Source organism: Apium graveolens, chromosome 7 (genome assembly GCF_009905375.1).
Source record: "Apium graveolens cultivar Ventura chromosome 7, ASM990537v1, whole genome shotgun sequence".
Taxonomy (NCBI): domain Eukaryota; kingdom Viridiplantae; phylum Streptophyta; class Magnoliopsida; order Apiales; family Apiaceae; genus Apium; species Apium graveolens.
The window spans coordinates 9,405,702-9,458,093 of NC_133653.1; the positions used below are offsets into that span (position 1 = coordinate 9,405,702).

At 33.9% G+C, this 52,392-nt stretch overlaps 5 protein-coding genes across 9 annotated transcripts; all 5 read right to left on the reverse strand.

Annotated features, from left to right (window-relative positions):
• Nucleotides 1–23,824: 23,824 nt before the first annotated feature.
• On the reverse strand, nt 23,825–26,278 carry LOC141670764 (protein NRT1/ PTR FAMILY 1.2-like). Its single transcript, XM_074476753.1, has 4 exons — nt 26,073–26,278; nt 25,764–25,981; nt 25,027–25,577; nt 23,825–24,784 (listed from the first exon to the last, which is right to left on the reverse strand). Exons 1-4 carry the CDS (start codon nt 26,149–26,151, stop codon nt 23,908–23,910), a joined length of 1,725 nt encoding a protein of 574 aa, XP_074332854.1. The 5' UTR covers nt 26,152–26,278; the 3' UTR covers nt 23,825–23,907.
• A 6,032-nt stretch (nt 26,279–32,310) lies between these two features.
• Nucleotides 32,311–35,378, reverse strand: LOC141672399 (protein NRT1/ PTR FAMILY 1.2-like). Its single transcript, XM_074478985.1, has 4 exons — nt 35,182–35,378; nt 34,881–35,098; nt 33,500–34,050; nt 32,311–33,359 (listed from the first exon to the last, which is right to left on the reverse strand). The coding sequence occupies exons 1-4, from the start codon at nt 35,267–35,269 to the stop codon at nt 32,483–32,485; spliced, it is 1,734 nt and encodes a 577-aa protein (XP_074335086.1). The 5' UTR covers nt 35,270–35,378; the 3' UTR covers nt 32,311–32,482.
• A 1,544-nt stretch (nt 35,379–36,922) lies between these two features.
• LOC141673219 (protein NRT1/ PTR FAMILY 1.2-like) lies at nt 36,923–37,772 on the reverse strand. Its single transcript, XM_074479950.1, has 2 exons — nt 37,144–37,772; nt 36,923–36,995 (listed from the first exon to the last, which is right to left on the reverse strand). Exons 1-2 carry the CDS (start codon nt 37,770–37,772, stop codon nt 36,923–36,925), a joined length of 702 nt encoding a protein of 233 aa, XP_074336051.1.
• A 2,173-nt stretch (nt 37,773–39,945) lies between these two features.
• LOC141671572 (protein NRT1/ PTR FAMILY 1.2-like) lies at nt 39,946–43,059 on the reverse strand. The gene is made up of 4 exons (XM_074477850.1): nt 42,903–43,059; nt 42,614–42,831; nt 41,944–42,503; nt 39,946–40,984 (listed from the first exon to the last, which is right to left on the reverse strand). Exons 1-4 carry the CDS (start codon nt 42,979–42,981, stop codon nt 40,099–40,101), a joined length of 1,743 nt encoding a protein of 580 aa, XP_074333951.1. The 5' UTR covers nt 42,982–43,059; the 3' UTR covers nt 39,946–40,098.
• A 3,786-nt stretch (nt 43,060–46,845) lies between these two features.
• LOC141671573 (protein NRT1/ PTR FAMILY 1.2-like) lies at nt 46,846–51,698 on the reverse strand. 5 transcript variants are annotated; one of them, XR_012555179.1, is made up of 5 exons: nt 51,305–51,698; nt 50,611–51,161; nt 49,095–49,236; nt 48,046–48,163; nt 46,846–47,850 (listed from the first exon to the last, which is right to left on the reverse strand). XR_012555179.1 is itself a non-coding variant. In XM_074477853.1 (4 exons), exons 1-4 carry the CDS (start codon nt 51,515–51,517, stop codon nt 48,965–48,967), a joined length of 915 nt encoding a protein of 304 aa, XP_074333954.1. In that variant the 5' UTR covers nt 51,518–51,698; the 3' UTR covers nt 48,837–48,964. The 5 variants fall into 5 exon arrangements, 2 of the variants coding, with proteins under 2 accessions (XP_074333953.1, XP_074333954.1); XR_012555177.1 differs by having other exon boundaries at nt 46,852–47,850; nt 48,333–49,236; XR_012555178.1 differs by having other exon boundaries at nt 47,478–47,850; nt 48,046–49,218.
• Nucleotides 51,699–52,392: the final 694 nt, after the last annotated feature.

Consider the following 52,392-nt stretch of genomic DNA (forward strand, 5'->3'; position numbering starts at 1 on the left):
ACCAAGGTCACCAAAACTAAACTTTCAAAATCAAAGACAAAGAAAACTACCTCTGTTGTTTCTCAAAAGACAACAGTTGTAACATCTACCATTAACCCTGAGGGGAGTGAACAGGGTGTGAGTGGTGAGGGGAGGGGTGAACATCAAAGAAACCCCCAGGATAAGGAAGGAGAGATAAGTGCTTCCCAAGCTAGCCAAGCCACAGTTTCTCAAAAAGCTGTGGTGGTTGAAAGGGTTACTAGCATATCCCTAGCTGCATCCTCCCAAAAGGATGTAACTATTGAAAATAGTTCCCAACCAGGAACACAGAACAAATGAGGGAGGGACAATAAAGCCAAACACTCACCAACAAAAGCCTTTATTAGAAGAAAGAGAGCCAGAACCCAATCTTCTACACAGGGTGCATGCACTGCACAGATACATCCATCTGTATCTATGCCTTCTCAAACTCAGTTTGATGTGGCTCCAACAAATGTGGAGTCACAGCCCCATTCTCTCACAATTAACACACATCAATCACCACACACTTCTTCACCATCTCTAGATGTGGATATGTTATTCCCATCAATTCCTGATTCTCCCTCTTTACAACTCAGGGAGGAGCCCCACTCAAATACAGGTGATCATCATCTTTTAGATGATTTATTGGATCACCCGCAAATTCTTTCAGATGTAATTGAAGGATCTGTGTCACCAAAACTCATATCAATCTACACAGATTCAACAGTTATATCACTTTCAATTTCTACTTCTTTTCCTTCTTCAACGGATATCACTCATCCGTTGACAAGTGGTTGTTCTTAACGGATAAGCTTAACAGCAGTTATCCGTTGATACCATCAGTTTCACCTTCAACGGCTATTCTGCATCCGTTGATAGTCTCTACACACACAACTGAAACAATTCCAAGTGTAGAAGACTTGATTACTGTACAATCACTTCTAGGACTGAGGGAAGGGAGTGACAATTTGAGTGAGAGGTTGGGTTGCTCCCAGGCAAAAGGAGAGATTGAGAGCTCAAATATGCATGCTATTTCTTCCAGCATGGCAAAAGTAAGTGAGAGGAGTACCACCTTAGTAGGTGAAGGTGAGGGAGTGAGTTGTGTGAGCCAGGGGGAGCCCCTGATGCAAGAACATAGAAAAAATGAGAGAAAGGCAGGTACAGCAGATATAAGGATGGATCCAGCCATTGCTAGTGAGTCAATGATTGTGAATGATGCTGAAAAGGAAAGACAATTTCAGCAACATTACAAAGCTGTAATTGATAACATTTCCTTGGATGCTGACACTTTTACTCATCCTGTTTCAGCCTATCAATTATTGGCTGCACAGGGCAATGTGGAGGCAGAAAAGACACTACATCTAGTACATACAACAGCATCTCTTCAAAGGGACAAAGCTGCTATTAACAAGATGCCTTCAACAGCTGGTGAGTCATCTGAAGAATTTGGAGTAAATTCTGATGATGATGACTTTGTTTCTTCTGATGGAAGCATGAACTTAGGGGGAGATGAAGGCCCTAGTTCTATTCCAAATCTACCTGAATGGGCCTTAACAAAGGAGTCTACAACAGGGCAATTCAATGTCTCCTTAGTCAAACAAATCAGTACTATCAAACAGGCCATTCAGAAAACTTCTCATGCTGGTACAAAGGCTATCCTTACAGCTCACTTGGACTCACTACATCTCATGAAGTTGCAGCAAGTAAGACAGAATCTGAGTGTGGATGAACTCAGAAAGGATATTGCTGACTTGAAATCCTACAATTCTGAAAAATTGGATTCAGTCATGTCCTATGGTACAATGCAGGACATTTTGTTGAGATTGAAAAAGGAATCACATACTGAAAAAAGGCTGGCCAAATTAGAAGACAGAGTTCAAGTTATTAAAGATTCTGTGGCCACCATTCTTCACAACCAACAATCTCAAACAAATCTACTTATGCAGCTGGCAAAAGCACAGGGCTTGACCCCTCTCCTTGATGATAACAAAAAGGGGGAGAGTAAAAGGGAAGGGGAAGGAGAGCCATCTACAAAAATCCAAATATCTAAAGTGCTAGTTCCTGCCATCACTACTTCTCCAATCATTCAAATCAAAGGAAAGCCTGATGGAATTGATTTAATCCAGCTAGCAGCAGCTGAAATTCAAGTGAAAGAGCAAAGGAGGAGAATTGATGAAAGGGTGCAACAGTTGTTTGGCTCTACACAAGATAAATCAATATCTGTGAAATATAGCACAAAGGTTGAACCAATCAATATGGAGCACAAGCCAGAAAGGAGAAATAAGGTTGGAGAGACTTCTTTCAAGAATCTAAAACCTATGGTTCTCAAGCCCAACACTAGATCCAGCAAGGACTCCACAAAGAACCCTCTAGACTTTGCTCAAATGGAAGAAGTGGACTTTCCTCTTCCAAAGCCTGATGAAGACAAAGTTTTGGGTGCTAGCATCATAAAACACAAGGAGACCATGGATGAGGCAGTAAGGAGAAACATGGCTATTATCTTTAGAGAGGGAAAGAGCATATGTGTGATGCAAGGACATCCCAAATTCTCAATAGCTAAGAGGGAAGAAACCAAAAGGTTAAAGAAAGAAGCTGAAAAACTCAAGGCTGACAAAAGAGCACAAGCAAAGCTTGAACAAAAGCTAAAGTCAAGTCTAGTTGAAAATGAGAAAGGAATTGAAGTCAGGGGTGAAGACAAGATTGCAAACTTAGATGAGGTTTTTGGGAGTATATTTGGTGAAAGTATGGAGGAAAAAGAGGAATGGCAGAAGGGAAATAGAAGAAAGGCCAAGGCACATAGAAGGAGTGAAGACAACACTGAAGAAACTAAATCTCTACCTTCCATACCTGAACCCTTTGTTGCTGATCCCACTATAAACATCCATGGTGAACCAATCATCCCAAAAGAGGAACCTATTGATTGGGACACCATCAATTTGCCCACCTTTTTAACCACTCTTCCACTATCAAAGAAACAGAAAAGAAAATCCAAATCTACACCTCCCCTAAACTCTAAGAAATTCACTCAAAAACATAAACCTAACCCTAAGCCACCCATTTCTAAAGATGATTGTTATTCCTAGAAGACTAACAATGAGATTTACAGAAGGGGGGTTGAATGTAAATCTCAAAACTTTTTCAAGTTTTGAGCAGTTTATAAAGTTGTGTGTTCAAGAAGAACAAGTGTGTGAATTGCTTTAAGCTAATACAGACAGATATATATTCAAGCACAAATGTAAAGAACACAACAGACCTTAAAAACTTTTCTGGTGGATTTGTTGTTCCACCAGAGATGGTATATTAGAAAATCTGTGTTCAACAATGTTGATCACAGCTGCATCCTAGTACAAACTAGATGAATTTTCTCTCAAGATATTTCTTAACAGCTCTGGAAAAATCTCTCTAATTACTAGCTTCTTCTTGGTTCATATATATTACCAAGTGTACAAGTGAAAAACAATATAAAATTACAATAGTAAAATAAGTTCTTCACTTGCTTCTTTTCCTGTTCACTCAAGTACTTTGTTGACTATTGCAACTTTGTACAAAAGAAGAACGGCTGCTTTTTCTGTTGATCCTGAAATTCGGCTACCACATCTCAGTTTTCTCTGTCAACCCACGTGCCTCTGCTTGTAGGTACAACTACCACTTATCAACGGCTGATTAGCAGAACATCCGTTGAAGCTTTCATCCGTTGATGACTTCATCCGTTGAAGGATGTTATCCGTTGAAGCTTTCATCCGTTGATGCTCTCATCCGTTGAAGGATGTTATCCGTTGAAGCTTTCATCCGTTGATGCTCTCATCCGTTGAAGGATGTTATCCGTTGAAGCTTTAGAGACATCCGTTGAAGCTTAGCTTCTCATCCGTTGAAGGTCTTTTAAGTCATCCGTTGATACCACTTCATTTATACAAAATTACAAGGCATGAAATATTTACAATTGGCCTTCCTATCTGCATATCATCTAGTAGTCAACATGACTCATAGTTTCTCTCAACTTCTAAGAATTACAATTTTAAATACAGAGACTGAAATATGCTACAATACTAGACTTATTTCTAAGTAAAGCTACACCATCAACGGATAGCCAAAGTGGTCTTATCCGTTGAGGCTACAGACACTAAATTTCTACTTAAGTGTTTTGTTAAACATATCATCAAACTAATGCACATATATTCCTAACAATCTCCCCCTATTTATGTCTATAAGAACTGTAGGCATAAATTCAGAGTTAACTTGATGATAACAAAACACTTAACAAATATTTGAATTGAAACTAAGTAGAAATATAAAAAGTGCTGCAAAAGTGTATGTACTAGGAGGTAATTGAAGATTTACAGTATTTCCAAGGGTGCTCCTCTAGCCTGAGCAAAACATCATTTTCTTCTTTGTTCCCTGGTTTTCTTTCCTAGCCCTTTGTCATTTCCCTCAATTTGGAGTTGGAGTTTTCTGAAGAATTCAGCTTCATCTTCATCACTGATATCCAACTTAGATTGCATTTCCTTGAGAGTTTCATTGCTGGCAATCTTGAGTTGGTCTTCAAGTCTGAAAAATCTTCTGACTCCTCTGTCATCTCTAAATTCCATCAACCAATGAGGTGATTTGTGAATTTTAGTTCCCCTTTCTTGTATGAGTAAGGTTCTGGGCAAAGCATTTGGTTCCCTCCAAGTCTTCCTTATGTTGGCAATCTTGTTGAGAATTTCAGTCTTGGCTGTTCTGGTAAAGCCAGAATCCTTTTTGATGGCTGAAAAGACTCTGATCAAGGTAGAGTAGCCTTCATTTAGAATCCTGTGGAGAGGCCATGTTCTTTCCCCAGCTCCTTTATATCTGAACACTAATCTTTCTGGTAACTGTCTGTAGGCAGCTATTCCCCTTACATCCTCCAGCTCATCCAGATAGAGTTCAATGTCTGAAATTTCTTTTATGTCACAGATGTGAACATAATCATCTTTAGAAATGGGTGACTTAGGTTTAGGTTTTTGTTTTTGAGTGAATTTCTTAGAGGTTGTGGGAGGTGTAGATTTTGGTTTTCTTTTCTGTTTCTTTGGTGGTGGAAGAGTGGTTAGAAAGGTAGGCAATGTGATGTTGTCCCAATCAATAGGTTCCTCTTTTGGAATGATTGGTTCACCATGGATATTTATAGAGGGATCAGTAACAAAAGGTTCAGGTATGGAAGGTAGTGGTTTAGATGTAGATTTGGTATCTTCAGGGTTATCTTCACTCCTTCTGTGTGCCTTGGCCTTTCTTCTGTTTCCCTTCTGCCATTCCTCTCTTTCCTCCATATTTTCACCAAATATGCTCCCAAGAACCTCATCTAAGTTAGCAATCTTTTCTTCACCCCTGACTTCAATTCCTTTCATTTCTTCAACTTGGCTTGACTTTAGCTGTTTTTCAAGCTTTGCTTGTGCTCTTTTGTCAGCCTTTAATTGCTTGGCTTCTTCTTTCTTAGCTATTGAGAATTTGGGATGTCCTTGCATCACACATATGCTCTTTCCCTCTCTAATGATAATAGCTCTATTTCTCCTTACAGCCTCATCCATGGACTTTTTGAGATAGGCAATACTCCTGCCTAAGATCTTGTTCTCATCATCTTTTGAAGGAGGAAAGTCCACTTCTTTTAAAGGATTCTTTGTTGAGTCCTTATTGGATCTTTCATTGGGCTTGAGGATTATAGCTTGTAGCTCTTTGGAAGAAGCTTCTCCATCCTTAAGACTCCCTACTGGCATGAGCTCCATGTTGATTGGTTCAATCTTTGTGCTAAATTTCACAGATGTTGATTTGTTTTGTGTAGAACCAAACACCAATTGCAACCTTTCATCAATTCTCCTCCATTGTTCTTTCATTTGTATTTCAGCTGCTGCTAGCTGAATCAAATCAATTCCATCAGATTTTCCCTTGATTTGAATGATTGGAGAGGTAGTGATGGCAGGAACTAGCACTTTAGATATCTGAATCTTTGTAGAGGGCTCTCCTTCCCCTTCCCTGTTATTCTCCCCCTTTTTGTTATCATCAAGGAGAGGGGTCAAGCCTTGTGCTTTTGCCAGCTGCATTAGGAGATTGGTTTGAGATTGTTGGTTGAGAAGAAGGGTGGCCACAGAATCTTCAATTCCTTGAACTCTGTCTTCCAACTTGGCCAGCCTTTGTTCAGTAACTGATTCCTTTTTCAATCTCGAAACCAAGTCCTGCAAAGTACCATAGGGCATGACTGAATCCAATTTTTCTGAAGTGAAGGATTTCAAGTCAGCAATATCTTTCCTGAGATCATTTAGACTCATATCTTGCTTTACTTTCTGCAACTTCATGAGATGCAGTGAGTCCAGGTGAGCTTGGAGGATAGCCTTGATATTTGCATTTGAAGTGTTCTGAATGGCCTGTTGAATAGTGATGATTTGTTTGACCAGGTGGACATTGAATTCACCTGTTCTATGCTCCTTAGTCAGGGCCCATTCAGGTAGATTAGAAATGGAACTAGGGTCTTCATCTCCCCCTATGTTCATGCTTCCATCAGAAGAAATAGAGTCATCATCATCAGAATTTACTCCAAATTCCTCAGATGGCTCACCAGCTGTAGAAGGCATCCTGTTAATAGCAGCTTTATCCCTTTGAAGAGATTCTGTTGAGTGCACTAGATGTAGTGTCCTCTCTGCCTCCTCATTGCCCTGAGCAGCCAACAGTTGATAGGCTGTCACAGGATGAGTAAAAGTGTCAGCATCCAAGGAAATGTTATCAATTACAGCTTTGTAATGTTGCTGAAATTGTCTTTCCTTTTCAGCATCATCCACAATCATTGACTCATGAGCAATGGCTGGTTCCACCCTTGTATCAACTGTACCTGCTTTTCTCTCTTTTTCTCTATGTTCTTGCATCAGGGGCTCCCCCTGGCTCACACATCTCACTCCCTCACCTTCACCTTCTAAGGTGGTACTCCACTCACTGACTTTTGCCATGCTGGAAGAAATAGCATGCATTTTTGTGCTCTCAATCTCTCCTTTTGCCTGGGAGCAACCCAGCCTCTCACTCAAATTTTCACTCCCTGCCCTCAATCCTAAAAGTGATTGCACAGTATTCATGTCTTCTACACTTGGAATCATTTCAGTTGTTTGTGTAGAGACTATCAACGGATGTGGAATATCCGTTGAAGTTGAAACTGTTGTTATCAACGGATAACTGCTGTTAAGCTTATCCGTTGAAGAGCAACCACTTGTCAACGGATGAGTGATATCCATTGAAGAAGGAAAAGAAGATGAAATTGAAAGTGATATAACTGTTGAATCTGTATAGATTGATTTGATATGTGTTGATACAGATCCTTCAATTATATCTGAAAGAATTTGCGGGTGATCCAACAAATCATCTAAAAGATGATGATCACCTGTATTTGAGTGGGGCTCCTCCCTGAGTTGTAAAGAGGGAGAATCAGGAATTGATGGGAATAGCATATCCACATCCAGAGATGGTGAAGAAGCATTTGGTGATTGATGTGTAGTTATTGTGAGAGAATGGGGCTGTGACTCCACATTTATTGGAGTCACATCAAACTGAGTTTGAGAAGGCACAGAGACAGATGGATGTTTCTGTGCAGTGTGTGCACCCTGTGTAGAAGATTGGGTTCTAGCCTTCTTTCTTCTAATAAAGGCTTTTGTAGGTGAGTGTTTGGCTTTAGTGTCCCTCCCTCTTTTGTTCTGTGTTCCTGGATGGGAACTCTTTTCAATAGTAACATCCTTTTGGGAGGATGCTACTAGGGATGTGCTAGAGACCTTTTCAACCACCACAGCTTTTTGAGAAACTGGGGCTTGGCTAGCTTGGGAAGCACTCAACTCTCCTTCCTTATCCTGGGGGTTTCTTTGATGTTCACCCCTCCCCTCACCACTCACACCCTGATCACTTCCCTCAGGGTTAATGGTTGTTGTTACAACTGTTGTCTTTTGAGAAACAACAGAGGTGGTTTTCTTTGTCTTGGATTTTGAAAGTTTGGATTTGGTGACTTTGGTAGAAATCTGTTGGGGCATTGACACAGATTTCATGGCCACACTAGAAGATAAAGAAATAGAGGGGTTGGAAGAAGTAGGAGTTGTAGAAGCAATTACCTCACCTACCTGGGGTGCATTCATGATTGGTAAATATACCAATTGCACACTGCTGTTAAGATCCATTCTCTTCAAGTCTGCAAGAACTCTTTTCTCTTGTGCCCAGCACTTGAGTTTATTATTCTCATTGATTATGACTAAACCTTCAGCAACATGGTTAGCCAATAACATAAAGAATCTAGCATAATAGATGTTATTAGGTCTATTAGCTTTGTTACCTAATCTAGTACCTAATTCTAGCATCACATAGTTGCTAAAGTTAAAGTACCTATCAGAAACAAGCATATAGAACATGTTAACAAGAGATGAAGTTATGGCATCAAAATTACTAATTTTCCCAGAGAAAACCTTTATGAAGGCATCCCCAAGAAAACTCCATTCTTTCCTAAGGCCTTTTCGTCTAATACCCCCTAAATTAGCAGAGTTAAGAGAGTAACCTATGGAATCTAACATGCTGGATACATCACTATCAGTGTGTGGTGTCATGGCATTGTTCTCAGGTAATTTAAAACATGCTTGTAAGTCATCACAGTTTATACAGTGATTTTTACCTTTGAGAGTGAAGGAGATAGTCATATCCATGGAGTTGAACTCAGCAGTTGTCCAAATCTCCTCAACTACTTCACAGAAAATCGTTGGGGCTTCCAGCATTGCATAGCTAAGTTTACAGTTTTTGATGAAGTCCATCATTTTGTGATAATCTGAGTGGGCTTCATTCTTCTCTACCAGAGCTATGAAATTATTCTTCTCGTAGATGAACCCAGATTGAGACATAATCTTCACGACTGGTGCCATTGTTGTGAGTAGAAATTGCAGAGAATAACTTGAGGGTTTTGCAGAGAGAAAATGGTAAATGCTTGAAATTCTAAGAAAGCGTAAAGTAATAATGAACAATCAGAAGGGCTTATATGCTTTCAAAAAAAAATAAATAAAGGATTAATCAATAAATAGGTGTTAGTGAATTTCAGCCGTTTAAGAATAAACTGTAAGTATTCTAATAACTACCTTTAAAACCAATACATACAGATGTATGTATGGTATCAACGGTTAAGAAAATAGAATCAACGGCTGTGAAACACCTCAAACGTCTGATGTGACATTTCAACGGATAATGTAAATTGTCATCCGTTGAAAGGTACTTCAGCTTTATCCGTTGACGGATAAAAGTTCCAGAGATATACTTGTCTTTCAACGGATAATGAATATCCGTTGATAGAGCAATTTTGACTTTCAACGGATAGGGAACATCCGTTGATGGAATAAACTTTGTTAAAAGTCAAATTTGTTCTAGCAACTAATATATTTCAGGCTCCACATCAAATTGCAAAGAAGACATGAATTTTAAGAGTAATTAAGCATACCTAGCTCACTTACCAATCTTGTGAATGTTGATTCATCAAGTGGCTTGGTAAATATGTCAGCAATTTGTTGTTCACTTGGAACAAAATGTAGTTCTACTGTACCATTCATGACATGCTCCCTGATGAAGTGGTACTTAATATCAATGTGCTTGGTCCTTGAGTGCTGCACAGGATTCTCTGTTATGGCTATGGCACTTGTGTTGTCACAAAAGATAGGTATTCTATCAACATGAAGTCCATAATCAAGGAGTTGATTCCTCATCCATAACATTTGAGAACAGCAACTTCCAGCAGCAATGTATTCAGCCTCAGCTGTAGAAGTAGAGACTGAATTTTGCTTTTTGCTAAACCATGATACAAGCTTGTTTCCCAGGAATTGACAGGAGCCTGTTGTACTTTTCCTGTCTATTTTGCAACCTGCATAGTCTGCATCTGAATAACCAATTAGATCAAAGCCAGATTCTCTAGGATACCAAATTCCTAAATTTGGTGTACCCTTGAGATATCTGAAAATTCTCTTGATAGCAATTAAGTGAGACTCCCTAGGATCAGCTTGAAATCTCGCACACAGACATGTAGCAAACATTATATCTGGTCTGCTAGCAGTTAAATATAAAAGTGAACCAACCATGCCTCTATAACTTGTAATGTCCACAGACCTTTCAGTCTTATTTAATTCAAGTTTGGTGGCAGTGGCCATGGGAGTTTTTGCAGATGAACATTCCATTAAGTCAAACTTCTTTAAAAGATCATGAATATATTTAGTTTGACTAATGAAAATTCCATTACTAACTTGTTTAATTTGTAAACCAAGAAAATAGGTTAGTTCTCCCATTAGGCTCATTTCATAATTGCTTTGCATTAGCTTAGCAAACTTCTTACAAAGATTATTATCTTTAGAACCAAATATTATGTCATCTACATAAATTTGAACAAGTATACTAGAGCCATTAACATTTCTAAAGAAGAGAGTTTTATCAACAGTACCTCTAGTGAAGTGATTCTCCAAAAGAAATTTTGATAATGTTTCATACCAGGCTCTAGGTGCTTGCTTCAGTCCATAGAGTGCTTTCAACAGATAATACACATAGTCTGGAAAATTTGGATCTTCAAATCCTGGAGGTTGACTTACATAGACTTCTTCCTCTAATTTCCCATTTAGAAATGCACTCTTGACATCCATTTGATAGACTTTGAAATTGGCATGGGCTGCATAGGCTAGAAAGATTCTGATAGCTTCAAGTCTTGCAACAGGAGCATATGTCTCATCAAAATCTATTCCCTCTTGCTGAGAATAGCCTTTAGCAACCAATCTGGCTTTATTCCTTATGATAATGCCATTTTCATCCATCTTATTTCTGAATACCCATTTTGTATCAATAGGACTCTTGTTCTTTGGTTTGGGTACCAGCTTCCAAACTTGGTTTCTCTCAAATTGGTTTAGCTCTTCCTGCATAGCTAATATCCAATCTGGATCCAATAAGGCTTCTTCCACTTTCTTAGGTTCCTCCTGAGATAGAAAACTACTATACAGACATTCATCTTGAGTAGCTCTTCTTGTTTGCACTTTAGATGATGCATCACCAATGATCAGTTCAAAGGGATGATTCTTGGTCCATTTCCTTTGAGGTGGAAGATGAGCTCTAGATGAGGTGATCTCAGTATTGTCATGATGTGAGATAGAGTTTTGATTAGTTGAAACTCCCCCTGAGTTGTTGGTCCTTTGCAGGGAACTTGGAGTTCCATCAATTAATGATGTAAATTGATTATCAGTTGATGAGCTATGATCAACGGATGTTTCATTAAGTACTTCAACGGATGATGCACAATGTCTTTCAACGGATGCTGAATTTTGTGCATTATCCAGGAGCAAATTTTGTATTCCTTTTGAAGTGTCGTCTCCATCAATCTCTTCTTCACTATCATCACAATATATTTCAATATTGTCAAATTTGAGTCTCTCATAATGTTCCTCATCTGTTAGTCCATCAATCTTTTTATCATCAAACACAACATGCACAGATTCCATAACAATGTTGGTTCTTAGATTGTAGACCCTATAAGATTTTCCAGCTGAATAACCAACAAATATTCCTTCATCAGCCTTTGCATCAAACTTCCCTTTATGGTCAGATTGATTCCTTAGTATAAAACATTTACATCCAAAGACATGAAGAAAGTTTAGAGTTGGTTTTCTTTTCTTGAACAACTGATAAGGAGTCATGCCTTTAGCTTGATTGATCAGAGAAATATTTTGAGTGAAACAGGCACAATTAACAGCTTCAGCCCAAAAATATGTTGGTAACTTTGATTCTTCAAGCATTGTTCTGGCAGCCTCAATTAAAGATCTGTTCTTTCTTTCAACTACCCCATTTTGCTGAGGTGTTCTTGGAGCTGAGAACTCATGCATGATTCCATTTTCTTCACAGAACAGCCTTAATGTCAAATTCTTGAATTCAGTTCCATTGTCACTCCTGATGTTTCTTACTTTTAAGTCAGGATGATTATTGACTTGCCTGATGTGATTGATAATGATTTCACTTGCTTCATCCTTTGATCCAAGAAAATAGACCCATGTGAACTTTGAGAAATCATCTACAATCACTAAACAATATCTTTTTCTTGCTATTGACAATACATTGACTGGTCCAAACAAATCCATATGTAACAGCTGTAATGGTTCATCAATTGTTGTTTCAAGCTTCTTCTGAAATGATGCTTTCCTTTGTTTGCCTTTCTGACAAGCATCACACAGACCATCCCTTGAGAATTCAACAAGAGGAATTCCTCTTACTAAGTCCTTTTTGACTAGATCATTCATTGTCTTGAAATTCAAATGGGATAGCTTCTTGTGCCATAGCCAACTCTCAACTGAACTTGCTTTGCTGAAAAGACAAGTAATAGATTCTGCATCTGTAGAGTTGAAGTCAGCTAAGTACACATTTCCTTTTCTAACTCCAGTTAGAACCACTTTGTTGTCTTTCTTACTAGTGACAACACAGGCTTCAGAATTGAAGGAAACTGTATTCCCTCTATCACATAGTTGACTGATACTCAGTAAGTTGTGCTTGAGACCATCAACTAATGCAACTTCTTCAATGATGACATTCCTTGTTGAAATCAAGCCATATCCCATAGTAAACCCTTTGCTGTCATCTCCAAAGGTTATGCTGGGGCCAGCTCTCTCTTTAAACTCTGTGAGCAGGGAGAAATCTCCAGTCATGTGTCTTGAACAGCCACTGTCCAAGTACCATAGATTTCTTCTATTTTCCTGCACACCACAAAATCAATCAATTTGATTTTGGTACCCAAGTTTCCTTGGGTCCATTCTTGTTAGCCTTTCTCCTAGACTTCATTCCTCCTGCATCTTTAGACTTAGGTGAGTTTGAGTCAACCTTGGTCTTAGATGTGGTTGGTTGAGGTGTAGGGTTAGTCACAACATTATCCAGCACATTTATAGTATTATTAGGCATGGATTGTGCATACATGTTATTCCACATTGGCATATTGTATGGAAATTGAGGCATACTGAATGCAGCAAGATAAGAATTGTTAAAATATGGCATGTTTGCAAAATGTGCATAAGGATTTTGTTGAGACATAACAGGCAGAGCATGTAGAGGTGATACAGACATGTTAGGCATGGAAGAGGGTACAGTTATGGGAGATTTCTTAATAGATTTACAGTTAGCAGATAGATGATTAACACTACTACAATGCACACAGCTTTTTCTAGGAGCATACTTGTCAGGTGTGTAATTGTTATGTTTGTTAACTCCTACCTTCCCATTTCTGTTGGATTTCCTTTTGGATTCCTTTTTATCCTCAACCATCTTGAGCCTATTGTTTAACTGTTCTAAGGTCATGTGCCCTACATTCACCTTTCTGACATCTTTGGATGTGCTTGCTCCTTCTTTGACAAAGTTCTTTGAAGTTGAACCAAACTTTTTGTTGAGTTTCTTTAGATTTTCTCTTTTAGAAACATCTGCCTGTTTTAATTGAGGAACCTTCAACGGATGTTCCTTTTCTTCCTTCAACGGATAACTTTCATCATCCGTTGATTCCACATCCGTTGACAGTCCATCAATTAATTCCAGTTTCTTTTTATTTTTATCCCAGGCAGTTTCACAGAATGATTCAATTCCTTGGACTTTGGCAATTTGAGCACTTACATCCCTAGATGTTTTCCAGGCTTTAATCACCTCTTGCTCTTTCTCTAATTGATTGGAAAGTATTTCTACTTTCTTAATAGATTCAGCTAGTTCATTTTCAACAGATACACAATGCAGCTTAGTCTTTTCTAGGTCAATTAACTTATCTTCTAACACAGCATTTCTATTACTTAAAAACAGATTGTTCTCTTTAATCCTACTATTTTCTTTAGCAAGAGATTTAAGAGATACACGCAAATGATACAGTTCAGTAGACATGTCATTAAAAGCATCATTGCACTCTTCTTTAGTAAGCTGTGTTATATCAGTAGTAATTACCTGGTTGCTTGATGAACTAACTTCATTCTCCTCAGAATCAGCCATGAGAGCCAAGTTAACATATTCCATGTCTTCATCCTCTTCTTCTCCATCAGCTGCCCAGTCTCTTTCTTGAGTAATGAAAGCCCTTTCCTTCTGTTTGAGCAGATCAAAATATTTCTTTTTGTAATCTACTTGTTCAAATTTCTTCTTTTCAGAGGTTGGCTTTCTGCACTCACTTGCAAAGTGTCCACTCATACCACAATTAAAACACTTGAACTTGGATTTGTCCACCATGTTCTTATGGGGTTTAGTGGCTCTAGTGTTTTTCCTGAACTTCATCTTTGCAAATCTCCTGGACAGAAATGCAAGATGCTCATCAATACCATCAGAGTCATCTTGACTGGAGTTGTCTTCATTTTCAGCAACTTGCCCTTTACCCTTGTCTGATTCTGGATTTCTTACACCATCTTTGGAGCTTGATGTAGATCTCACAGTTTCTTTTCTGCATTCTTTCTCATTTTCAGCTACCAATGCAACTGAACCTCCTTTCTTTCTCCCCCTCTCCAATACCTCATCCTGTTCCAACTCTAGTTCATAAGTCTTCAAGATTCCATATAATCTTTCAAGAGTAAAGTCCTTATAATCTTGAGAGTTTCTTAAGGAAACAGTCATGGGTTTCCATTCCTTTGGTAAGGATCTCAAAAATTTAAGATTTGAATCCTTCACCTGGTACACTCTACCATACAGCTTCAGTCCATTCAACAGTTTTTGGAATCTATTGAATGTGTCATTTAAAGATTCATTTTCTTCAAAATGAAAGTGCTCATACTGTTGAATGAGAAGCTGCATTTTGTTCTCTCTTACTTGTTCTGTACCTTCACACAGCAGCTGAACTGTGTCCCAAACCTCTTTGGCAGTTGAACAATTTATCACATTATCAAACATATCCTTGTCAAGACCATTAAACAAAATGTTCATAGCCTTCTTATCCTTGTGGACTTCTTCTGTGTCTTCCATTGTCCATTCTGCTCTGGGTTTTGGAATGGATTGACCAACAGCAATTGTGGCCGTAGCAACTGTGGCTACTTTGTGGGGAATGTGAGGACCATTCTCAATGCAGTTTACATAACCTTCATCTTGGGAGAGTAGATGAAGGTGCATTTTCACCTTCCAGTGGTGATAACTGTCTTTGTCAAGAACTGGGATCTTTACTCCAATATCCTTCTTACTCATCTTTGTTAGATTCCAAGATCTTTAAACTCTTTGTGTGTCAAGAGCCTGCTCTGATACCAATTGTTATTCCTAGAAGACTAACAATGAGATTTACAGAAGGGGGGTTGAATGTAAATCTCAAAACTTTTTCAAGTTTTGAGCAGTTTATAAAGTTGTGTGTTCAAGAAGAACAAGTGTGTGAATTGCTTTAAGCTAATACAGACAGATATATATTCAAGCACAAATGTAAAGAACACAACAGACCTTAAAAACTTTTCTGGTGGATTTGTTGTTCCACCAGAGATGGTATATTAGAAAATCTGTGTTCAACAATGTTGATCACAGCTGCATCCTAGTACAAACTAGATGAATTTTCTCTCAAGATATTTCTTAACAGCTCTGGAAAAATCTCTCTAATTACTAGCTTCTTCTTGGTTCATATATATTACCAAGTGTACAAGTGAAAAACAATATAAAATTACAATAGTAAAATAAGTTCTTCACTTGCTTCTTTTCCTGTTCACTCAAGTACTTTGTTGACTATTGCAACTTTGTACAAAAGAAGAACGGCTGCTTTTTCTGTTGATCCTGAAATTCGGCTACCACATCTCAGTTTTCTCTGTCAACCCACGTGCCTCTGCTTGTAGGTACAACTACCACTTATCAACGGCTGATTAGCAGAACATCCGTTGAAGCTTTCATCCGTTGATGACTTCATCCGTTGAAGGATGTTATCCGTTGAAGCTTTCATCCGTTGATGCTCTCATCCGTTGAAGGATGTTATCCGTTGAAGCTTTCATCCGTTGATGCTCTCATCCGTTGAAGGATGTTATCCGTTGAAGCTTTAGAGACATCCGTTGAAGCTTAGCTTCTCATCCGTTGAAGGTCTTTTAAGTCATCCGTTGATACCACTTCATTTATACAAAATTACAAGGCATGAAATATTTACAATTGGCCTTCCTATCTGCATATCATCTAGTAGTCAACATGACTCATAGTTTCTCTCAACTTCTAAGAATTACAATTTTAAATACAGAGACTGAAATATGCTACAATACTAGACTTATTTCTAAGTAAAGCTACACCATCAACGGATAGCCAAAGTGGTCTTATCCGTTGAGGCTACAGACACTAAATTTCTACTTAAGTGTTTTGTTAAACATATCATCAAACTAATGCACATATATTCCTAACAATGATTATATTCACATCTGTGACATAAAAGAAATTTCAGACATTGAACTCTATCTGGATGAGCTGGAGGATGTAAGGGGAATTGCTGCCTACAGACAGCTACCAGAGAGATTGGTGTTCAGATACAAAGGAGCTCGGGAAAGAACATGGCCTCTCTACAGGATTCTGAATGAAGGCTACTCTACCTTGATCAGAGTCTTTTCAGCCATACAAAAGGATTCTGGCTTTACCAGGACTGCCAAGACTGAAATTCTCAACAAGATTGCCAACATAAGGAAAACTTGGAGGGAGCCCAATGTTTTGCCCAGAACCTTACTCATTCAAGAAAGAGGAACTACAATTCACAAATCACCTCATTGGTTGATGGAATTCAGAGATGATAAAGGAGTCAGAAGATTTTTCAGACTTGAAGACCAACTCAAGATTGCCAGCAATGAAACTCTCAAAGAAATGCAATCTAAGTTGGATATCAGTGATGAAGATGAAGCTGAATTCTTCAGACAACTCCAACTCCAAATTGAGGAAAATGACAAGGGGCTAGGAAAGAAAACCAGGGAACAAAGAAGAAAAAGATGATTTGCTCAGGCTAGAGGAGCACCCTTGGAAATACTGTAAATCTTCAATTACCTTCTAGTACATACACTTTTGCAGCACTTTTAAATTTCTACTTAGTTTCAGTTCATATATTTGTTAAGTGTTTTGTTATCATCAAGTTAACCTTGAATTTATGTCTACAATTCTTATAGACATAAATAGGGGGAGATTGTTAGGAATATATGTGCATTAGTTTGATGATATGTTTAACAAAACACTTAAGTAGAAAACTAGTGTTTGTAGCCTCAACGGATAAGACCATTTTGGCTATCCGTTGATGGTGTAACTTTACTTAGAAATAAGTCTAGTGTTGTAGCACATTTCAGTCTCTGAATTTGAGATATAATTCTTAAATGTTGAGGGAAATTATAAGTCATGTTGACTACTAGAGGATATGCAGATAGGAAGGCCAATTGTAAATATTTCATGCCTTGTAATTTTGTATAAATGAAAATGGTGTCAACGGATAACTTAAAGACCTTCAACGGATGAGAAACAAAGCTTGAACGGATGTCTCTAAAGCTTCAACGGATAACATCCTTCAACGGATGAGTGCATCAACGGATAGAGCTTCAACTGCTAACACATCAACGGATGAAGCCATCAACGGATGAAGGCTTCAACGGATGTTCTGTTAGATAGCAGTTGACAAGTGGTAGTTGTACCTACAAACAGAGGCACATGGGTTGACAGAGACAACTGAGATGTGGTAGCCTATTTCAGGAACATCAGAAAAAGCAGCTGTTCTACTCTAGTATAAAGAGGCAATAGTCAACAATACACTGGAGTAAAATGGAGAAGAAACAAGTGGAGAACTTATTTTATTATTGTACTTTTTATCTTTGTCTTCACTTGTAAACTTGGTAATATATAAACCAAGTAGCAGCTAGTAATTAGATATGAATTTTTCCAGAACTATTTAGAAAAATCTTGAGAGAAAAATTATCTAGTTTGTACTAGGATGCAGCTGTGATCAACTTCTTGAATCACAGATTTTTTGAAATACCATCTCTGGTGGAACAACAATCCACCAGAAAAGTTTTTAAGGTCTGTTGTGTTCTTTACATTAGTGTTTGAATATATATCTGTCTGTATTAGCTTAAAGCAATTCATACACTTGTTTATCTTAAACACATAGCCTTTGAAACTGCTCAAAACTTGAAAAAGTTTTGAGATTTACATTCAACCCCCCTTCTGTAAATCTCATTGTTAGTTCATTAGGAATAACAAGTGGGCTGGGTTATTGCAAGGTACAGTTGCAAATTAAATGCTCAACTTTTTAAAACAACGGTAATTTTGCAATAACTAAGAAGGGGGGTATTTTTACAAATAAATATCTACTTTTTGGTATTTTTGATAAATTCCCAAAAATAAAGGTTATATTTCATTACTTGCTTGTTGAAGTTACACGTGACTAGTCTAACCCGGCTTACAAATTCCCCCGACACTAGGAAAAAAATACATTTAAACTAAATTATAGAGTTCGGCTATTAAAAAAATTCAAAAAATTGAATATTCGTCTGGAAAAATTCGCATTCATTTTCGAGAAAAATGAATACTATATATAGCCGAATCCGGGATATTTAAATCTGAAATTAAATACATATATGATATTTAAATTTTATAAATATATTATTATACATAATTTAAGATTTATTTTATTAGTTTATAGTATATGCATATGCATTAAATAATAAATTTATACAAATTTTATATAATTGTATAAATACTTTATACATATATAAAAAAATTGAGTTTAATCGTAAAAAAATTATTCTAAAATCATCGTCAATACAGTTGGGCCATAAAAAATCCAAAAAATCCAAAAATCCCAATATCCGTGCGAAATATCCTCGTTCGTATTCGAAAAAAACCGATACTATTCGTATTCGAAATAAATCAAATATTATTCGTATCTGAATTTGATAATTGTGAATACCATATTCGTATTCATTATCAGTTATCCTGTGTTGGTCCATTTATTTATATTTAACGATGGATGTCATTACTGTTATGATAATAAAATTGTGAGTGTTTAAAACATCTTGTCCTACATGATAGGTCTATGGATGAGCCAGTCGATGTTTGTACATGGTTTCGGTCTCACATTAGTGAGAACAATTAATTACATTTAATCATAATGTAAGGGAGGGATTGTATAATTGGGTTGTTTTTTTTATGAACAAAATGAAGAATTCATTAAAACATTGAACCCCAGCCGGGACAAACCCCCGAACTGTCAACTACAACCTGATTGTGAAATAAAAATCGAGCTAACCAAATAGCTGTTTTATTTTCAGATTGTTTAACGCATTGAATATTTAAATTCTTTAATCTAAAAAGTATTACAATGACATCTCGAGTAATCCAACCTACATCAATTCTGAAATTAGTAGTAACACAATTGACCTTCACATAAGAATCATCTATAGCCCAATGTTCTGAACTATCAATTATATCAATTGATATTAGAGCAACAAAAATCCCTAAAATACGAACACTTTTTTGTTGTAAAATGTGAGCTTTTGCGATATCCACCACCGTCTCAGATCTGATACAAACCTTACGGATCTCAGAAAATATCATATAAATCCTTTTCAGAGCGTCTGAAACCAGCAACAAAAGACAAACTAACATCATAACATAAAACACTAACATCCCAAAAAAATGGGCACGACTAACAACCTTGATAATAAGTTACTCGACAAGATCTCACCCGAAAAGAATTAGATCTTGTTTTATTAAAAAAATGATAGATAAATAAAAAGAAGATGGGAGAGCGAAAGGGACTTGATCGATTGATGGATGAAGATTGAAGAATGGAGAAGTGGTGGCTAGAACACTAGTTTCGGGGGTCGACTCTCAAAACCCTAATCTTATTTTCGTAGTCTGGAACGTTTGAATACACCATCACTGCATTAGCGATTTAGGGTAGTGAGAGTCACGTATAATTGGGTTTTTATTAGGCGTTAATGCACAGTCAATAGGTGTGGAAAATTTATAATTTTAAATTAGTCTGATTAATTTATAGTTCCTGATCTAAACGCTGCCGGTACTACCCTAAGATATTGTTGTCTCTTTGCAAAAGGCTAAACACTAACCACTGAAATCCTATCCGGTGACAGTCACTTCAGAGCATCCACAATGCAAGGGTCATTTTTTTACTTTTTTAGACCCCACCCACCTTCCACGTAAGTGAGAGTGGGAAAGGATGGAAAACTGGCCTGGTTGCTCCAATGGGTGACCCATTTCACGCTTTCTCATGTAACCATTTTACATTGTGCAGGTACTATTATATTCATTGTATTGAATTTAATTTACGTAAGAATATGATAACTTTAATTAAAGTTATTAATTTAATTTGCTAATAAAATAATTTTGTTTTTAAATTTTAAATTAAGATTAAAATTACAGTGATTAAAATTTTAAAAAAAAATAAAATAAAAAATCACGTAATTAAATTGCACCATATTATTTTTTTTTGAAACCAAAATGCACCATATTATTGAAAAACATTAAATAAAAAACGTCACACGAGAAAACATTAAATTCAAACATTACAATTAAAAAAAATTAACGATTATTATGAAACTGCAAGATATGCTCAAACATTAAAATTTTTTAGGAAGTGAAGAATGTGAATGATTGAATATGAGAAATGGGTATTTATAGAATTAAATGTTAACGTTATAAATTTGATCATCATAAAATTGAACGCTACAATTGAACGTTATAATTGAACATTGCACTGAAAGGATACTGCCCACTGAAAAGATACTGCAACCTGGAACCTGCACATAAACTAAAGAATTAATAAAATATTAAAACAATAAAAAGTGGGACTGCCCACCATAGTGGGACTGCCCACTTCAGCAGCATGTTGTCCAATGGCAAAAAATGAAAATGGAACTGGCCAAATCCATTTCGCGTGGCCCGGGGAGCAAAATGACCCCCCGCTGGGGGTGCTCTCACTAACAATGAACTCAAGCCCCATCCATAATTGTATTTTGTACTTGTGTCTGTCCGGTAACTGTCATTAATCTACAATACACAATGATAAGCAGCCTAGTATGGAAAACTCAAAATGGTTAGCAGAAGTACCTGAAATCAATCTATTTATGTTAACAAATGGGTGGGACACCGAAAAAATTAAATTTTCGCGGGCATATTTTGATTATATCGTGAAGGAAAAAAAAAAGAAAAATAAATAAAAATTTAGACATAAATAAATTTTAGAGACACATTTTTAATTTTTATTTTAAAAGATCACTTAAAAACTAAAATATTTTTCGCACTTACTTGTACTGATATTAAACACTATCAATATCTTATTTCTTATCATTCTTTCTATTCATTACTATCGGGCACAAAAAAAATTCGTTTCAGGACCCGTCCTGATTAGCTGCATCTATGAAATTTTTGGAAAACAATTGTCAGGAAATCGTTTTTTCGAGGGATTCGAAACCGAAACAAACTTCTATATAGAGTTTCAAAATATAAATATGATCCTTTACTTAAAAAGCAATGAGCAAGGAATGACAAAGAAAAAATGGAGAATGCGAGAAAAATTAAAAATATGAACAAATATTTCCCTCCTTTTCGAGTTTGAAAGAAGAGAAAATTAGAAATAAAATGTCTTTCGAATTGGAAATAATGTCAAATGTTTTGTCACGTGAACATCAATGTACTCCCTCCGTCCCTCCCAAATGTTTACATTTGGGTGGGGCGCGGAGTTTAAGAAAAATGATAAAATAGTGGAGGAAATTTAAAAAAGTGAGTAAAGTAGTGGGACCGATTAATATTATATGTATAAAGTGGGTATAGTGGAGAGAAGTAGTGGATGTAGTTATTTTAAAAATTATAAAAACCTTACTATTTTTGGAAAGTTTTGAAATGTAAACAATTGGAAGGGACATCCAAAAAAGGAAAGTGTAAACAAATGGGAGGGACAGAGGGAGTATCAAAGTATCAAAGTCTAATCAAATTTCCTGTATTCTTTCTGGCCCACTAATCAATTCCTCTTGTCAACTAGTTAACCATCAAATCTGAATCTAAATAATTTTTTTTAAAAAAAGGAAAATCATTAAATAAATTTTAGGGATGGTCCCTAAAAATCATTTAATTCGAATGTCAGGATCGAAAAGCTATTAAGAACAGAAATGGCCCATAGGGTAGCAGTGTCACTATATGCAATCACGTGTCATGATCAGTTATATTTCACTAAATTTTGATAAAATTAGAGGGGTTCACGAATTCACGAACAAGCTCGAGCGCGATTCGTTAAGGGCTCGATTCGCCTCGGTACGTTAAGCGCTCGAGTTAGAACTCGAACACAAAAATGTGTTCATTAAGAAAACGAGTTCGAGCCGAGTTTTTGACATGTTCAGCTCGAGCTCGGCTAGCCTCGATTTGGCTCAAAAAAAATTAAAAAATATATATATTTAATTTTTATATATTTGATTATTATAAATTTTATTCAGATTTTTTATAAATATTTTTCAATTATTGAACCATTTAAATGTCAAAATATATATTTTAGTAATTTGAAAAAAAATCAGATATTAAAATAAATTTTTTAATTTAATATTTTAATAATTAACAAGTGATTTAACTACTACTTATAACTAATATTTATTCCCAGATTGGTTTTTCGATTTTTTTAAAAATATTTATGAATGATCCAATCGTACAGATGTCAAGATATACATATTATAGTGATATGACAAAAAATTTAGAAAAGATAAATTTATTTTGTTTGTTATTTTGACAATCGACCAATGGTTTGAACAGTACTTGTAACTAGTGTTTAGTCTCATATTAAAGTTTCAATTTTTTTAAAAAATATTTATGAATGATTCAATCGTATGGATGTTAAGATCTATATATTTTAGTAATATGGCAAAAAATTTAGAAAAAATAAATATACTTGGTTTGTTATTTTAATAGTCAACCGCTGTTTTGACATGTACTTGTAATCATTGTTTAGTCTCGTTTTAATGTTTCGATCTTTTAAAAAATATTTATAAATCATCCAACCGTACGGATGTTAAGATTTATATATTTTAGTGATATGAAAAAAACTAGAAAAAAATAAATTTATTTTGTTTGTTATTTTGACAACCAGTGAATGGTTTGAACAGTACTTGTAACTAGTGTTTAGTCTCATATTAATGTTTTAATTTTTTTAAAAATATTTATGAATGACCAACCGTAGATGTTAAGATCTATATATTTTAGTGATATGACAAAAAAATTAGAAAAAAATAAAAGTATTTTGTTTGTTATTTTAATAGTCAACCGATGTTTTGACATGTACTTGTAACTAGTGTTTAGTCTCGTATTAATGTTTGGATTCTTATGATCCAACCGTATGGATGTTAAGATCTACATATTTTAGTGATATGACAAATAATTTAGAAAAAAATAAATTTATTTTGTTTGTTATTTTGACAATCAACTAATGATTTGAACAGTACTTGTAACTAGTGTTTAGTCTCGTATTAATATTTCAATTTTTTAAAATATTTATGAATGATCCAACCATACGGTGTTAAAATCTATATATTTTAGTGATATGACAAAATTTTTAAAAAATAAAAGTATTTGGTTTGTTATTTTAACAGTCAACCGGTGTTTTTACCAGAATTTTTCACTTAAGCTCGGCTCGGCTCTTTTTGATGGAGAAAACTCGTGTCCCGCCCGTGTTCGGCTCGGTTCGACTCAGCTCGATTTTGTTCGATAAAAACTCGTGTTCGGCTCGTTCGTTAACGAGCTCGAACACGGTTTTCTAGTTTGTTAAGAAAACTTGGCTCGGCTCGATTTGTCAGCAAAAAAAACACGACTCGGTTCGATCAAAACTCGACTCGGTTTGCCTCGTGAACAGCTCTCGATAAAAGGAGCCCCGGTAACTAATTTAGTTTGAGTAGGAAAAACGAGTACATATATCTATGAAATTTGAACAACATTTTGTACATTTCATACTAGCTTTCATTCTTCACCAATTTCATCTTCTTCCGGGGAAACATTCATGGCTACCAGTTCACAAGGACCATAAGCCCAACTACAAAGAAGATAATATAGCATGTTGACAGCACAAATGCAAGCGATCACTAAATAATAGTAATCGTAATGACCTTGATTTATGTTGCTTGATATCCAACTTGGCTTCCCTTTTTGTGTCGTGATCCGATCGATAATATTCAAGATAGAAGTTGCTACCAAGCCTCCAGCAGAATTTGATAATTCGCGTAGAGTTGAGGCTATGCTTGACATACTTTTAGGAAACTCCGAATAATAGAACTCACATTGCCCTACGGAGTTTATAGCATCTGCAATGCCTCCCAAACAGAATGGAAGTATAAGCCACAATGCAGACATGTTTGTGACAGATTCCGAACTGTCTGTAACACGTTGATCAAGTGCTTTTCCTCTTCGGATATTTTCTATGAATGCAAAGACAGACATAGTTGAGATGGAGAACAGTATTCCAATCCCCATTTTCAGTTTGGAAGTGAGATGAAAAGGTCTTCTCATTATTCTTGATGTCAGTGGAACGATTACACGGTCATAAAGAACAATCGATGATATGGCAGAAACGACAACAAACACGGGTAGAGATGCTCCTGGGATTTCGAAGCTTGAAGTAATGTGTCGATCCATGGCCATTGTTTGGACTAAATATATACTACCTTGACTTCCAGTCACAGACAGTAACACTCCTGTTGACCACAATGGTATCACCTTTAGAACAGCTTTAAACTCTTCCACTTGATCTACTGTACAAAGACTCCATGAGTCCAAAACATCTCCATTGGCAGTCAAAGATTTTTCAGGGTCTACCACAATACATGCTTTATTGAGAAACCTAAATACCGACATGAAAGGTTAATTATTAGTACGTAACTACACATTGTTTGGCGTAATAATCACAAATTAGAATAATTTAGGTGCTTAAAAGTCTGTCTACCCCTGATGTACACCTCTACATGACTACATTGCAGTTGAACCTTAATAGACATTGTTAATAATTTAGGTGCTTAAAATCTTTTTTATGCAGAAAGTTCCGTGCAGGTTGTAAAAATGCAGTTATAAGATACGAAAAAATACCTCAATTTGTCGCTTGGGACAAGAAGTGCTGATTCTTTCTTGTGATGGTATACGTAATTTGTATTATAGGCTGTTGAGAAATGTCTGTTTCTGTAAGATGCTACAATCACTTGAAAAAAGCCAGTGATCAAGCTCGATTTATCATTTCCTCTGACATATTGTGAAGAAGCCGAAAAGAATAAGATAGCTCCCAACAACATGAACATCACAGGAAGTCCAAAACCAACTGCCCAGCCCAAGTGTTCTTGAATATAGGCAATTAAAGTTAAAGAAATGACAGTTGCAAGAGAAGAAGCGGCAAAATACCAGCCAAAGTAACTGTCTAAGGCAGATAAGCTTTCTTCCTTGTTATGTCTTCTGACAAATTGATCTGCGCCAAAGGCCATGGAAGCTGACCGGATGCCCCCAGCGCCAAGCGATGTGAGCCCGAGAGTGAAGCATAAAAAGATAAGTTGTGGTGTTGTGGAGGAATAGCATTCTGCAGTGGAATTACTGCAAACAGGAGGCCTTGCTTGTGGGATCATGGTTGTTAGCCATAGAAGAACCGTTCCCTAAAAAATAAATTTAATCGTATGCTTGTTCACAATGCTAGCAAATATATGATCAGTTTATTCAATAATTAAAAACTACTTAGCAATCAAGTTTCTCAATATATTAAGGTGGTCTTCATCCAATAAGAATTTTAAGCTTACAAAATCTAATTTTTTTCAAGTAAAGTTCAGTTACAGAAAAAATACCAGAAGGCCAACAATGGATCCAAATGCGATCATCGAGTATCGACCAACAGCTGAATCAGCAAGAAATGCACCAAGAACAGGCAAGAAACTGCAAGCTGCAGTCCATAAATTGATAATATTTACCCCAGTGACCAAGTCTATATGATACTCATTCTCCAAGTACAGTATCATGTTTGCATTCAGCCCTGATGTTGCTGCCTTTTCAAGTGATGCATTTGCTGCAATAAGAAAAAAGAAGTGAACATTAGACAATAAACATGGTACACTAACACAACAATCACAACATTATAAAAGTAAATGTTTTTTTACCAATGATGAATGCCATGGTCTTGAAGCCACCATTGCTCCTCTGGTTCTTGCTCTCCAAAAGTGTCTCTTTGTCGTCCATAGTAATCACTCTCAATTATTACTCATTTTCTGAGTCTCTTTTAAGAGGTTATAATATACAGTTGCACATTTCCGAGCTTAGCGGTATCTCACTCGCTCTCTTTACGGGACGGGAAATAAAAAAAGAGAAAACATGTGTTTTGAATCTTTGCCAATCATAGCCACACATTTTACTTACCATTGTGCTTTCTGTTTTGGGGGAGGTAGGTAGCTTTAGGCTTTTGCTCAATAAACAAATGGGTCATTAATCACGTGCAGTTAACTGTCACATTAGTTAGCTGTTGCAGATAGCTCTCACATTAACCAGAACCTGTTGCTGAAAAGGTAATTCTTAAAGGAGTTTTATTTGATAAATAGAATTGTTTTTGCCTTCATATTTAATGAACAACACTTTTAATTTTTTTTTTTATTATTTTGAATATTTGATTGGAGTTGTAAAATATTTCTAATGATTGTTTAGTGTATATTGTATACTCGTTGAAATCCGTGTTTAGTGTATGCTTGTGACCCACATGCCTTAAAGACCCTTTCATCGAACAGTTAACATGCATTGAAGAAACCAATCATAAATTAATTAAGCGCATCTCCAATAAGCTTTTTAGATGGTCTTAGTTTAAAAATAGAAAGTGATAGCAAAAATTTGAGCTCGAGGAAATTTTTTAAAGACTCTTTAAAAATTTAAGAATCTTTGAGTCTCTACCTAACACTTAACTTACATTTTATATTAAAATAATTTCTCCACTTTTTTTCTTTCTCCTTCTTCTTTTGTCCTTTTAGGGTTATTTTCTAGATTTTTTTTATGAATGCAATTATAATATTTTTAGTTATATTCTTATTTGTAAATGTTGTATAATGTCTAACGTATTTATTTGTGTATCATTTTCATACAAGACATTACTTTAAACAACGTTTCCAATATAGCTCATGAATAAAAATTTATATATTCTTGTTTGTGTTGTATAATTGTATTTAATGAATAAATATAAATATGATAGTCAGTGTACGTTTAAAATGAAACAAATAAACTTAATATGTAGAATGTCGTTGGTATGTTTACAAAAAAAAGTTAAAAATTAACATATATGGTAAATACAGTGTTGACCAAAAGTTTTGAATTTTATTTAAATAAACTATATATCTGGTCTATATTATTACTGATTTCTCTACTAACTTATAATTAACTTACTCAATTTAAAAAGATAAAAAATGAATAACTGAATTCATAATTACTTGCAATCATAATATAAAATTTACACTACTGTTAATATAAAAGTTGATTTTAATGAAAAATGTTAGTTTTTAAAATTTAACGTATGTATGTTTGGAAAAATGTTAGTTTTTTTACACCACTCTTAACAAAATAAGATTAAGTTATATGTGTCTATGTTAGCATCTGAATTATCGTATGTTACATTTCTTATGAAATTATGATGGTTTCAATTATTTATATGCTAAATATCTGGTTTCAATTATTTATATGCTAAATATCTGGTTTCAATTATTTATATGCTAAATATCTGATTTATGTACATGTATAATCATTATTAATATCTAATGAGACAATTCATTACTTAAATAACATGTATTTATAATTATTCAAAAATTAAAATTATATAATAAATAAATTGTAATAATTTATATATGGTATTCACATTATCACTTACAAACAATCTATATTAGTTTTTACGCGACCGAGTATCAATCATGTAACATAAAAATAAATTATATATTGTAAGACTTATTATTGATGTTCATGATTTTTTCAAGGATTTGAAGGAAAAATTGTAATTATATTGTTATTTAAACTATTTTTAAGTGTCTTTCATTACAACTCTAATATTTTTTCATATAATAATTTTATAATATTGTATACTATTCTCCCAAAATTAAATATTTTTCAATTCGATAAAGTTTTATAAATATTAATTGAACTGGTTAATTCCTTCAAATTATTGAACAATATTTTTTTAAAAAATAGTATAAAATGTATTTAATCAAATGCTACAATATATTGTAGATATAACTTTTATTTGAATAATTCAAAATATTAAAATAATTCAAAATATTTGTACAATATTATCTTGATCAATAAATATTGTTTATCTAAAAGAATTCTTTTTAAAATGCTAGTTTTTTTAAAGTGAAAATGAAAAATAAATCGATTTAATATATCATCGTAGTTTTAACAAATCTCGTGAGATCTCATATCAAATTTCAAATATTTTCTAAATCGGGACAAGTCCCAAAACACTATTGCGCTACCAGTGAAATTAGTAATTTTAATACAAATAATCAATTGACTTGATCCTATAAATATTTCAAACACATTTAATTATATTAATATAAGATATCAAAATATTTCACATTATTGATAAGATATTCTCGTCGAACTTCTAATTTAAATTTACAAAACGTAGAATGTGACAATGTTTTTCGGCTAGTCATATAGTCAAATTTCGAGTATTTTTTGAATAATGGGCCAAATTCTGATTTCAAATTCAAAATAAACTAAAATTCATTGACTCATTATAATTCGAACTTATCTAAATAATTAATATACCAATCTGGATTATTTATATATAGGCGATTCTATTTTCAATATTTTCTTTAAAAATTATATATGTACATTTTAATTACTTTTTATAATAAAAAAATGTTAAAAATATATGAGATATATTTTCAAACTAAAAAATAATAATAAATAAGTTAATAATCCATTTATGTACTATGCCTAACTTTATATCTGGAATTCAGTTCTTTAAAATTAATTGTACAAATATTCAAGTAACTATCTTATTTTTGCGGAATTCAAGTAGTTATTTTTAAAATTAAATAAAATATTCATTTAACACACTTACATATTATGTGTATGATAAGAAGCGCATGTGACAATATAGTGGAGTGATATGAGGTTGTATAGAAAAATGAAGCAACTCGAGTTGGATTCCCACAAAACACAACTTTTATATAAATATTAAAAATAGGGATAGTTTAGTCTTTTTAATCTTAAAATATTATACCCTTGTTGTGCTATTATATATAGAAGATATGTACTTTTAATTATAAAATAATATATAAAGAGTGAGTTTATTATCGTTGTAGATGAACCTATATTATCTTAATGTAAGCTAATCTTTTATATTATTTTTAAAAAATAAGCTAAGAGTCTCCGGTAACCATCTGAAATCAATCACATACAAAATTTTCGATTTTAAAAATATCTTTCCAATCATATTTTACACAGATCCTTGAGAATATTCCAGGGAACACTTACCCTGTACATGTGTGACCTGTCCATAGAAATCAGCACCGAAACAAATCAACAAAACTGGCCGGAGTGTGTCTTTGGAGTTGGGACACATCTTGTTACAACAGTTCTACCGGTAAAGTAACTGTAATACTTTCCGTGCCAATTTATCTGTACTTTAACAAATTAATCTAATTTTGACCGTAATTTTTACATTGAAAAACTGAAGTATATACATGTACTTTCTAATGATATAATTTTTATAATATTTTTCAATTATATATTATGTGAAATTTGTAATCAAAATTGGATCAATTTGATCATAAAAATTCAAATATGTCAGATAAATTGAGACGGAAATAGTATTTACTTTCTCAACTTATCAACCGTACAAAGACCTCCACGGATCCAGAATGTCTCCTTCTGAAATCAAGTATTTTGTAGGCTATGCAACATTACAGGCTCCAGGGAGAAAAATACAATGTCCATGTTATGTTGGTAGGCACCGTAAAATATATATATATATATATATATATATATATATATATATTTAACTATATTATTATTTTATCGATTATTATGTAATCGGGGTTCAAATATAAATATTTATTATTTACTCGATTTTTTATAAAATAGTAAATACTAAAATGGGGCAATGAAAATCAGTGTTAGAATATCTCAGGACTTGTTTACTTGTAGAAAATTTTTCCATTTTCTGTTTTTCTAAAATTTTCTAAAATTTTCATTTCTAAGAAAACAGTTGAAAACTGAGAAAATGTGTTCTAAATGCTAAAATAATATATGATAGTTTTCTATTTTCTTAAAAACATTAAATAAATGACGAGATAATTTGTGTAAATATATAGAAAAGCAACTAGTAAAACAATTTTAACGTTTCTCAATTTAATTATACATACATATTTAATTATACATACATATTTCTTAACATATTTAAAATATATTTTTTAGATAAAATATAAATAAAGATGACAAATAAATTATAAAAACAGTCTTCTGAAATAGGTTGAATAATGAAACTTTCTAATTATATGACTCTAAATATATACAATTTTGTAGCTTTATTAAATATTTTAATTAATAATTATATACAAAAAATTTGAAGAATAACTCATAACTAAGTTCTAGTCAGAAATCTTGTCTTTATTTTTCTAACATATAAATTATTAGTTATTATATTATTAAGCTCTCTCTTATAATATAAATATTAATATTAATCAAACTATCAAAATAATTGTTAAATTAAACTATTTTGAATTTTTTTATTACAAATATGTCTTATACTTTTTAGTTTAAAAATATGTTATTATAGTGTTGAAAATTTATAAGGTCAATAAGTTAAGTTAGTAGTATATAGGTTGTTTATTCTGTTACTTTTTTTTGTTAACTTTTTAAGTAAACTTACAAAATTGTTAATTGATGTTAAAAATATAAAAATGTTTGTGTCTAGAAGGGATGGAAGTGGGTTAGGTGTATAATTAGCAGCAGTGTTTCTCACTTTTCTAGGTTCAGAAAATATCAAAATGTTGTTTTTCATATTTATAGTTATAATTTGAAAAATACTGGAAAACAATATTTTCTATTTTTCCATTTTTTTGTTTTGAAAATTTTGCATTTAAACATATTTTTAATTTTTCCAATTTTCTTAGAAAAATTTTCTGGAAAATAGTTTAAGTAAAAATACCCTCAATTTCTCACTTATAGAATGAGAAAGCCAATAGATGTGAGTCTCAGAAAGAAACATAAAATAACTAGGTTGGACACATAATAAGTGTTAGAAACTTATAATTTTAGTACATTTTAATTATTATTTTTATAATACTGGTGGACACCTGGCAATCACACAAACTCCCTCAATGACATTGGAAACTTGCGGAGGAGTTGCAGTGTAATGTAGAATTAATCACCACAAATATAGTGCCTGTGCCAGCTTACTGCCTTATAAGTTCGCAACAGCTTATTGACGAGTGTTTGTCGACCCACTTATAACTTAAATTTATAAGCGTTGAATGTTAGTAATGACGTACTTTTTCTCAACTTATTTTTGATTTTTCATTTATTTTATCAATTTTAGTTTTAAAATATATTTTTTTAAAATGTTAATCAAACTTAAAATATAAGAATTAAGATAATATATTTAAAAATTATTTATTTTAGTTCATTTAAATAAAAAAAATTTAACTTATAAGTTAAATTATCCAAACACTTGTATAACTTATAAGCATTTGTTAACTTATCACTTATTATCCACTTATTTCATTTAAGTCATAAGTTACTATTTAAGTCATAAAATAGTTAAGTCAAACAGTTTTGGCTAAAAATGATGTACGTAATTTACCGATGCATATTATAATATAGTAGAGGGGTTAATGTGTTTGGTGGGAAATAGCTTGGAGAGTAAAAAACAAATTTTTGTCCCTAATTCCATGCCTAAAAATGTGATATTTTAGAATTCAGAACTTTTGGTCCATTTGGTCATAATTAAGCTTTTGAATTGCATTCACTATAATTTGATGGTCACTTTCCACGATAACTGTATGATGTTCATATTCTGATGCCAGCTTTAAGCCATAAAAACAATCTTCTCCTCTACAATATGAATCTGCCATTGTTCTTTAAAAATCCAGAAACATAGACAACATTCGATCAGTTAAGCATGCGAATTAACACCCTCCAGCCCCTCAAAATATGCACCATCAAAATTACCAATTTGCGCCAATCCCCCATATTCAAAGACCCCAAGATTTTCGAATTCTCTTATTGTAAAATTCTCTTGAGCGACACCATCAGTACCTTAGACGTTTTATTATGTAACTCGACAGCTATAAGTTTATTAATATAAAAAAATAGGAAGAAGATAAATTTATCGGTGATGAGAGCAACTCTAAGTCTAGTCTATTCCTTCAAAAAAATATGATAAAATGACCAATTTTTCTAAATTTTAGCTAATGAGCTCATATTGCTAATTTAATTTGACTAGCAAGGAGTACAGATGTCTATGAAGTTTAACAACATTTTTTCTGTTATTGTCTACTGAACAAAGTGTGATTGTGATTCATTTTAGCTTTCATTCTTCACCAATTTCATCTTCCTCTGAGGAAACCTTCACGGCGACCAGTTCACAGGGACCGTAAGCCCAGCTACAAAGAAGATAATATAACATATTGACAACACAAATGCAAGCAATCACTAAATAATAGTAATCATAATGACCTTGATTTATGTTGCTTGATATCCAACTTGGCTTCCCTTTTTGTTTCGTGATCCGATCGATAATATTCAAGATAGAAGTTGCTACCAAGCCTCCAGCAGAATTTGATAATTCGCGTAGAGTTGAGGCTATGCTTGACATACTTTTGGGGAATTCGGAATAATAGAACTCACATTGCCCTACAGCGTTTATAGCCTCTGCAATGCCACCCAAGCAGAATGGGAGTATTAGCCACAATGCTGACATGTTTGCTACAGATTCCGAACTGTCTGCAACACTTTGATCAAGTGCTTTTCCTCTTCGGATATATTCTATGAATGCAAAGGCAACCATAGTTACGATGGAGAACATTATTCCAATCCCCATTTTCAGTTTGGAAGTGAGATGAAAAGGTTTTCTCATTATTCTTGATGTCAGTGGAACAATTATGCGGTCATAAAGAACAATCGATGATATGGCAGATATGAAAACAAAGACGGGTAGAGATGCTCCCGGGATTTCAAACCTTGAAGTGATGTGTCGATCCATGGCCATTGCTTGGACCAAAAATATACTACCTTGACTTACAATCACAGATAGTAAGACTGCTGTTGACCACAGTGGTATCACCTTTAGAACAGCTTTTAATTCTTCTACTTGATCTACTGTACAAAGACTCCATGAGTCCAAAACATCTCCATTGGCAGTCAAGGATTTTTCAGGGTCTACCACAATACATGCTTTATTGAGAAACCTAAATATCGATATGAAAAGTTATTAGCACACAAGTACACATTGTTTGTCTGTAGGTTGTAATAGTCACAAATTGGAATAATTCAGGTACTTAATAGTTATTGAAATATATTTCTAACTTATAAGGACAGGGTCTAGTACCTCAGCTTCTCGCTTGGGACAACAAGTGCTGATTTTTTCTTTCGATGGTATACATAATCTCTCTGCAAGGCTGTTGAGAAATGTCTGTTTCTGTAAGATGCTACAATCACTTGAAAAAAGCCAGTGATCAAGCTCGATTTATCATTTACTCTGACATATAATGAAGAAGCCGAAAAGAATGACATAGCTCCCAACAACATGAACACCACAGGAAGTCCAAAACCAACTGCCCAACCCAAGTGTTCTTGAATGTAGGCAACTAAAGTTAAAGAAATGACAATTGCAAGAGAAGAAGCGGCATAATACCAGCCAAAGTAACTATCCAATGCAGCCAAACTTTCTTCCTTGTTATATCGTCTGACAAACTGATCTGCACCAAATGCCATGGAAGCTGATCGGATGGCCCCTGCGCCAACTGATGTGAGCCCGAGACAGAAGCATAAGAAGATAATTTGTAAACTTGTGGAGGAATTGCATTCTGTAGTGGAATCACTGCAAAGAGGAGGCCTTGCTTGTGGAATCATGGTTGTTAGCCATAGAAGAAACATTCCCTAGAAAATAAATTTTATCATGTACTCGTTTACATTTTTAGCAAATTTATGAGCAGTTTATTCAATGATTAAATACATTCTAGCAACCCAAATTTCAAATACAAAAGAGTGTACAACTGGTAAATGGTAATACAGTAAAACCTCCATTAACTAATAATCGATAAATTAGTAACCCAATTAATATTTCCAGTACAAATTTTTGGTCCCGATATAATAGCGATAATGTATCTTTAATCTCGATAATTTAATAATCTCGATAAAAAAATATAATTACTTTATTACTTCTTTGTTGCGGGTAAAGGTCCATTACTGAAACTAATTAATTTACGGGGTGTTGGCCATAAATGTCATTTTGGAGTTAAAAATGATCCAAAATATCACTTCTCAAAATAATGGTCCTAAATGTCACTTCAAAACGGTACATCGTGTAACGTTTATGAAAAAAAACCCAAAACAGTACTTCGTGTAGCGTTTTGGCACTTTGGTTTTTTTATATGCGCAAAAAATTAGATAAAGTAGCGTTTTGGTGAAAAACAACAAAACGTCATATAAAGTAACGTTTTTATCTTTACAAATTAAAAAAAATAATAAACAAAACGCTACATCGTGTAGCGTTTTGAGTTGTTTTCCAAACGCTACACAATTTAACGTTTTGAAGTGACATTTTGGGTCATTTTTTCAAAAGTGATATTTTGGATCATTTTATACACCAAAGTGTATTTTTGTCCATATTATCGAGAGCAGAGAGGTATCTGACTATGTGAAGATAAAATAGATAGAAAAAGGAGGATAAGAAAGCATGTTAAGATCTGAAAAGTGAAAAGTAATACCAGAAGACCAACAGTGGATCCAAATGCGATCATAGGGTATCGACCAACAGTTGAATCAGCAAGAAATGCACCAAGAACAGGCAAGAAACTGCTAGCTGCATTCCATAAAATGATAATATTTGCCCCAGTGACCAAGTCTAGATGATACTCACTCTCCAAGTACAGTATCATGTTTGCACTCAGCCCAAATGCTGCTGCCTTTTCAAATGATGCATTTGCTGAACAAAAGAAAGAAGTGAAAATGAGACAATGAACATGGTACCCAACACTCTGAACACTATAAAAGTGAATGTTTTTTTACCAATGATGAATGACATGGTTTTGAAGCCACCATTGCTCCTCTGATTCTTGCTCTCTAAAAGAGTCTCTTTCTCCTCCATCTTAATCATTCTTGATAATTAACCATTTTTTGATTCTGTCTTAAAAGAAAATGTACTCTTGCCTAGCACAAAAAACAAACAATTTGAATCTTTCTCACCCAGTTTCTGTCTACTGACAGTTTTGCTTGTTTGTAAGCTATCTTAGATTAGTGCCCGTTTGGGAAATCTGAAAATAAATAACTTACGATTTAAAATGAATAAGTGAATTATAAGTAATAAGTAAAAAAATATTTATAAGTTAAATAAGTGTTTGGATAATTTTACTTATAAGTCAAAATAAAAAAATTCTTAAATGAGCTAAAATAAATAATAATTAAATATAATTATCTAAATTCTTAAATTTTAAGTTAGATTAACATTTAAAAATATATATTTTAAAACCGAGGTTAACAAATCAGCCAAAAATTAAAATAAGTCGAGAAAAAATACGTCATTACTAACATTCAACTTAAATTCAACTTATAAGTTAGATCGACAAACACTCGTCGATAAGCTGTTACGGGCTTATAAGACATAAGTGACTTATAAGTGCGTTGACAAACAGACCCTTAATAAGCATATGGGTGTTTAAGCACATGCAACTAGCTGTCACAATTAGAAAAAGTGATTTCATTGTCCAAGGGCACATACTTTAATGAGTATTCAATCTTATTCCCTTTTTGCTTTAACTTTTGATTCAAATGAAATTCTTGGATTCACGTAAATATCTTCAAATTGAAATATTTCAAATTCATTTATCATATTGTATTTACAAAATTGTGTTCCCAGTTTCATATTCAGGGCACAACTCTATTTGTACACATGAACATAGCAAAACGAAGAAAAAGAAATGATAGTACACTGGCTCATATAAAATGTTCCGGTCTGCTATTCAGTTGTGAGCCCATAGCCTCTATTACACTGACTTTTATATTGCACCTTTGATGTATCACCGGCAAGGCGTAAAACTCGAAAATCGGATTTACTCGTTTATATCTTCAAAATTCGAGTAATCAACTAATTTTCTGAGTACTCGTTTTCAGCATCCAAGTACTCGATCGAGTATTTGCTAAAATTTGAATCAGTTAATCTCCGATTTTCGAGTATTCACCCGAGTACTTGTTCGAGTTGACCGATTTTTAAAACACTGATCACCAGCGACTACAGTACAAGACAGTGTAGTCACCATAGCTCTTTTGGTTGATGCTCTACAAAAGAGGCTCATTTTCCTCCTATCTAATTCTTGAAATGCAAGTTGCTTCACATCCAAAAAAACAAATGGGTAATCAATGATATTCAAACATGCGCATTGAGTGTGAGACAATATCCAAGTACAAAATCTATCCAAACATTTAAATTATAAAATGATATATATGGTGTGCAGTCGAACAGGAACAAGTTCTCGCATTCGCTTCATACATGGTCATGTTGTTTAGGGTTATCTCGGGTGCTGGTCACACAAAGTATGCTATTTGCATTAAAGGCTCATAGTGTTGAACTTCTTTGTCCAGGCTAAGTTTGCTAAAACATTGTCTTCATATGGTCTGTCGCGGTGTGAGTCTGGAACTCAATCAGTCTATCTTTTATAGTAGGATCATGTATTTATAAAGCCTTGAATCAATACAAAATGCAGAAGTTATCACCATTACAGGGCATAAGAAGGTTCATTATCTTAAGCACATATTAGTCATCACCAATATAATCTTGTTCCTGAAAATCCTTCACTGCAGCCAAATCACAAGGACCATAAGCCCAACTACAAAGAAGATAATATAACATGGACAACACATAAGCCAGAAATCACCAAATAATAGTAATCATAATGACCTTGGTTTATATCGCCTGATATCCAACTTGGATTTCCTTTTCTTCTTGAAACCTGATCGATAATTTTCAATATATACGCTGCTACCAAGCTTCCAACAGACAGTGACAAGTCACGCAGGGTGGAAGCTATGCTTGACATGCTTTTGGGAAACTCAGAATAAAAGACCTCGCATTGCCCTACTGAGTTCATAGCCTCTGCAATGCCAATCAAAGAGTGCGGTAGCATAATCCACATTGCAGGCATGTTTACTACGGCTTCTGGATTGTCTGACAGTCCTTGTTTAATTGCAATTCCTCGTCTTATATATTCTATCAATGCTAAGACAAGCATAAATAAGATAGACAAAAGTATTCCAATTCCCATTTTCAACTTCGAGCTAAGATAAAAAGGTTTTCCCGTTATTCTTGATGCTAGTGGCACCATTACGTGGTCATAAAAGAGAATCCATAATATGCCAGCAATGAAAAAGAATATGCTAAATGATGCTCCTGGGATTTCAAAACTTGAAGTGATGTGTCGATCCATGGACATTGTTTGGACTAATGTTATGCTACCCTGACTCACGGTTACAGACATTAAGACTCCTGTTGACCACAATGGGATCACCTTCAATACTGCTTTTAAGCCAGTGATCAAGCTCTTTTTATCATTTGATATGATGTAAAATGGAGAAGCCGAAAAGAATGACAAAGCTCCCAACAACATGAAGACTGCAGGAATCCCAAAACCAACTTGCCAACCCAATTCTTCTTGAAAATAGACAACAAAAGTTCAAGGAATGGTAACTGCAAGTACAGAAGCGGCATAATACCAGCTAAAGTAACTTTCTAAGGCAGCCAAGCTTTTTTCTTTACTGAATCTCTTAACAAATTGATCTGCACCGAAGGCCATTGAAGCTGATCGGATTCCCCCAACGCCAATTGATGCGAGTCCAAGAGAGAAGCATAAAAATATCACTTGGAGAGTGGTGGAGGGGTCACATTGTGCGGCAGAAGCACTGCAAAAAGGAGGCCTTGCTTGTGGAATTATGGTTGTTAGCCATAGTAGAATCGTTCCCTAAGATATAAAACTAGTCATGTAACTGTTTTATGAAACTTACTTCAGCAACAATTTCATAGTAACAAATTTTAACAGTATGCTTGCTAATCCACTCTAATCCGAATAACGTGAGGTCTAAAAAGGGACATAATAAAGCTGAGTAAGAATCTGAAAAGTAATACCAGAAGGCCAACTATCGATCCAAAAGCGATCACTGGGTAGCGACCGACAGATGAATCAGCAAAAAAAGCACCAACAAGAGGCAAAAAAAACCAGCTGCTATCCATAACTGTATAATATTTGCCCCAGTAACCAAGCCCATATGATACTAATTCTCCAAGTACATTATCATATTTGCACTCAGACCTAAAGTTGCTGCTTTCTCAAACGACACATTTCCTGCATTCATCAAAAGCAATACTGTACATGAAAATCGAGACTCAACATAGAAATGAACAAAATGAATTGAAGTATTTTTACCAATGATGAATAACATGGTTTTGAAGCCTCCTGCATCCTTTTGCTTGCTGCTCTCCAACAGAGGCTCTTGTTCTTCCATTTTATTTCGTTTGAATAATTAGTCAATTTCTTCATATCACCTAACGGAGACTAATAGCTATAGCAATCTACTATTCTTCTAGTTTCTTGTAAACCTGTATATTTTTTTTTAATTAACACATGTGTGATTAATAATAGTAGTCGTAATGACCTTGATTTATATTTTATATTGCTTGAGATCCAACTTGGCTTCCCTCTTCTACTTGTAACCTGATCGATGATATTCAACATTAAAGTTGTTACCAAGGCTCCTGCAGACAACGATAAGTCATGCGGGCTATGCTTGACATGCTTTTAGGAAACTCCGAATAGAAGAACTCATATTGCCCTACAGAGTTCATAGCCTCTCCAAAACCAATTAAACAGTATGGTAATATAAACCACAGTGCTGATATGTTTACTACAACTCCTGGACTGTCTGCAAATCCTTGTTCAACTGCAATCTCTCTTCTGATATATTCTATGAATGCTATGACAACCAGAAATGCGATCATTGGTTCCCAAACAGGGCTCGACTTCAGACTAACAAAATCCGTAATTTTTGGACAATAAAAATCTAAAAACAAATACCAGAAAGCCAACAATGGATCCAAATGCGATCATTGGGTAGGACCAACAGATGAATAGCAAGAAAAGCGCCAAGAACAGGCAAGAAATTGCTGGCAGCAGTCCATAACGTAATTATATTCGTGTCAGTGACCAAGTCCATATGATACTCATTCTCCAAATACAGTATCATGTTTGCATTCAGACCAGAGTTTGCTGCCTTTTCATACTTAACAGGGTCTGAAAATAAGTCAAAATGACCCTAGTTATATATAACTTCTAGCTGAAAGCTAATTAAGATGTTTACTCTATGTTAAAAACTTATCTAAAGAAATATCAAGTTGTTTCCTTGTGGACTGTATTACTAGACCTTAATTATAAGCACTAGTCAGTGTATTAGACATCACTTTTAAGGCATCTGCGACTTACATCTACAGCAGCACTAGTAAGTAATAGCACAATACAATGGACTAAGATTGCGGAAGATACAAGAGGCGACAATAAGCAAATACTAACAGCTATCAGCTCTGACAATAAGCAAATATTAACAGCTCTGCAACCAATGCAAAGACTACTGGCGATATTACAACGACCCTTTTGCTGGATTAACCACTAGTAACACTCCAATTATTTTGACAAGTACATAGTCCAGAAACTTTGTTATATGGTGTTACTAGGAGTCTAATTGTCTAAGCCATAATGCTTTGTTTGAAGAAAATTCACCACCATCAATGTGTGAATGCTTAAACTGCTAAATCGATATATATAATTGATGATTACAAATTTAGATTGTCTTGACAATAACAAATGCAGCCCTGAGATAAGCTGTTACACTAACGCAAATACTTTAGAAGGGAGCTGCAAATGTTTCTCTACTCGAGGAAAGTACCTAACTAGAAGAGCCATGAACTACTTCATCTTCTTTCTGAGAACCATTCATTGCGGCTGATTGACAAGGACCGTAAGCCCTACTACAAAGAAGGTAGTACAACATGTTGACAGCAGACATGCAAGCGATCACTAAATAATAGTAATCGTAATGGCCTTGATTTATATTGCTTGACATCCAACTTGGCTTTCCTCCTCTACTTGTAACCTGATCGATGATATTTAACATTAAAGTTGCTACCAAGCCTCCTGCAGACAAAGATAAGTCATGCAAAGTTGAAGCTATGCTTGACATGCTTTTTGGAAACTCCGAATAAAAGAATTCATATTGCCCTACAGTGTTCATAGCCTCTTCAATGCCCATTAACCAGTATGGTAGTATAAGCCACAATGCTGACATGTTTACCACGACTTCTGGATTGTCCGCAAATCCTTGTTTAATTGCAATTCCTCTTCTTATATATTCAATGAGTGCTAAGAAAACCATAACCAAGATAGAGATAAGTATCCCAATCCCCATTTTCAGTTTTGAGGTGGAATAAAAAGGTTGTCCTATTATTCTTGATGCTAATGGAACAATTACGCGGTCATAAAGAACAACAGATAATACCGCTGAGATGAAAAAAACGATGCCTAAGGATGCTGCTGGGATTTCAAAGCTTGAAGTGATGTGTCGATCCATGGTCATTGCCTGGACTATCAGTATACCACCTTGACTTACAGTTACGGACATTAAGACGCCTGTCAACCACAATGGGATCACCTTCAGTACGGCTTTTGACTCCTCCACTTGATCTACTGTACATTGATTCCATGAGTCGTGAATGTCAGCATTAGCATTACAGTATCTTTCCTGGTCTCGAACGATACAGGCTTTGTTAAGAAACCTGAGTACAGAGTACAGACATGAAATGTTTATCATATATTAATGTGCTTTACAGATAATAGTACATTAAGGGCATGTTTCTTTTCTGTGACAACTTATAAGCTACCTTTTTTTTTGCTAAATACTTATAAACTATTTATAGCTTATAACTTTGTAACAGTTTATGGAGAAGTGTTTGTCAACCTCACTTATAAGTTAAATTTATAATTTATAAGCTGATAAGTTGAATGTTAGCAACGACGTACTTTTTCTTAACTTATTTTGATTTTTCGTTTTTTTATTAACTTTAATTTAAAATATATGTTTATAAATATTATATTAATTCAAAACTCATGAATTAAGATAATTGTATATAAAAAAAATTGTTTTAGTTCATTTAAACAAAAATAATTCTGAGTTTTAAGTAAAGTTATCCAAACACTTATATAACTTATAATTTTTAATTTACTTATTACTTATAAGTTATTTGTTTTCTCTTTCTTTACTATATGTTTTCTCTTTCTTTACTTTATGTAATAATGTTACTCATTAATGATTAAATATTGTATAAGGAATGAATATAGGGAATATTGTTGGAGTTGAGAATAGTTATTGAAATCTTAAGTTACTAATATCTAATATTTTATATTAAATTTAGGGAATGAACTAAGAAGCTGTTGGAGATACTCCAAGTTACTCCCTCGTAAAAACTTTCCTATCTGTGTTGGACACGTTTGTCAATGCACACTTTTAATTGTTAATATCTTTAATTTCGTATTAGTATTAAATATAAAAACTTCATTGTATTAAAGTACTCATAAATACGAATCCAACAAAATCACTTATGACTATATTTGATATTATAGATTAGATGTAAATTAGTAGTTAATCACATACCTGAACAGTACAAAAAGTCAAAAGAGGAAACGTTTAACGAGATGGAGGGAGTAGTTATTTTAAGCCAATAAGCATCATACTTACCTCAATTTCTCGCTTGGGACAACAAGTGCTGATTCCTTTTTATAATGGTAGACAATATTCTCATCAAGTGATGCTGATGTGAAATGTCTGTTTTTGTAGGATGCTGTGATCACTTGATAAAAGGAAGTGATGAAGCTCGATCTCTCCTCTGATCTGACGTACAGTGATGAAGCCGAAAAAAATGACAAAGCTCCCAACAACATGAACACAACAGGAATTCCAAAACCAATTTGCCAACCCAAGTGCTCTTGAATGTAGGCAACAATAGTCAAAGAAATGATAACTGCAAGGCAAGAAGCAGCATAGTACCACCCAAAGTAACTTTCCAAGGCACCTGATTCACTTTCTTCTTTGTTTTTGTATCTCTTGACAAATTGATCTGCACCAAATGCCATGGAAGCTGATCGGATCCCTCCAGCACCAATTGCTATTAGTCCGAGAGTAAAGCACAAGAAAATCACTTGAAAACTTGTGGAGGAGTTGCATTGTGTCGTAAAATCACCACAAGGTGGAGGTCTTGCTTGTGGAATAACAGTTGTTAGCCATAATAGAATTGTTCCCTAAGAAGTAAAACCAGTAACATGTAACTGGCACTGATGTACCCGAATATTTATCAAATATACGAGAATAATATAAAAATTTGCGCACACAAAAATTCTGAAATGAATACCAGAAAGCCAACGGTGGATCCAAATGCGATCATTGTGTAGCGACCGACAGTAGAATCAGCAAGAAAAGCGCCAAGAACAGGCAAGAAATTGCAGGCAGCAGTCCATAACGTAATAATATTTGTGCCAGTGACCAAGTCCATATGATACTCATTCTCTAAATACAGTATCATGTTTGCACTCAGACCAAACGTTGCTGCTTTCTCAAGTGCTGCATTAGCTGCATTTACCAAAAGCAATCAGTGAATAAAGAGACATGGGACAGAACATTGATGAAGTAAAGTTTCTTACCAACGATGCATGACATGGCTTTGAAGCTAGCTGCATTATTTTGCTCTGTGCTCTCCAGAAGAGGTTCATTTTCCTCCATCTTTTTTTTTATCTCAATTAGTTTCTTTTTTCTCCGAATCTCTTAAAAAGACTGCTAACTTCTATGCCCGGGACCACTACACTGTCATTCTGACACAATTTAGAGAGGACATGATCATTTTTTTTTCAAAGGTGTTAGTTAATGTTATTGATCAAAAATTACTGAACAGAGATAAAAGGACACAGATGAAGTAACCTTTATGTGGTACTTAATTTGACCATACTTAGTTTTCAGCTTATTTTTGATGGACAGTGGTAGGTATCCCTATCAAAATAGTTACAAAATAACGTTAGCAATCATATTATAATTACTATACTTCTATTTTACGGAATTCTTTATTATTCTTAATTATTATTTTTTTTTATTAATATAATTAAATTATCCGACTAATATTATGATTAAAATACTTCTATTTTCCGTAAAAATCTATATTATTTTTAAAAATAAAGTATTTGGTTTCACTGTATTTTCATTTCACCCCGACCACTTTTAGTGGGACTTTGTTTCACCGTATTTTTATTCGGCCCATAAATTCTAATTTACATAGAATTTATATGTTACTTTTTACTAGAATAATAAATTGTTGAAATCGTATTATAATTTCAATATTTCTACATCCCAAAAATTTTTATATTATTTTTTATTAAAATTATTAATTTGTTTGGATCGTGTTATAACTACAAGACTTCTGCCTTAAAACTCTTTATTATTTATTAACGATAGAATGTTTGGTTCTACCGTATTTTAATTATACTGTATTACGCTGATTATATTATTATAAATAAATTTTCTCCCTTCGTAGTTATCTTCTAGTTTTAATTATTAACTAAAGCAAGAACAATGAACAATCTATTCTATTTATATATAATAACTCAACATGAATATAAAATTAGTGATACATTTTATTCCCGTGAAATGATAGATTTACCCACGTGTTTACTACTTTTTTTAAAAAAACGTTATTAGCAGAAATCGGACCTGAATTTACCTTTTAGTTCTCACCATTTTAATAACACTATACCACTGTATCATTAATGCTTTTAATCAAGCACTTAATATATGTGCACCAAAAAGTAAAATTTGATTTTTTATTATATTTTTCCTTTCGTATATATTAATTTAGTTAGCTATATATTTCTTATAATTAAAGTTGTAATTAAGATTATGATTTTGATCAATATGTAACATAGAAAAATAGTCATTATAAGAAAAATGTAAACTAATAAGACATAAAATGTTTTTAGTAAATAATGTAGTATATATTTCTTTAAGTAGTTGTCTTATTAAAATCTACGATATCTCATATAAGAATTAATTAACAATGTCAAATGATCATATTCATACTTACATGAAATATAAACAAATAAAGTTTGTAATGCGTTTTTTTTCAATAAAGATTATTTTAGTATAAAGTATATATAATATAGTTTTAAGAAAGTAGAAAGTTTAATTTAGTCATTTGATCAAAATCAAATAAGTCAATAATTACGGGATAAATGCAATGACGTTAAATGTACCCATGATTCATAATTTATTCGATTTTTGATTTAGATCATAGACCAATATATTTAAGCTTACTTTAAACTTAGTATCAGAATCTACTTAATTTTAAGAATACAAAATTGACCGTTTTTTGAAAATGTATCAGAGTTCGATCCAGTTAAAGTGTTTTTTCTCAATTAGCAACTTTAAAAAATTTGTTTAATGAGGACGTTATACCAATAAAATAAGGTGTCTGGATCATCTTAAATCCACATGGATTAATGTGTTTGAAACCGTTATAAGACAAATTTAATATATAATGTATATCAAAATTGCTAACTTGCTTTATTATTTGACCCAATTTTTGAAATATACTCAGTATTTGGTTCGAATTATCACACGGTCGGATAAAACTACATGTATTGTTCTCAACCAACTTTTTTTATATTCCACTTTGTTAAAACAAAAATTGCACGTTTTCAAAATTTAAACTATGTGTATATATTTTTTAATATTCGTAAATTCTTAAATAGCTAATTTTAAATTCTAATTTATATTTCATACAAAATCAGTTTCCAAAATATATAAAATTATGTACTAAAAAGTTTAATTACTAATATTTATATATAAAAGATTTATCAAATTTAGAAAAGTTAGGCATGAAAAACCAATATATATGATCACTGAATCTGTACGAGAAAAAAAGTTGAAATCATTCACGAAAAATACTTGAAAACAAAATGTGAGGTCTGACACCAATACTATTACACACAATAACTTATTCAAAAGTACATATCTCCTGCATAAATAATAGATATGCTTATATAATTTTCTGACCGCCGCAAATAATTTAATAATATTATGTCGGCACTTCAATATTTGAAATATGATATTAGACTAAGACATATTTTATTTCATATGCAACAAATTTTTATCATCCTACATTCAAATATATTGAAACTATGTAATATGAACAACATATTTAACTTATATATTATGTATAACCAAAATATTTCTTATCACCAGAATCGTCATGTCCTAAAAAAGGAAGAAAAAAAATAAAAATAACACAATAAATCACCACTTAAATGTCTAGTAATCATTGAGAATGAATTACTTCGGGTACTAACTTTTATACATTTTAATTAAATTATGAGAGATTGCACATTTTATTTTGTAACCGTAAAAAGTTAAAATTTCAAAAATTATATATGCGTTTTGATACATGGCTATAAAAGGCCGGCAGTTATGTGAGTTGCAGTAAATGTTTAAGCACTTAAATTCCATTCACGGGCAGGTTTTCTGCTTTTGTACCTTTGCGCGGCAAACACATGTATGTGGGACAAACTGACTTTACTCCTTAGCACACATTTGTGGAAAATGGTTCCGGCATCTTTAACCGGTAACAAGTAATTTTACACCCGAAACATTTGAAACTTTAATGATAAACCGGGAAACATTCACAAACTGACAGTTCTAGTTGACATCTTTTACTAATTTAAAAACATAGAAGATCATGGCAATTTCCCAAACCAAACCAAATATTTCGGATAGAGTTGTTCACGAACCGAGTTAAGTCGAGTTTTGATCGAGCTGAACCGAGTTTTCTTAACGAACAAAAAATCGTGTCCGAGCTCGAACTCGTTAACTAACGAGCCGGATACGAGTTTTTATCGAACACAACCGAGCCGAGTCGAACCAAGCAGAATACGAGCTTTCACCATCAAAACGAGCCGAGCCGAGCCGAAATAAAATATTTTGGTCAAACCATCGGTTGACTGTTAAAATAGCAAACCAAATACATTTATTTTTTTCTAAAAATTTTGTCGTATAACTAAAATATATAGATCTTAAAATCCGTAAGGTTGGATTATTCATAGATATTTTTAAAAAGTTCGAAACATTGGAACTAAACACCAGTTAGAAATACTATTCAAACTATTGGTTTAATATTAAAATAACAAATAAAATAAATTTATTTTTTTTAAAATTTTGTCTTATCACTAAAATATATAGATCCTGACATCCGTACAGTTGGATCATTCATAAATATTTTAAAAAAATTGAAACATCAATATGGGACTAATCACTAGTAAGAAGTATTGGTCAAATTACCGGTTGACTGTTAAAATAGCAAAACAAATACATTTATTTTTTTCCTAAAAATTTTATTATAAATATATAGAACTTGACATCCGTACGGTTGGATCATTCATCAATATTTTTTTAAAAAAAATCGAAATATCAATATGGGACTAAACAGTAGTTAGAAGTACTATTTAAATCACTTATTAATTATTAAAAATATCAAATTAAATAAATTTATTTTTATCTGAAACTTTTTTCAGATTACTAAAATATATATCTTGACATCCATACGGTTCAATAATTGAGAAATATTTATAAAAAATCTGAATAATGTTCATAATAATCCAATATATTAAAAATTAATTTTTTTTAAAACGAACCGAGCCGAGCTCGAGCCGTACCGGGTCGAGGTGAAGATGTCAAAATCTCGGCTCGAGTTCGTTTTCTTAATGAACACATGAAAATAATTCTAGACTTGTTACTGTCATGGTAGAACAGTAACATCAAAGGTAGGAAACTCTGAATAGAAAAACTCATATTACCCGTTGTTCCAAAAATCGGTCTAGGCGGGCGCCTAGGCGTTAAGCGGTGGTAAAACGCCCCGACCCGGACCTAGGCGTTGATTTAGGCGTTTTTTCTAAAAATCGGGTCAAAATCGGTATTAGACGGGCTAAACGGTCAAAAATCGGTCCTAGACGGTCGAGGCGGAAAATAATTAAAAAAACATTTTTTTATGTTTTTATAATTTTAATTCATTAATTTCCTAATTTCACACAATATCATGTCAATTTCTAATATAAAGTATTGGTAAAAAATAACTGGTAATCTAATATATTTATTTTCTCACTTAAAATATAAAAATGATATATTGTAATTGGTTTAAAAGTGTGAATTAAAAAATATTTAATATTGTAAACTCAATAATTAGTATATAACAAATGCCAAATGTCGAGATATTGTTTAATACCATTCTTTTTTTTTCAAACAAATATTTTACATATTGATCATTATATAATTATAAAAATTATAAATAATATTTATATTCTTCCGATTAATATTCCGATTAATCGATCCGATTAATTTCCGACTTACCGATTAATCTATCGAAGGTACCCTCACCGTCCTGGCACACCTAGCGATTTCTGTAACATTCACGAATGGAATTGGGAAAGCCAACAGAAAGATTCGATTCTGACTTCGTAGAGCCGGTGCTGCTTTTGAATGACTTTCTAGTCAGATCGTTCCTGCGTTTCGGATATGATATTACCTTACAGAGTTCATAGCCTTTCCATCTTCTTCCTGAGGAAACAAAGGCCAAGAAAGATGAAAAAGATATATAACCTCTATAAAAACTGTGAAATTTAATTGCAGACATCTTTATCTCCTTGAGAACAGAGGATCAGAGAGTTTAGGTTTAGTCTTTGAGTGAATAGAACATCAAGTAAGCTAAGGTTAATCTCTTCATAAGAAAACAAAATGTTTCAGAACACAGACCACGTCAAAATATGCACATTCGAACTTCACACCAAGGCCACGAAAAGTACGTAGTCTACTTTGAGCATCAGGCTGAACAGAAGATGAAAATTGTTGCAAGTTGTTCAGAGGATTTTCACTGCAAAGATGTCACTTTAACATAAGTTGAATGTACTCAAGCAAAGTACATGAAGGCAACAGAAGCAAAAGATTCACCGGCATCAATCTTCTAATATCAGATAAATTTCTGAATTAACCAAATACCTAAAAAAAGGGAGCAAAATAGAATACAGGGAATAATTAGCCACCTAACTACACGAGCTACGACCTATTTCATCTTCTTCCTGAGAAGCCTTCACTGCAGCTGATTGACAAGGACCATAAGCCCAACTACAAAGAAGGTAATACAACATGTTGACAACACATATGCAGGCAATCACCAAATAGAAATAATCATAATGTCCTTGGTTTATATCGCTTGATATCCAACTCGGCTTCCCTCCTTTTCTTGTGACCTGATCGATTACATTCACCATAGAGGTTGATACCAAGCCTCCAATAGATGATGATAAGTCACGCAGAGTGGAAGCTATGCTTGACATGCTTTTAGGAAACTCCGAATAGAAGAACTCATATTGCCCTACAGAGTTCACAGCCTCTCCAATGCCAATCAAACAGAATGGTAGTATAAGCCACAGTGCTGACATGTTCACTACAACTCCTGGATTGTCTGAAAATCCTTGTTCAAATGCAATCCCTCTTCTGATATATTCTATGAATGCTAAGATAACCATAAATGCGATAGATAAAAATATTCCAATCCCTATTTTCAGTTTTGAGGTGGAATTAAAAGGTTTTCCTGTTATTCTTGGTGCTAATGGAACAATAATGCGGTCATAAAGAACAATAGCTGACATCCCGGAGATGAAACAAACAACGTTCAAGGATGCTGCAGGGAATTCAAAACTTGAGGTGATGTGTCGATCCATGGACATTATCTGGACTATCAGTATACTACCTTGATTTACACTTACAGACAATAAGACTCCTGTTAACCACAAGGGAATCACCTTTAGTATGGCTTTTGATTCCTCGACTTGATCTACTGTACACAGACTCCATGAGTCCTGAGTTTCACCGTTTGCATTACAACAAATTTCACGATCTTTAACAATACAGGCTTTGTTGAGAAACCTGAGTATAGCATTAAATCTAGAAAATCAAAGGAAGAAAGATGAAGAAAACAATTGCAACTAGAAAAACTGGGAATATTTTTGCAAACTTTTTTCCCTTGCCTGATATTTTCCAAAAAAAATTATCTTACTTCAAACAAACGAGAGACATCAGGTTTAGTCTTTGAGAGTATATTACATTCAAGGTTTATTCTTTTCATTTAGAAACACAAAATTTCAGAATACTTATCATGTCCAATATGTTGTGAATCTCACTAACAAGTATAGCAACATAGAGGCAAGTGTATAAAGAATTTAACAAGTTTAGGCCAAGACCACAGTTAACAAAACAAAACATGCAGGTAAACAAAATCAGTAACTGAAATAACGTAGAGAGAAAGAAAGATGTACCCGAAACCATAGCTTTCAACAGTGACTGAAATAAAGGTTTACAGATACAAAACGCCAAGAAAATGATTACAGCTGAGTCACCAGGCCTTGCTCGAAGTCCTGGCTGCTCTTGAAGAGATTATTGCCCCCTACCTGCTGCGTTTGGGATGTGCGCAATATCTCCACCAGGATAAAACAGCTCGGAGTTTTTGTTAACAGCAGCAACAAAACCTCCACTTCGACCAGCACCTCAGTCGCCGGAAAATATCAGCACTTCAGTTCTTGTGGGAGAGAAATGCAGAGAGGTTGAAGAGAAGAGATGAGAATGTAGTGTGTTGTATCTATTATTCATTCAGTTTAGCCTCTATTTATAGGAGAGGAAAAATGAAACTGTCAACACACTTAATGTCTGAATTAAACTGCTTCATTAATAAAAAATAAAAACTGATCAGATTTTGAATTCATTAATGAAAAAATCAAAACTGATCAGCTTTTGAATTTAAATTATTTGTAACAGCTTTTCACATTAACACCCACATTATTATCAGAACTTAAGTTAAGTTCTGATTTAACTCATCAGTACTTAAGTTCTGATTCTGATATCCGCCCAGGTCGCATCGCGAGACGCCGAGACGTCTCGCGAGACATTCGCCCAAATCGCCCTTCGACCCGGTGCGTGGCGGGGCGGGCGCGCGCGTGAAGCACACAACAACACAATGGACCATCACACACCTTAATAGTTGTATACTACTCATGTGGGTAATACCATATAAAGCACACAACCCCCTTTATTTATTTCAATGTGGGACAAACATTCTCAAATTTTCCAAGTTTTTCCAAGCTACTTTCAACTCTCATTTCATATGGATTTCATTAAGAAAATTCTTAAAACCATACATGAAAATTTAAGTTCAAATATCATTGAACAATTTCCAATCATTAGATTTTAGGATTAACATCAAGAACATAATTAAATTAAGCTCTAAAATCCTAATTTTCTAACACAATAAACATCAAAACTTACCTCAGTTTCTCGCTTGGGACAACAAATGCTGATTCCTTTTTATGATGGTAGATCTTATTTTCGAGTGAGGCAGATGTAAAATGTCTGTTTTTGTAGGAAGCTGTAATCACTTGAAAAAAGCTAGTGAGGAAGCTCGATCTATCTTTTGATCTGACGTAAAATGATGAAGCCGAAAAGTATAACACAGCTCCCAAAAACATGAACACGGCAGGAATTCCATAACCAACTTGCCAACCCAAGTGTTCTTGAATGTAGGCAACAATTGTAAAAGAAATGATAATTGCAATTAAAGAAGAAGTGTAGAACCATCCAATGTAACTTTCTAAAGCAGCCTTACTTTCTTTCTTGTTGTATCTCTCGACAAATTGATCTGCACCAAATGCCATGGAAGCTGTTCGGATTCCTCCAGCACCAATTGCTATTAGTCCGAGAGTAAAGCACAAGAAAATCACTTGAAAAATTGTGGAGGAGTTGCATTGTGTTGTAGAATCACCACAGGGTGGAGGTCTTGCTTGTGGAATAACAGTTGTTAGCCATAACAAAATCGTTCCCTAAAAAGTAAAACCAGTCATGTAGATAAATGTCTAGCAACCAAGTTTCTAAGGCATAAGTCAACAAATTTGGACTAACAAAATCCATTTTTTTTGCACAGTATATCTCTGTACGAGTATGTACACTCTGACAAAAAAAATACCAGAAGGCCAACGATGGATCCAAAGGCGATCATTGTGTAGCGACCGACAGTAGAATCAGCAACAAAAGCGCCAAGAACAGGCAAGAAATTGCCGGCTGCTGTCCATAAAGTGATAATATTTGTGCCAGTGACCAAGTCCATATGGTACTTCCTCTCCAAATACAACATCATGTTTGCACTCAGACCAGACGTTGCTGCCTTCTCCAATATCATGTTTGCACTCAGAGTTCTTTGGCTTGTTGCTCTCCAGAAGTGGTTCTGTTTTCTCCATTTTTTTCAGCTGAATGGTTAGATTAATTTCTCTGAATGTTTTTAAGGGACTGCTGAACAATATATGAGGGAAGCTGTCACACTGACACAATCTAGTGAGGACTTGGATAGATCTTTTTTTTAAATTTACACAATCCAGAAGAGGTTCTTCTTTTTTCTCCATCTTTTTATACAATGTATATTAATTTATTTTCAAATTTTTCTTTTTTAAATAAAAATTTAATTTTTATTTAGATTTTTTTTTAAAAAAAAAAGTTAAATGACTATTTGACGCTTAAAGTATATATCGTTATACTCATCTTCCCCAAATATTTGAACTCTTATCTTTTAGCGCCCAAAGTATGAGATTTCGTACCCGTTAGTCATTTTTACCATTACCAATATAAATCGGATGGGAAAAATATATATTTACCCTCCGAGCTATATCGTTATGGGCCAAAAAAAAATTTGGCTAAGGTAAATATAATACCCATCGGGGACAAATGTTTGAACTCGTACTTTTTAACACCCAAGATACGAGATTTCGTACTCTTTAGCCTTTTTACCGTTCCCGGTATAAATTAGAGAGGAAAAATGACATTTACCCTCTTCCGAGTTGTACCATTATGGGTTAAAAGGTATATTTCTTATATCTTGAGAGTTAAAAGTTACACCATAATATATTTTAAGGGTTAATAGATTTTAAAAATATGTAACAAATGTACTTTTTCACTCTCAAAGTATGATAAATACTATATCTTTTGACCCATAACGGTAGAACTCGGAAAATAATTGTCTTTTTTGCCCATCCAATTTATACCGATAACAGTAAAAGGGGA

Coding starts and splice junctions, on each gene's coding strand:
- LOC141671573 (XM_074477852.1), bottom strand. CDS start 51,517: ATGATATTGGAGAAGGCAGCAACGTCTGGTCTGAGTGCAAACATGATG. Junction 51,162..51,304: donor GATCCATCGTTGGCCTTCTG/GTATTTTTTTTG, acceptor TTTACTTTTTAG/GGAACGATTTTGTTATGGCT. Junction 49,237..50,610: donor GTCCCAAGCGAGAAACTGAG/GTAAGTTTTGAT, acceptor TTGATTTTCTAG/ATTTAATGCTATACTCAGGT.
- LOC141670764 (XM_074476753.1), bottom strand. CDS start 26,151: ATGGACGACAAAGAGACACTTTTGGAGAGCAAGAACCAGAGGAGCAAT. Junction 25,578..25,763: donor GATCCATTGTTGGCCTTCTG/GTATTTTTTCTG, acceptor TTTATTTTTTAG/GGAACGGTTCTTCTATGGCT. Junction 24,785..25,026: donor GTCCCAAGCGACAAATTGAG/GTATTTTTTCGT, acceptor GTCGGTATTTAG/GTTTCTCAATAAAGCATGTA.
- LOC141672399 (XM_074478985.1), bottom strand. CDS start 35,269: ATGATTAAGATGGAGGAGAAAGAGACTCTTTTAGAGAGCAAGAATCAG. Junction 35,099..35,181: donor AACCATGTCATTCATCATTG/GTAAAAAAACAT, acceptor TCTTTTGTTCAG/CAAATGCATCATTTGAAAAG. Junction 33,360..33,499: donor GTCCCAAGCGAGAAGCTGAG/GTACTAGACCCT, acceptor ATCGATATTTAG/GTTTCTCAATAAAGCATGTA.
- LOC141671572 (XM_074477850.1), bottom strand. CDS start 42,981: ATGGAGGAAAATGAACCTCTTCTGGAGAGCACAGAGCAAAATAATGCA. Junction 42,504..42,613: donor GATCCACCGTTGGCTTTCTG/GTATTCATTTCA, acceptor TTTACTTCTTAG/GGAACAATTCTATTATGGCT. Junction 40,985..41,943: donor GTCCCAAGCGAGAAATTGAG/GTAAGTATGATG, acceptor CTCTGTACTCAG/GTTTCTTAACAAAGCCTGTA.
- LOC141673219 (XM_074479950.1), bottom strand. CDS start 37,772: ATGTTGTTGGGAGCTTTGTCATTCTTTTCGGCTTCTCCATTTTACATC. Junction 36,996..37,143: donor GTTGGAAGCTTGGTAGCAGC/GTATATATTGAA, acceptor TCTTCTTTGTAG/TTGGGCTTATGGTCCTTGTG.